The following is a 65,105-nucleotide window of genomic DNA, read 5'->3' as shown; positions in this document are numbered from 1 at the left end:
CTCAGCAGGTAGGGTCCGCGCGGCGTCACCCCGGCAGAAAAAAAAAACGCTGAAAGGGAGTTTTCTGTAAAAATGTATGATAACTGAGGTGGAGTCCAGCTAGGCCGCAGCCCCGCGGTCAGTGCTCGTAGCTGCACGCTCAGGACGTGGTGTGCGGAGTGTTAGATGGGTGCCTGTGTACCTTCAGAGAACTCACAGCCACTTCTGATTCACCCTGATGTGAAAAAGCCAGTGATTACTTCTAGAAAGAGATGTTTCATTCCTCTTGTGGTTGTTCCCCCTCTTTTGGGGGTGTCTTTTAGCGTCACGTCTCTACTTCCAAGTATACTTCAGCAGCCAGTGAGGACTCTAACTTACTGTAGCTTGCGGAGGAAAGAGGAAGACCGTGAAAGCTGTCACAAAGAGGTTTCTGCGGCTGCACAACGGCCTTTGGGTTAGGAGAAAGGTAAGGCTTCGTGCCAACACAAGCACGTTCCCACTGCAGTTAGTGGGCTTTTTTCATAGAATCGTAGAATGGTTTGGGTGGGAAGGGACCTTAAAGACCATCCAGTTCCAACCCCCCTGCCATGGGCAGGGACACTTTCCACTAGACCAGGTTGCTCAAAGCCTCATCCAGCCTGGCCTTGAACACTTCCAGGGATGGGGCATCCACAGCTTCTCTGGGCAACATGTTCCAGTGCCACACCCCCCTCTCTGGGAAGAATTTCTTCCTGATATCTAATCTAAATCTCCCCACTTTCAATTTAAACCTGTTCCCCCTTGTCCTGTCACTACAGGCCCTTATAACAAGTCCCCCCCAGCTTCCTTGTAGCCCCTTCAGGTACTGGAAGGGGCTGTAAGGTCTCCCCAGAGCCTTCTCTTCTCCAGGCTGAACAGGCCCAACTCTCTCAGCCTGTCCCCATAGCAGAGGGGCTCCAGCCCTCTGAGCATCTCAGTGGCCTCCTCTGGACTCACTCCAACCAGTCTATATACTTCTCATGTTGGGGGCCCCAGAGCTGGAGTTTTCCTTCTGTTAGAGGGCAGTGGCTAGTATGGAAGTTCAAAAAACCCTCTGTAGAGAGACTCCTGTCTTCCTGAAAGTGGGGAATGTCTCCTGGTGGCTTATCAGTCTTGCTGTACATGTGTATTTGCAGCAACCCATGTGTCTTTTGTGTATTTGCTTCTGACAGGCTGGTTACAAGAAGAAGCTGTGGAAGAAGTCGGCCGCCCAGAAGAAGCGTTTGAGAGAGCTGGTGTTGTGCAATAGGACACAGTGTAAACTCCTTGATAAAATGACCACTTCTTTCTGGAAAAGAAGAAACTGGTACGTTGATGATCCCTACCAGAAGTATCACGATCGCACAAATCTTCGTGTGTAGGCGTCTGGGTTTCACCTTTGCACCTCTCTAGGAAAAAAGGCGGGGTATGGTCTTAATTTTGGAACGTAGGTCTGTAACACCTGTTAAGTTTCAGAGCAAGCATACGCCTGTCATCTGATCAGAATGCGGGTATCGGTGCCCAAAATAAAGGAATCTTCAAGACTGTCTCGAGCTGTGATTTCTCGTTTACTTAGCAGAGATTAAGCTGGTCACCTACGTGTTCTGATGTCTCTTGGTTTCCTGTGGTTGTGTCTAAACATCACTAAAAGTGAGTAATTCAACATACTTAGTCTTAAAAATTTTAAGAGAGACGTGTTTACACGAGCCCAGGATACACTGTGCTGTGACATACTGCTGGCTCCCTGAGCAGAGTCTCCGTGGGGCAGGGATGAAAGCGGAGCGGGGTCCGTTTCGGTGCTGTTGCCCGTCACAGTACGGATGAAGCGTTGCCGCAGCTCCGTGCCAGAGAGCGCGGGGAAACGCCACGTTTCACAGCTACATGCAGTTTCCATAACTGACTTCACAGTGTGTTAGCCACCGGATTTCGTTACAGGACTCGCGTTTTGGACCTTGTGTTGGTTTTTGAGCAGAACGTCTTTTTTTCGTGTCCTACGCTACTACATCCTCAAATAGCCAGTTCTGAGTGTTTTCTTCGTTTTATCCTCTCTTTAGGCCTAATTCTTCCTCACACTGCAAACCTCTGACTACTGCACGTCCGGTATGAAACCAGGGATTTATTACAGGGTACTTCGGGAGTGCGTGAGGCTGCTGGTCTGTGGGCTTGCCAGGGGCTAGATTGGAGTTTTTCCCTCCAAAGCCGATGCTCCAGCAAGCCTACGAAAAGCAGCTGCTTCTCGCAGTAGCTTCAGCGCATTCACTATTAATTAACCCGTTATTAAGCGGAGCGTCCCTGGCTGTCGGCTCCAGAGCCAGGGGTGGGGCAAGAGATGGTTCGGTGCATGGGGCTGCAATGAATTCACTAGTTACTCAGAGTGTTCAGTAGCTGTATTTGGGGTTTTTCCCAGTTCATAATACAGACAGAAGTTTTGAAGGACATGCAGCATTTGGTGAATACAGCTATATACAGTCAGCCAGAACTGAAATAAAACAGCAACCCCAGTGACTGTTCTGGCCTGTCAGATACAGGGACACAGACTAAAGATGTTTTCTCCTCCTTTTTTTCTGTTTCAATTTTTTTGAAAGAAAAGGTTAAGACTTCATTCAAGGGGTGTATCAAGCAGTGTAACAAAACCAGCGAAACATCAACCCTTGGAATAGCGCTGCAGCAGCCATCCTTGGGAGGCGTGAGGTGGTACCGTTGATCACCGATCTTTTCTGCCCGCCACAGGGAAGAAATCACGTGAAGTGCACAGTTAGGACCTTCCAAGGGTTTGTCTAAACGCCAACCCCAGGTGGTGGTGCCCGCTCTTTCGGACACGGTGCTAGACGCACCGGGGGTACCCGGAACAAACGGCAGAGAGGGGGGCTGTGAGGGACGAGCACTGGGGCGCAGCTGCCAGGGTTCGTCGCTGCACGAGAGCAGTCGGAGGCAGAGGGTTGCCGACGTCAGGCTGGGGAGCATCAGCTCTCTCCAAGCAGCTTTCTCCCTCTCAAGAAGAAGTAACCGGATTCTCCAGCCCTTCTGTTTGCACTTACACAGTTTAGATCAGCGTAGGATCAGTTCCAGGGTGGCAGGGATACACGTGAAGTGCCTAATCTCTGATGTGAACCTGATCCAGCAGTTGTCAGCTGCTGTAACTGCGCTGACACAGGCCCCTGCGGCCGGAACGGAGGCGTGGGGCTGCTCTGGCGAGCTCAAGCTTGTTCTCTTCAGAATTGAGGTGACTTCATGGCAAATCAGTGAGGTAATTCACAGGCCCATCTTCCACGGACCATCTTCAGCTGCAGTTTCCTTCCCCTCTGCCTCAGTTTTACTTGCTTACAATAAAGCATGTTCCTAGGGCTGGCCTGTTTCTCTCAGGGTGACGCTCCAGGCCGCTGCTGAGAAGTCGTGGACCGGGCTGTTCTTCCCCAAACCACACCGGTTGCTGTACTGAACCATCAGCTGAAAGGCTGCTTGCTTTGAGGCTTGCAGCCTCTCAGCCTGAGCCGGGAGGAAGCCGAGAACTGCTCCCCATCGCCACAAGCCTAAAGCCACCATCCATCCATCCATCCGCTGCGTCCTGCCTTTGCTCGGCTCCTGCCAGCTCCCATTTGCCAGGAGGGGTCAGCGTCAGCGCGGGAAGGCGACCGGCTGAGCGGCCTTGGCTGTTGTGAGTAGCCGAAGGGCGAAATGAGGGGCGGCAGCCGTAAACAGCCTGTGCGTGGCAGATGCAGGACCAAAAGCAAGAACACTCCCGTGGCGAGGCACGGCGCTGGGCACCTCTCGTCTAGCTGTACACACGTACACAGCTCGCTTGATTAACTACTACAGGTTTTGCCAGAGATATGAAAAGGTTTATTTTTTTCTCATTTATACAGTGAGTGTTTTGAGAGATATAAGGCAACTCCCTTGTCTACAATTTCACCTCAGCACTCAAGAAATGCTAAACAGTCTAAGTTTACAGTAAAACAGCAGATTAGACACACACTTAATACTTTTAGTGAGGATCCGTGTTAATACAGCGTGTCTGAGAACAGAACCTGTCAGATGTTACGTAGCTCCATGTTGGGTTTTTTGGCATCACTGAGTGCAAACTCGTCAACTGCTTTTGTATCGGCCGGCAGCCCGTGGCAGGGCAGGGAAAGGTAGCGTGCTTGCAACAGGGTTTTATTTTCTGCGAACACGGCTGGCAGTTTTCAGTGTTTCCCGAAAGAAATCAAATAAACGCTAAAGCTGCTTCAAAAGAAAACACATGAGCTTAGCTCCTCAAGGCTTTTGCTGCCTATCTTCCACAGACTGACTCTTCCATAACACTATCTAGACAGGTTGGTTGGGTTTTTCCCAGTTTCCTTTCAGAGGACTTTTTCCTTCTTACCCACGGCAAAATAGGATTGAGTTAGCACATGTAAAGGAAATAAAATTCTCAGGGAATGAGGCCAAATACTGTGGCAGACACGGGAAACACCTGCTTGCTTTTTCCACTTCCCAGCCAGGTGCATGCACATAATTTACTTCTCTCTTCCCCAGGTTTGTAGGAAGCTCTGGGGGAAACCTCAGGGGTCCAGCAGGCAGGGACAGCTGGGATACCGACGCATATCCAGCAGAGAAAAGGTTGCTTCAGAGTTATCTCTGAGTCTGACATGCTCCAGCTGTTGGCATCCTGGGCTGGGTTAACAGTCCTGCTCATCATCAAGCCCGGGTACTGGCCCCCCAGCGATGGCACATCCTACGTCATGCTAAACGTTTTCCTAGTCTATGTGACAAGTCAAGAGCAAACACAAAGGGCCACGTAATTAACTTATGTGTGAATCTCACATGCTCAACAATTACAAGAGACACCAGCTTGAAGCACAAATACACAAACCCTACCACGTGTTCCTCTTCTTGTATATTTCTCATTTATATATGGATACAAATACACCACTCCATCTGGTTCTCACCAAACTCCATGCTACAGGCAAAGCTCCAGGCTTCATAAAGCAGCTCAGACCCGGCACCCTACTCTGCTGGGACAAGTGAAACAGCAGCACCTCACCGGGAAAGCAGTGCGCTGGGGCTGGCTCTGTCGCGGGCGGGGGAGGAAGGCGCGTGCTCCCCTGGAAGCGTGACGCTCAAGCGGTTCCAACTCCTGTGGCTGCAGCTAGCACAGGCCTGGCTTGCTCACGCTTTAAAACCGGCAGTAGAACCTTCGCCGCAAGCAATGGGATCTAGCTCTTCTAGCCGCCATCGTTTTCCACACAATGCTCTCCTGGCTCAGGCTGATCAAAATTAAGACTCCCCCTTCATTACAACGTGAAAACCATTTATTTTCTCTTGTACGTCTCTTCCTCGTCCTCTGTAAGCGGCTCTGTCTCTGGGTTTTAGCACAATTATTTACTTGCAGGAGGAGAAACAGAGTTGCAGCTCAGCTTTCGCTAATGCATCTTGGATATTTGGTACAGTCAAAATACTTCGATATGTGTTACATCATTCACAGTCTTGAGGAGGAAGGGAGGAAAGAGAGATCCATGGCTTCTGCAAATCCACTTGGTTTGTGATAAAGCCATAAATAAATACACTGTGAACGTATCACCACGAGTAACTAGTTATTTCTGCTTCCGCTGCGCATTCACAGAGCTAGAGCTAGGCAGACACAAATGAGAGTCGTACAGGTACAGTTTTACAGGGTCCGTGGGAGTGGGCGTGGGCTCTGCAAGTGAAAGGAGGACTCTTCACCTGCAGGCGCCTGTCAGACTGTCCTGCCCACATCACGGACTAACGCGCGTAACAGAAGGATGCGGAGAGGGGAGAGAGAAAGGCCATGTCTACAATGCTGTACATCAAAGCACATCCGTCCTGCTGCTGTTTCCTACATTGTTAATGAGTAGCTCTTTAAGGCAGAAGAGAGACATTCGGTGGATCTGGGTGCTATTGGCTCGTTGCACTCACATTGTTTCAGTGGCAGAGGACGAGGTACTTTTCTTCCTGAAGCGAGGTCTAAGAATCCTAGGCGGTGCCTGCAGAACAGCAAAAGAAAACTTCAGCGGTGTAATAGGAATGGTTTTTTCTTTCCTTAAAACTCACCCATCTCTGTGGCACCTCTGTGGCGATGATCCTGTTCCAGAGCTCTTGCCTGGGAGTCAGGCCAGACACAATCCACTGAAATTATTTTAGAAGCCAACTGCTGCAATTCTGCCTTGCAGTCAGCTGATGCAGAGCTTTAAAAAGGAGCCCGGAACGCCCAGAAGGAGCCAGACCAACCCCACGAAATTGGTTTACTGTGCTTAACCCCGTTCCCCAGACTGAGACAGGAATTAGGCTCGCAAACAAAAAAACCCCCAATCTGCAGTGCGTACTTCTCTCAGAAGAGCTTTGGCATGGCATCGTGTCTTGCGAGCTTCACAGTAAGAAACAGTCACCAGATGTTGTGGAGGAGCACAAATTCTCAGTGTGGAGCCCTGTCATAGCATCACATAACACTGCAAGGCCTGGGAAGCTCTTCTACTCCATTTATGTAAACATCCAAAGCCTTGTTTTCTTTCACAACATCAACCCATTTACCTGTAATGCTATGACAGGGTCTTGGCACACTTAAAAGGGCCTGTAGTGACAGGACAAGGGGTAACGGGTTTAAACTGAAAGAGGGGAGGTTTAGATTGGATATCAGGAAGAAGTTCTTCGCGGAGAGGGTGGTGAGGCACTGGAACAGGTTGCCCAGGGAAGCTGTGGATGCCCCATCCCTGGAAGTGTTCAAGGCCAGGCTGGATGAGGCTTTGAGCAACCTGGTCTAGTGGAAGGTGTCCCTGCCCATGGCAGGGGAGTTGGAACTAGATGGTTTTTAAGGAGCCTTCCAACCCAAACCATTCTGTGATTCTAGGTAAGTGTAGACTTTGACATTTCTATTTTATAGGACTTTCCAACCCAAGGCCATGCTGTGTTTCCACATCCCTGTGATGCAGCAAGGTATAAATACTCATATAGACAAGGAACTGCAGTGCAGCAAGGTTTTGTTTAGACGCCACCTAAATCTGCATCTCTTCCAGCTTGCCCATAGGCCAAGGTAGTTTCTCGCAGAGATGGGATTAATCCAACATCCCACCCCATCTTCCAAGACTGAAATCTTACCCCAAGTTCCCACTGTGACTCCCCAAAAGCACAACAGATCTGGACTGGACAGCTGCATCCAGAAAAGCACAGCTGGAGGAGAAAAGTTGAGGAAGGAAGCTGCTGTGTATGGCAGTCAGGGATCCTGCACCAGACCAGAGCTGCTGGCTCAGAGTTGTAACCCAGGAGCCCTGGGACACAGCAGACAACTACAGCAGAACCTCCTGCAGCTTGGGGGAAGGCTGCTCACGGCTCTTAAAGCCAAGCAGCCATTAACTGCACAGTGAGGACTTTAAAATCAAGAATGAATAGGTCTGTCTCCTCTGGGACGCCACTTGATACCTCTCAGAGTAGCTATAGAGGCTACATCTTTGCAGGGTAAAAACAGAGCAGCCCAGCTTTTGATGAGAGCTCCCAGAGCAGACAACCCACCAAAAGGACGTACAGCTGCTTACCAAACCACTCCACTCCTGCTCCCTCAGGCTAAGCCCAGGGGAAGGTGGAACAAACCCAGCTTCCCCATGGTGGCATGCTCCCAGCTCGGATCTGAGAGCTGCTGGCTGTGTGGCTTCATCCTCCCTGCCCAGATCTGGAAGGAGTCTTTGCCTACAGCATCTCCCATGGAGGTTTGATTTCCTTCACAACAAAGTTGCTAAAATTGCTTTTGGCAAACCAGTGTGAGATCTGCATCTCCTTCAGCTCTTTTGTTTCCGTGAAGTGACTTAAAGCATACTTGTTAATACAGTGCTTGGCTCAAAAACCTATTCAAGTCACGAAGGAAGAACTGGTTTTGGTGGGGTTTGGCTAGGAACGAACTCAAGGAGAGGGACTGGGCTCTGAACTATGAGTGCTCTGGCTGTGGATGCCGGCTCTTCTCACCGTGACTATCCTGCCTTGGGGGTGAGAATACACTTCTCTCCACAGACATGAAAAATCAACTAGCAGTTGATATCCAAATCCTCTCACCCTCCACATTAGCACACGGTTTAGACCTAGATCCAAGTTTTGCAATTCAGATCCAGCTCTGAAGCCCCAGCTGTTATCCCCACAGGCATTAATTCACACTTCTTTCAGGAGCTCCACACATGCAGAGAAGTGAGCAAACCCATAGCAAGACCCACCCCTGAAAGACCTGAAATGTATATTTTGGACTCAGTGGTTTTCCAGCAAAGAGAAATGTTCATTCAGTTGAAGATTCAAGGAATTTCATGGAAGGAGGAGGCTTTACAATGTGGAAGTACCTCAAGGGGTTGATTCTTCTTTTTGGGCCTTTTGTTCATGGATGCACAATCCAATGAATCATTCTCTTCATCATCTGAGAACACAGAGCCTTTTGTTTCACGGTTTGTCTCAGGTGGCTTTTCATATTTATTGTCCACACCTATTTAACACGCCCATTTACATTCTAAAGGTGAAGACAAGGACCAGGAAATCAGTGATGGTTTGATTCACACTCTACCAAATGCCACCTCACTGCAAAGCCATGCATCTTCCAGGCATTAATAGTCAGAAGGTTCACACATCACACTCACTAGTAACAGCAGCTGTGGGGTTAGAAATCTAGAGGCCCTTGGTTATAAAGCCATTGTAAACTCAATTAGGATTATTTTACAAGAATTGAGACTAAATTCACAGCCTCTGATGTTCTGAAGGTTGACTCTAGAGATTCTTCTGTTTGGCTCAGGGATAACTAAAATAGCTGATTTCTTGAATCGCTGATTCCATCCGTAGTTCCTGCATCTACCACTTCCAGGAGCGTCCTCTAGAAGACCCCAAATGAGTGCTGAAGCCCTTTGGACAACACAGAGACAGCCACCTGGGATGCAGGAATATGAAGCACAGCAGCACTAGGTGACTCGAAGGTGAGAGAGCTCAAGCCAAGACCCCAGCCCAAGACCCACCGCAGTTAACTGAGAGCTCAACCGGCACTGCACCGACCCTCAGCGGTGGGGGTGTGGCTGCAAGACCAGCGTGGGGAAAGGTCTCTCTTGTGTCACTCTGGAGTAAATCTTAAGGAGGGTTAACTCAACTGATGGGTCTGAAGGCAGATTATGGCCTCATGACTACAGAGCACTAACGCCTGCTCCGTGGTTCTTAGCGTTGCAATTTTTGTGCGACTGGTCATGTTGCACAACACAATCCATTTGCTGCCTTAAATCCAGACAGGGAAGCAAGATGGCATTTTTAATGGACAGTCCAAAGCAAGAGGTACAGAAGAGGACACGCAGCATGACCAAGCTTTCTGCATCTCCACAGACAGTTTCTTACCAGCAGGGATGGAGCTTGCTTTGTTTGACTGATAGTCAGGCTTTTTTTCATTCTGAAACATGTCAGGAGTGGAAATGTTTGCTCTTCAGATAGTATTAACCACAATTATTGGCTCTATATACTGCTGTATAAACATACACAGAAATAATGCTTCTTGTCTTGGCCTGACTGTAAGACTCTTCTGGACTAAAGACTAAAAACCAAAGAGGATTCTTAAAAGTCTAATACTTACTAATCTGTTTAGATCCTTAAAGCACAAAAGAACTGAATTCTCCAGCAGCTCTTTCAGCTGGGTAACAGAAAGACAAAGGGGAAGTGACTTGGCTACAGCAACACCACAAGTCACGAGCAGGTCGCTGGGGCTCTCTCCAGTGCCAAATTCAAGTCAGCAGCTAAACGCTCCCAGCCCCTGCGTTCAGCCCACAGGATGCAGCTGCCCCTGGGGAGCGCGGTGCACACCATCCGCTGGCCACTGACCTGCTTCTCGCTTTCAGCACCATTTGCATGGGCAGGCTGGAAGACAACATCACAGGTTTCCAGGAAGAGCTGGAAGTTGACTTTTTCCCAACTGTACTGAATGTGCTGATATTCACATTGCAGAGGGGCCTAGGATAATGCTGAATCGGCTTTTTTTTCCTATATATGACCGTGGTGTTAAGCCTGCACTGTGAGCAGAATTAAATGTTCTCTAGGCCACATGGCAAATCAGCTCAGGATCATTTTATTTTAATTACTATTTCATTCTTCCACTTGGGAAATAAGATATTCAGGAGCAGCCTAGCTTAGGTCATCTTGGATGTTGGAGTTGGTCCTTGTGCCCCTCTAAGCTAAGGGAAAACAGAGTCAAGTTTGGGTTTAATGCTGTTTGTTCAGAGCTTGAGCAAAGCCTGAACCAAACATGCCCAAACCTGCAGCCTGGAGGCTAAGGACTGTCCCCAGCACCAATTCGTATGGCTGCTCCCAGCTGCCCTCTTCCCCCGAGGCCCCTCAGATGTGGACTGCAGGCTGGCCCAGCAGCACAGCCCCAGCCACGTGCTGCTGCGAGGAGACAACGGCTTTCCCCAGGAAAAAGAGGACTTCAAAGGGGACAGGAGGGAGGGATGTTGGCGGACCAGAATTAAGAGTATTCAGTGACCAGCCTGCAGAGAAGCTGGCTACTGAAGTGGAGAGGATACAGGGTTAGGCAAACGTGCCCTGCTCCCTTTCACCTACAGCCAGCCGCTTTATTGCAAAATGAAACACAGAAGGAACTGTCAACCCTGATAACACTCCCAGGAATCCTATGGTTTCCTAGTGTATGTTGCTTTTTCTGAGATTATTCTTGCTCGTGAAGTGGGTGCTGGGTGAAAAAGCAACCACCCAGGCAGCTCTGCCACCAGATTGCCGGTCTCCATGACAGGCACAGCAGAGGTACAGCCTCTGGTGGGCTCTTCCACTCTCCCCAGGGTCACGTCCAAGCCCTGGAGCTGCACCCATGAAGATCAGGAGGAGACCTCAGCTCTCAAGCCAGCACATACTGCTTTGACCCCTGCAGCAGAGAGGTCTGTCAAGTCCACTGGAAGTTGGGCTGAGGCTGTCTTCTCCCCTGGTTCATTTCACTGTGAATGAGGCATCAAACACGAGCCAAATGAGAACCCGTTTTGCTTCAGCTTCACTGAACTGGAAAAGGGAGACGAAGCTCTATCCCAGGCCTTTCCACTACATTTCTGAGCACGGACAAGAGCAGATCTTGAATACACAGGGCCCTTTTCTTAAGACCCAGAGCAAGAAGGGAGGATTCCCCGTCCACCCTGCCTTGGGGAGGACGTATGTATTGTGGGCACTCCTGACCTCATATCGACCTGGGGTGCCAGACTTTGTCCCATGTTTGTGGAAGCGTTATGCTGTTGTGTCCCTGGAAGCAACTCGTCACCAAAGGACTGCTGTTGTGTCAGCGCCAAGTCTGAAGTTGGGGTTTTTTTGTGAACAGAGTGATGACAGGATAAAGAACTTATTTTCCTACACTGAAAGTGAGTCCTCTGCAGGAGAAACGTAAAGCAGGGGTTTAACCACAATAATAAGCACACACGTAAGGAATTAGTGAGAAAGGAGATGGAGGCTTAAAGTAAATCAGTGAGTTCTGGGACACCAAGGTTTGTTTCTGGAGAAGGGGCAGTCTGAGAAGTAAAACACGCTGTCAGGGCTGGCACAGGCTCCTTGAGGACAGCATGTGGCCTCAGGTGACCTCCTGTGTGTTTCTAAGAGCCATCTTTAGGATCTGAGGTTGTGGGGCCTCAGGCCACTATCAGATGTCCCAGAAGTGGCAGAGCCAGCAGTTTGTGCTGCTCCAGGGAAGCAGGTGACAGCCCCAGGGACCATGTCACAGCCAGGAGGTGGCTGTCTAAAATCACAGACCCTATGCCAGACATCTCCCTTGGCGCTCTCATCTCTGGGAGACTCTCACTCCTCATCTCAGAGTGGGCTGTGTTTTGGGTGTCTCCACCTGTTATATTTATGGCTGCTCCCCACCTTTGTGTGGAGGAGCAGGATCGCCGCAGAAAAAGGAAAGCTGCTGGTGTGCCAGGGTGAAAGCTGTTGCTGCCTCTTGCCAACATCTTTTCAGTATCCAGACCAGATTGCACTCCTCTCTTCACTAAGGCAAGACAGAATCTGACTGTGAGAAGCCTAAGGAAATGGACCCCTTAATTCCAGTTCCTATCACCCTAGCCTAATCCCTTCATAGGAAACCGATATAACCAACACATTGTGTGGGAAGCCCGGAAGCTGGGCATATTCCAGGTTAAAGTAGACAATCAAGTGCTCTGCAGAGTTGGGATCTAAGCTGTTAAATGCACAACAGGGAGCAACCCAGCACGGACAAGGGAATGTACGGGCCAGACCGTCATCGTCACCTTGAATTTCTGTGATTCTGCAAGGGCTAAGAAGCCTCATGTGCAAAACTCCTTCTACACCAACCAATGGGATTCAGTGGCATGCTGGTTTTTTTCAGCAGTCGCTTCGATTCAGGCTCTGACCTATGTTGCTGCGTAAATCTGGAGTAACTCTTATGAATGTACAACAGAGGTCAGGACCTGGCCTGCTCTAACCACAGGTAAGCAAATGACTGAGCTAGATACCCTGAAAAATTTGGACACTGAAGTACAGTTACAGTGGGAATCATGCATCCCAATACCTTTGAGAGAAGCTGCCCACCCCTTATTTTGCTGAGCATAATATTTCTTCCTTCCTTCACTGTAATTCCTTGGGAGCAGTGGGGAAAACCATATTCACAGACTTCACAAGCCAGGAGTGAGGCATTGTATTATTGTAATGGAAGATACAGTCACTCCAAAGCTAAGCCTTTCCGGGGGATAATTCATATAAAGAGGTTTGCACACCACTTAGTAAGAGCAAGAGAACAGATATTTATTATACGATGGCGATCAGCTTCTTTTCCCTGCAACAAAGATAAATTTGCCATCATTTCCAAAAGACATTGACCCAAGTCATGTACATCCCCAACAGTTTTCACTGCCAAACCAAGGAGTTAGGAGCAGCCAACTCCACCAGCACACACTGCCCAGGAGCCACAGAAGAGGCAGACATCCCTTCCAAAGCTGAACTCAAGTGCAACCAAAGCAAACAAGTCTAATCACATCAACAAACTCATCTGTTAATGAAAACACATCCCACAAATTATTAAGTTGTTACACGCTAGTCTATTCCAAACACCTCAGAAGAAAATTCATGCAATCTGTAACACTTACATCAGAGTCCCATAATATTTACATAGAGAAAAGGAAAGAATAAACTGTTAGGGTAAAACATTTGTGTGTAGAGGGGGAAGGAACATTGTTTTAGAGAGTAGAAATCTTCATCTTTGCTTTCACAGTATCTGCGGTTCAACTGCAGTTTATTAAACAACAATTAATGTTCTAACTTACTGTTCATAAAATGCAAATGTACTTAAAAGACCTACTGATTTGCTGTGAAAATTTTTCCTTCCCGGAAATAACCAAAATAAGTATGAAAGTATTTTAAATACTCAGAGAAACTCCCAAACTGCCATTCAGAGGTACTGCTGCAACGTGATGCAAATCACCCCTGTAAAATTTGATTCAAGATTTAGAAAAGTTAAGATTTAAGGAACAAACTTCCTACAGCAATGGAAAGTTGTAATTTGTTCTTTAAGTTCAATGAGAGAAAGGTTAAAAAAAAAAAAAATCTCCAGCACAATAGCTGGAAGCAAAACTGGCTAAGAACAAAAATGAAACCACCTACACCATTTAACTGAATTAGTTCAGAGGTGCATGAACAGCCCCCTTGATGCAAAGTCAATTCGGTTTTTTAAGAGTACTTTCCACTGTAATAATCTCACGTGCCACTTGCAGCATACCACAAAGAAAGGGCTGGATACCTCTGATACACCGACAAGGAGATCTGTTTGAAACACAGTTCAGTGCATGTCCCATTAAGGTCCTTGCTGAGCTGTACTGCAGAATGTGTGATCTGTCACCTTGTCTTCAGGGTGACAACCACACGTAGGAAGAGGTCCTACATTATTTTATTGGGAAAACTACCGGGGCTGGCTTTACGCTGGAACACCATCCACAGATGGTTGACTGAACACGCTGGCTTGGCTGACCACCAGCTTTTTGGGCGTACATTACTGTGTCAGTCACCGCTATGGGGTACAACCCTGCACACTCAAAACCCAGTCCCATTCATCACATCCTTGCACATTTCTTAGGTGGCCTAAGGTTCCTAATTACCATTTTAGTATTAAATGCCCCCTCAAATACATGCAGACCCAACAGTTCCCCTCATACACAGCTGATAATTCAAGATCTGCTAGATATATTTATCATCTGCAAGGATTAAATTTGTTCTTCCCTCCCAACCAGGCCACAGGCCTTTGCAACAGCACCTATGAGATGTTAGTTGAGAGAACACCACCAAACATAGTGTTTGTTACTTCTTAAATGCCAGTTCCAAGCCAGATTGTTTAATATTGACCAGCGTTCAAGCATTTACTAGGCACTGCCAAAAGACAAACAGATATCCCTGGAGATTTTCACTCTGTCCTTCCTGAAGGGGAAAAAGAGCTCTTATGTTATTTACTGCTGTTCCTTAATGCTGCAGCCTGACTTTCCACAGGCCGTGGAAAAGAGGTAACTCAGAAACCTGTGTAAAGACCTGGAAAGAGTTTTGTCAGCAGAGGCCTGCCACTGGACAGGAGCGAGACGAGCTGGCACACAAGTTCTCAAGAAGGCACTGGAGTATATACAGTGGCCTACACTTGCATTTAGTGAAGCTGCCCAGAGCAAAAGAGGATGAATGTCCTGAATTCTGTCAGCATTTTGTCATGTGCAGAGCATGAGGCCAGCTGGAGTGAGCCAACTGGTCAGGAAAGAGCTCTCCCAGGAAGCAAGCAGCTTCAGCGGCAGAGGAACCCATCACCAGTGACAGTGACGGATCTGCTCCGGTACCGGGGGAGCTCACGCTGCCCTCCGCCTGGCCTTCAGTCTGCATAAATGCACACTCCATGGCACTTGAGGCCATACCCTCACAAAACCACCATGTTTTGTCCCAAACTATTTTCACCTTATCCAATGCTTCTCTCAGAGTAACATCTAGGGAGCAGGATGGGCAGACTCTTGCTCCCACCAGCCTGTGCTCTCCTAAGAGCTGTAGGGGTTTCTGAGCCAGCCAGGGAGAGGAACAATTCAGTGTCACCCTTGAGAGCATTAAGGCAACTGCTCCTGCCAAAAAAGGCTGCATCATGGCTCTAAAGCAGCCCTTAATACTCCTCCTTGAGGTAAGGCTTGACTAGCTGCCCATTCAGATGATAAACTCTTTGGCAATGAGTACTGTTAAGGATTGTACCCTCAAACTGGCTGCACAAAAGTTTGCACCAAGGAAAGAGGAGGGCCAGTAGTTTAGGACAAGTCAGCCCTGGCTAAACAAACTTTGCTTCTTTCTTCCCCTGCTTTTTGTGGCGCTGAGAAAATGTGTTCACATTACGTAGTCAGCTCCCTAAGTACCATAGCTGGATTTACAAAGGAGCATTTTAAACGGCAGGCTGTTGTCTGAGAGTGCATTAATGCATCTATTGCCTTGGAGACAGAGAAAGGGCAGCCTGTGGAGGCAGAATGAACCCTGTATGAGATAGAGCCCCAGCATCTCCTTATTGACATGGTCTAAGGGACTGGATTATGTCAGGGTGGGGGAGTGGGGGGTGGTGAAATAGTAAAACAAGCCAATCTGAAAGACAGGGCACGCAATTTAAGTCAGATCAACATGACTTTGGGCTCAATTTGTAAACATATTGGACCAATTACTGCTTTAGTGTCATTAAATGCCTTTCCTAAGATTAACTCATGACTATTAAGCACTTAAGGATTCGGTATTCTTTTTATAAATAACACTTTGAAGTCAAACCCATAAAATCCGTTTAGGCTAAAATTAGAAGGGTGCTAAGAAATTGCACTCTGAGTACAAGTGCTTCATGACTGCTTAAACAGACACCGCCTTGAGCAGGCTTCATTCTCCTGCACACTCGCCCCAAATGTGCTACTGCAAAGAACAAGGACAGCAGGAGGGGTGACAAATGAAACACGAGGGTTGGTTTGCCACTTAGGCAGCGTGCAAGGGGACAGGGTGAGGCTGGGATCAGCCTCCAAGCGCAGGGCTGCACGGCTCATCAAGCGCGAGGCAGTGGGAACGCACACCCTGGTACCCTGGAAGTGACACGGTCAGCAGTGATGGCAGCACTGTGACCCTTCAGCTGCTCTGTTGCCGTCCCCAGGTTGATTACAGTGTGCAAAATAAAGAAAAAGCACGAGATGTGAAGTAAGGGAGTTACAAAGGTTGTTTGCTTCCACCAACCTCAGATGCTGCCAGTCTGCATTTCTTCTTTCTCCCAAGACAAGATGCTTGGCAGCCCCATCCTCTGGCAAGCCCAAATCAGAGACCTCCCCCTTCTTTCATCTGCTGGTAGGACAAAATGCAGAAGCGATACGGCTCAGCTCTTAGCAACCAAGCTAATAGGCACAGCCTTGAAAAGACCACTGTCAGCTAAACCATCCACTACACTCCTCAGTTTGTAAACATGAGCAATGCTAGGAAAAGTGGGGACATTTTTCAAGAACAGCTCTAGCACAGACTGAAGCAGGAAGAGCCTATTCAATCCTATTTTGTTGCAGCAAGATCTGCTCCTGGGCTTCGCTATTTACCCTGCTCATCCCAAACACAAATGTCCTCTCCACCAACTGAGAAACATGTGCCAATCCCTAGGGAACAGAGTAAAACCAGGCTACGGCTGAGGAAGGTTTGCTCTTGCTGGTTTCCCTGTGGTTTTACACTGGGAGATACAAGGCTGAGGAGTTACACCAGTGCAGCAAGAACAGCAATACTTCCTCTAGAACAGAAAGGACTCGAGTTTTTCTCCAGAGAAACACTCCCCAACCTTGGGCAACACAGATCAGTAAGGTGAGAAGCATCGCAATTCTTGCCATCAGCACACACACAGCTCGCAAACTCACTTGCAGCCTGGCCCTCCCCTGATCTGTTCCCCTGGTGTTAGGAAACGCTGTGAGTAAGAGCGGTGGGAGCAAGCCAGGCTGGAGGATGCAGCCGTGCCCAAAAGGGATGCGCGTGGGTATGCAGGGAATCCGGCACTCACCTCTGAGGAGTCGGCATACTGAGCAACATGTGCACACTGAAAGAGGAGCTGAGCGTTAGGAACTCATCAGGCTAAGCTATCCCGCAGGAAACACTTGGCATCATTTTAAGGTGGACTTCACAGCCCCCGCATGCCCACCGAGATGACTGTCCCTCTTCATCAGCACGGAGCACAGACCCAGGAACGTGCCTCACCCCAGGCTGTGTGCCCACTGGGTGTTAAGGTGGGCATTACATACAGCTCCCTGCCTCTGCACCCAGATCAGGAAACAGAAGTAACTCCTGCCTAGCGGGGCCTGGGAGCCTGGATAAGCACCGGTACGATAATAAACACAGGGGCAGTACTGGGACTTGTATTGCTACATGTCTGGATTGTTTTTTTCAGTAGATTTAGACTTCTACAAGCACATTCATGCAGCTTCTGAAGGAAAAGTATCCACTGACTTTCCTAAATCAGGAATGCGCTGCAGAGTCCTGCAGGACTTATATTTTGGTGGAATTTGGTAAGAATGAAGCAGCCAAGTGAATTGCATTGCACCCTGCGGTGCAAACGCAGGTGATTCACAGCCATTCATAAAAAGGTGACCTTTACAGCTTCATTTGTGGATAGCCTGTGTTCCAGGAAACAGCCCAGACAGAATTTCCAGTTTGAGCCTTCCAATTTAATCCTCACAGTAGCATCAATGACTCCAGATAAAAAATGCTTTTGAAGGGAAAAAAAAAAAAAAAGTTTGAGCTCTGTGTGATTTCTCTGATCACAATTATCCAGCACTGAAGAAAGTTCTTTCATAGTTTCACAGTCATTTTAAGCCAGCATAAACCAGCACTGCTGCTGAAAGCTGATGTCCCATTGCCTCTCAGGCTGTGGTCTCCACCTTCCCTATCCTGGTGCTGATGTCTGTGCTGCTGCTCTTCACTGGCTTGAGGATCTGACCCAGGTCAAGAGCAACCTGGAAGCAAGGAACTGCATTTAACTTGAACCGGCTCCCTGACTGGGGTCAGCATATATAAATAAGATGTAAATATGTCCAAGGGAAAGGACGGCATGGAGCAGAAGCAAGCAGTTGGGTCGTACCCTTTCAACAGGAGTGCTGCCACGAAACTATGGTCTTTGAATAAGAGAGGTGAGTCTCAACCAACCTCAAGAGGTCTGCTGTGGGTTTACACCAAAGGCTGATCATAGTTTTATGAAGGTTTATTCCCTGAGACCTCAAATCACACATAGATATGGGTTCTTACGGAGTTTTTCTGGTTGGTGGGGACTGAATTACCCAGACATACCCCGAATGCTGATATTCCCCCACCTTTGCTCCGTCCTGCAAAACCTTCAGCGCTTCAGTGCAAAACCAAGAAACAGACTTTAGTCTCTCCTGCACAGAGGAGCAGAGAGTGTGAGAAAGCACACCGTGCATTTCTGCTTTGAAATGATTCCAGCTGAGAATGATCTCTGCCTGGGGTAAGCTTACACAGCAAGGACACTCGATCTGGGCAATACAGAGTGTGGCACCGTTGTGTGATCCTCTGGCCTGACGGCGTCAGCTCTGGACGCTGACCATCCCGTGATGTGCTGCAAATCTCCTGCTGTTGAGATATGTCCCACTGACTCACCCAAAAGCAAGGCCGGCCTCCAGTGCCCAGCCCACACTGGAGTATTCCACTGACATCAGCAACCATGACACATGTCCGCATCAGCTACGGGATTGAGCTAGGTGAGACAGTGGCCAATATCCCACTCCTCAAGTCACATCTGTCACTCACCAGCCATCAGAAGGGAACAAGTTTTATCTGCACTGTCCAGATGCTTTTCAGGCAATCCCGTACAGTTAAGAAGCACAAAAGCCTTCCACTGTTTATTCATAGAGACACCTCTTTATGTGGATTGTTACTGGACGTTTGCCAGAACAACAGAACGGCCTTGAAAAATATTTGGAATTGTTGTTCGGGAACTCCCATTTTCCGTAACGATGAGTAGCCACACGACATGTACAGTTCCCAAAGGAAAGGAGTAGTTCTGCCTGTGGAAGAAACAGGAACAGGCACGGAAGCTAAAATATCACAGGCTATCACCAGGGTGCCAGGACACGTAATTGAGAAACGCTGAACTAAGAGCAAAGCGAGAGATCAGATGAAGGGGGCAGGTGGTGGGCCTGCTACATGGAAGAAGGGCAATCAGCGCGTTTCCTCGGTGCGTGTCAAAGGAAGGTACGCACGTGGTTCACTGCAGCGGTGGCAATGCCTCATGTAATGCCTCATGCCGTGTGTGGGGCCAGCAGCCACACACAGACCATGGCAAAAGCAGCCTTTGCCCCTTCGTGTCGTCTGCATGTGACTTTTGACTTGGCGTGAGTAGAAGGGGATGGGTCTGAATACACCTGGAGCCCACTATACGCTGAGGATTCATGCTCCTGCGGAAAGCCATCCGCACAAGTGGGACTGCTCAGCGTATAGCGGGCACCACTGAAAGGCAGCAAAGACAGCAAAAGATAGAGGGAGAAAAAAACCCAGCAAAAGGTAGAGGAAAAGGAGGAGTAATTCACATTGTCTCAAAGGCAACTGCTGCATATTCTATTTCCTGGCCTCATAAGACACTCTCAGCAGGGAAAAATAAACCTTTGCTGTGTCTGCGTGTGGTCGTCCTAACTAAATGCCAAGCTCTTCACACGGCGCTTTGTGTCAAGAGGGGATTCAGAGAGTCACAAACCCATCTCACCAGCGCCAGTTACGTTACAAAAATAACAACAATGAAAATGCAACAAGCTGAACAGTTCTTTAATGCAGCCTGAGTACAGCAGGGCCCTGCAGCCAACTTTTGCTAGAGCCAAAGCCCGCTGATGTCAGGAGAGTCATTCTGTGGGATTCAGTGGACTTGGAACCATGCCTGAGAGGTGTGAAACCAGAACCTGAATCACTCCTGGTGCTCACAGGGGGACTGGGGGGTTTATACCAACAAACCTGAGTTTCAGCAGTCTCATCTGGGCAGGGAAGACTGTAGATCTCCCTCCAGCCCCTGTCTTTCCAAATCACTTTCAAATCTGTATCTGCTCTTAAACAGTCAAACAACAGGATTGGAACATGAAGTTCCACACCAGATGCAGCTGTATTTCCATTGCTCAGGGAATGAGATGCACCTAAATTCCTGTAACCTCCACTTAAAGAGCCATTTCTACTATTTACATGACAGCGAGGGTGTTCCTCCATGCACCATTTGTGCAGCAGCAAAGCTGGCTTGAGGACCTTCTAATGCCTGGCCACTTCATCTCATAACATACTCCTCCAGAGGTCTCCCAAAACAGTTATTTTGGAGGCTGCCAGTGAGGTGGAATAGCAAATCAGACTGAGGTAAAAATAAGACCTCAAAAGTAGTAAAAGAAAGTACTTTTAATCTGGTTCAAATACTAATTTAATATAAGTCTCACAAGTCCCCTTAAGCTGACTTAACCAAGAAGAAAAAATATGGGACTGTGTGTATAAAAGTGGACACTCAAGAAACTAAGCACAGGGGTGCAAGATGAGATGAGAGGTCGGGTCAGATCTGTCACTGGCAGCAGCTGAGGAGGGCAGTGCATACTAAGAGGGTAAGCAGCCGCAGTACTTCCCCAGGACATGCTCCCACCATCCTCTGATTCACAGCCTGGGGCCTACGACAACCTGAGACCAAGAGCAGCCAGGCAGCTCCCCACAGACCAGCAGGATTTGCTGTGAGAACCTGGCAGCATGAGAAATTAACTCCTGGGTTTTTTTCCAGGGTGGGCTTGCTGCCTTAGGGGCACAGCTATGACATTTTCAGGATTTCTTCCTGAGTGCACAGCTCTTTGGTACTGCGCAGCTTGAGTGACCACAGCTAGGCTGTCCCGTCACCTGAGGTAGCACTTAACATCTCGTTATTGCAAGGCTAGATCGTGTCTCTCCTGTTGAGAAAATTAAGAGCCTGTGCTAGATGGAAAATGCATTCTTCAGCCTTTGTGCGTCCCTGACAGCCATATGAAAGAAGTAAGAGAAGCTATAAAAGCACTGCCATAGACAAACTGTGTATGTACTCCTTCAGCAAAGACTGTGACCCCCCTACGACTGCGTGATGCTCACATACGCTCCCAGGATGCCAGTTCCAAAGTGAAAAGGGTTACAACTGCTACAGCAGTGCTTGGCTTTTTCACCTGTGAGGTTGGCTATGGCCTAGCAATGCTCCCTTCCTCAGGCAGTCACCACGGGCAGCAGCACTCCTCAACACATGCAGTCAACATAACACTTCAGGTGCCTGTCCCTGCCACAGTTACTCATGGGTTGTGAATTCAGGCAGTGACCCTGAGAGCTGCACTTTCAGAGGACTGTAATAGGTTGGTGTAGTGGCAAGATAGAGCGCTGTCACTGCAAAGAAACATTCTTGCAAAACTCAGATCAGTCCAGACAGGACTTTTCCACCGATCAGATACTTTATGTGACACGATCACTGAAATAAGGGGTAGAGGAAAGCCACATAAAAATCTTTTAAGGTACTGACCTTAAAATACACAAGCATCTTCTACCACATATGGCTTTCAGGACCTGGATGTGGGAAGTACAATTTGCTCTGTTCTACAGACACACTGAAGAACAAAGGTACGCTCCAGGTCATACCAATACCTTGCAATGAAGTGGGGTGTGAATTCATGTGTCCTAACTCACCACCACACTGCTGCTGCTGCAGACACAGGACACGCATTTTCAAGCCCTCCCTAGAAGTCTCCATGAAGTAAGATTTCTACTCTGACCAAGGGTACAATGTCTGCAGCCCCAGCCAGGCTCTCTCAATGTTTTTAAAGTAGTTTTGTGCATCTCAGCTACTGCCGTCAGGCTTTTTAACAGCTGGCTAGAAAGACTTCTAAAAGAAAGGTGAAGTCTTCAGCTGAGTCATCCTCATGTCAAACAGACAGCCTGGGGTATTTTTGCTGACTCGCTCTGATGCCAGACCAACTAAGTCCCCTTATCTCTAAAGCAGGAATATAAAGAGAAGTCTAATGTTTCTGTGAGTGAGCAGGGACCGTCAACGTGGACAATTCTGTTATCTGAGGGCTTTGGGACAGAAAAAGGCTGTGTCAGCTGTTCTGCAGTGACTGCTCACACATATATATGTATACATTACACGTATATACGGCATACTAAATAGGCAGTAGCAAGTTCTGTCTGCCCCTTGCTTATGTGCAACGCTCCAAGTAAACAAATATCGAAGGTAGAGCGATGGGACCACGCCTGGGCTTGCTGTGCCTAGAACAGTGTCAGCTCACTCTGAATCCAGCCCTCGAGATGGCATACAGTCTGGCTGACAGATTACACTCTTAGGCACACACCTGCGATAGTCATGACTGATCAATTCACCCCTCTAGACGTTGTGACGCCTTACGGCACTGTGCCCACACAACCAGCACAAGGCCTGCAGAGACCAGGACCGCATCTTTCACTTCACGTGATGGAAGGTGAGAGCAAAACTGTGGCCGTAGTCTTCCACAAGGCATGATGCAACTACCTGTGAGTGACATCACCCTCTGGAGATGCCTCTCTGTATTGCCTGCCGGTGGAGAAGGGCCCTACTAGCAGGCTGCTAGATTATGGACCTCTATAAAATCTCTAAGTGAGATGGGAAAGATAGAGGTCATGTATCCAAGACCTTACATAAACAGCAGAATAAAACCACTGTGCACCAACTTCAGCTATTTCAGTTTACACGTAAAGAGAACTTATTCAACAGAAAATGTTAAAAAAACCCCAAAACAGAGAACTCTGTGAGCTAGAATTCTCAGAACTTGTAAAGGGCTAGAAAGACACTCTCTAGGAAGGGTGAGACAAGACATTTCTAATACATTTCAAAACTAAAGCAAACTAGAAGGGGTAGCCATCTACACAGGCTTGAAACACGGTGAATGTTTGCACAGACCTCAACACACACAAGCTGAAACTTCTACATTTCCAACTTGCCAGCATATGTTTCACAAGTCACCAAGTGCAACACTCCTGCAACGTTCTGTGGCTTCTAATCACACCTTTGGTGGTGTATGGGAATCACAGAAGCCATCTGGAACCCCCTGCTTGACATAACCCTCCATGTCTCAATTTTTGAGATCTAATCAACAAGGCTATCTCCAACTCGATGTTTTGGATCTGGGCTCACAAAGATTTCTTTAACCAAGCTTGAAATAGATTTGTGTAAATAAATCCTCAGGAATGGATCTTACTCCCACCATGTTACTTCCCTTTGTTCTTGCAGAATTTGAAAGCAAACCACTGCCTTCAGATAGACTTGTTTTCTGTAACCGTGCTTATGCAGACATCCTTCATACCGTAAACAGCTGTCAGGTCTTGGCCTCTGCTTCTTGGAGTGCTTGAGACAGGCTTTATTTCTCAGTAGGCTTCATCAGTGATAAAGCTCTGGAACTACAACTGACAAGTGTTGAAACACCTACCATACTGTTCAGAAGTACAAGTGGGCCTAATTCAAACCAGATATCCATTAGAACTCGCATGTATGTTTAGATGACAGGAGAGAGAGGCTCTATCGCCATATGGGGACTTTGATGATAATAATGACCCTTGCCCACTACTGCGCATTTTTATCCCCCCTTTTTTGCACTTCCATTAGCCCCTCTCATTTAAAAACCCACCACAGCTTGCAGCCCCCAGTCCACAGCCTGACTCTTCAGCATGAGTTACAAGGACCGATGTTGGCTCCCTCGCACGCTCAAGTCCCACTCTTGGTACCAGCCAGGAATAGCAACCGTCAAACGATGATACTGTTTTCCCCCTTAAGTGCCAAAAGACTCAACAGCATGTCTGTGTCCTGTGAATTCTGGTAAGTGCTGCCAGCAATGTCTGTTTTTACATACCCCTGCCAACTCCATGACTTCACTCGGCTGTGTGATACTCCTGACAACACAACACCGAAAAGAACACTGGCACTTACCTGAGCTGCCAGTGCCTTCCGATGCACTTCTGGAGGTTTTTGGCTGGCTCTGTTTGCTACTTGTTCGTACAGTGACCGAAGGAGGAACAGTGCTGCTGCTGTCTCCACGAATCGTCGAGAGATCCTGCATGCTAAAGCTCCTTAGTCTCTCAGACAGGGCCCCCTGTCCCTAGTTAAGCAAACAAGCAAATAACACACATAAAAGTTAGATTCCACGGTGCAATTTGAGCCTTCCTCCTCCCTAGCTCATTTAAATCCATCAGGCCAATAAGAAGAGAAAAAATTGCCTGGTCCAGTAACCTACAGAGGACAAAAAAACCTCATTAAAAGCGTCATTTCCCTCTCCTTGCTCTTTCTTTTGGAGCAGTTCTATGCACAAAGTCATCCAAACTTTTGTTGGCGAGCATCTTGGATTCTTCAGTGCAGTCATTTTTGCTCAGAGCAGCCTTGGCCATATCTAAAGGAGCAGGATGCTGTTCTATCTTTCTAGTGGGTACTTCACTAGGATCCGAGTCAAACAGGTGCTTGGCTTCAGAAACACAATTAAATGGTCTGCATCAAAATAACTCCCTTTTGAAGTTAATAATCTATGATAGTATTTACCCAGCCCTTCTCAGTCATACACAGAATTTCCAGAGCACAGATAATTTGAATTTTAAAGTAATAAAAATTATTGTTAAACGCAAAGAACTATTCCAGTGCTTTTTCATGCAGCCTAAGGAAGAAATAAACTACTGCAATATTTTTCTTTCTTTTTAGACTAGCTCTCAATGAAGCAACAAACATACTCCTTAGTGAAAGGAGTGTAGCTGTTCTTTGTATAGGATGGTTGGTTAAAATACACCTTTTATTAAAACTACAACCCACCTAAACGTTGACTAGAAGTATACCTCTGTCTGAATTTTGTAATCCTCATACAACAACACTGTCATAAAGCAAGAACACCAGAAAATACGATCAATACAGAACCTATCTATCCTTCTCTGTTGGCTACATCAAGTGACATTCAGAATATAAACAGCATGACTGACAAATATAGGTTTTAACATTTGGGGGGAGGGGGGGGTGGTTCTGAAAGATACTTCATAGCATATAGTCTCAAAAAAATACTCAAATAAATACATAGAGCCTGATTTGAAAATTATTTCTGCTAGTTTAAATTAGGGAAAAAAGAACAATGATGTTTTGACCAAGGTGACACCAGAAAGATGGCAAAAAATAGTGGATATTGCCCTGTTCAACAAAAGGGAGAAGGCACATCATAGCAATTCACACACCACCTTTGTTTAGACTTGTACCCATCAAAGCAGTACATCAGTGGAAGCGTAGCCCGAACGCTGCCACAGGGCTCTCAGCTGGGGCCAGACCAGAATACATCTCCGCTCCCTGCTGGGCTGCAGATTTGAGTATCCTGCCCACAAAAGCAGGGTGCAGGTGAGGAGAGTACACTCTAGTGCTAGCCTGGCACGGAGAAGGGACTCAGCCTGACCATGTCCGATCAAAGGCAGGGCTGGACACATTCCTTGCTACAGCAGTTAGGCAGCACTGCCTGTCCCTTGGTGCACTGGCACTGATGTGTGGGGAAGGCAATGCATGAATGTACCCACATGTACTGGTTTACCAACATCACTGCAGAAATTCTGCACACAGAGTAATGGAAAATCGTGCCTCTACCCCATACAAATTCCTCAGCAACTTACTTTTAGGGACCAGTAGACAAGGAACAGGTGCTTCAACTACAGCCACTGTGCCAGCTTGCACTTTCTACATTCAAGAAAACTGCTAGATCAGTAATTTCCCAACTTTTCAGCCTGAGGTTTTTCATACAAGAAAAACCCTTTAAGGGTTCAAACTTCCTTCTCAACTCCACAGCGTATCAACTTAACCACAGGCAGGCCATACATCCTGGACTCCAGCACTTTTTGGCATTGGCAAGAAGCAAACAGCGTGTGACAGTAACTCCTTCAGCGCGGTTCCAAAGCATCACCCATAGAAATATGTACCGTCTAAAAAATATTAGAACTGAATGGTCCTTTGTAGGGCAATCACCCGGTGGAGCTAGCCAGGAAGCTGCACTGGGATTTTTCTCTTTATTTTACTGAATCTTTGGTTTCTTAAGCTCTCTCTAGGTATGCTGTGTTTGGCAGCATTTTGCATTTAGCTTTTCTGCAGACTTACAGAGAAGTCTCCACACACCCACCCTGCTCTTCCTACAGACTTACTTTGCTCATTAACCCGTCCTACTTTTTAAAGTATTTTAAATAGATGGGGCTTTTTGCTTGTATACCAAGACATTTTGCCGACTGTGCGTGTCTGGCAGTGTAGTCCCAAGAGCTGAAGTTTTGTTAAGATCTCACCGCTGCCATCTCACTCTCCAACATGCCGCAAGAGTTGATGCCTGAATTTTGGCTACTCCTGCCAGTGGCTGAACCACTCCTGGGACATACTCTTACTCCAAGAGGCATCTCAAGTTACTACTCTTCAGCCATTCTAAGACACATGTACTCTGCAGCCTACAGCTGCAGCTGTCGCTGGGCTGGCATACTGAAATCCCCTGGCATGGCTGGTTAGCTGGGTGTGATCCCAGCTTCCCAGAGCTCAGCGCAGTGCCGTTCTGGATGGGTGTTGTAGCTTGCACTGAATTCCTGCAGAGCCACCCTTTTCTCAGTAGCTGATTTAAAGCTAACACAAGTCATCCTGCCCTCCAGTCTGACTACAATGCGCAGATCCCTCGCAAGAGCAAGCTGAGAGCAATCAGACCACTGCTGTTGCATAATGAGGGACCAGCAAAGCCGGAGGGTTAGCAGTGGATGAGCTGCTGTAAGCCGAGTGCTGTACTCCTCCCGCACCTCCAGCGCAACTGTCAGCAGTGCTCAAGCTTTTAACCCCCTCCCAGCCACTCTGCTCAGCCGGCTAACCCCAGTTCATTTCAGTCCAGCGGGTGATTTATGTCTGTGGGCACGAGTCAGGTTAGAGACGAGAGCCACGTGTCAGACCACCCTGGCAGGGAAGATGCCACTAACGCACTCTTTTGCATCGAAAATGAAGAAGATATGTTAATATTTTTGCATTGCAACTTGCGATGTAGCAGCATATAATGATCAAAGGCCCCAGAGACAGCTTGGAAACAAGGGACTGTCATCTGTGGGTCTGTTACATTAGCATACAATACATGCAAGCACAGCCTTAAACACAGTCACAGCAGCTGTGACAAACAGCTTTGACTTTCTCCAGGAGAAAAAAAAAAAAAAGAAGTCTTTTTTTGATCTTTGCTTTAATTTTACCTGAGTTTATAACAGCAAAGACAAAGGTTGCTCATCATGCAAATAGCAAAATATTACTTTTCCTACCATTCGGTGAAATGGCTTGCCCAAATCTCAGAAACAGCAAAGGCTCCATCTGAGTGAGGACACTGAAGACGTGTGAAAGCCTGATAACTTTCCTGACATCTATTCTCTTTCACATTTTTGCACCTTAGATAGACATTATTTGATTGCTCCTAGGGCATAACATAACACAGTTCTTTCCCGGTTGCCGCATTTCTACCTGACCCCAAATCGAAACATGACAGAAATTATGATTACAACAGAATCAGGACGGTTTCAGAGTAAAATGGAAAAGGTTACCAATCTTATTTTCCCTGTCAGGTAAGCAGCTGCTGTATATGAAAACACAAACATTTGGAAAGCCAACACTGAGGGTTTGCACTGCTGAAGTTACACGTTTTAGCAATAAAGACTCTATCCAGCTGTCTTATTCCACAATAACACTCATTATTTATTAGCAAAAGAGAAAAACAAGTTAATAGCTTTACTTCACAACAGAATAGGTTTGGCACAGTACACATCTTGGGCCGTGTTTGGTTAAAACAATCACGTGGAAGATGAAGAGCAGCTGTTTGGGGAATTTTTGATTACCATCTTGGCCATGATCATACAGATGCTCTTCCAACTGCTACAGACATGGGAGATGTCCTAGAAATTTCAGCACACTGTGTGTCTGCACAGTGAGAAGACCCAGGCCCTAAAGCTATGACTACGCTGCAGGCCAGAGGCGTGTTTGCAGCGTGTCCACACGGACCTGAGCTAGTTTTATCCTAGACAGCATGACAGCAGTAGTATCACGACAGTAGCTGTGGTAAGAATATTTCACTGTGTCAACAGCAAAACAGCATGATGGTATTAAACAACCTTTTAAAAATGGGGCCTGGAGGCGCCATGGGACTGGGGATGACACCACCTCCCTCTCTTTCCCCTCACTGAAGACCAACTGCTCTGTCAGGATGATTGTGCTGGCAGTGTGGGTCCTGTATTTTGGGGCCTTCATCCCCTGGTAGAGGACACAAGCATGACATGGGGCTGGAGGACTGAGCCTTACTCTCCCTGGGCACAAGACTGCCTAGACTCAACTTCCACCTCATCCAGCTTCTCCTAGGACACAGACTGAAGTATAGGCATACCCACTTCCCACATCTAGCACATTCTTTCCTTATTTTTGCTTTAAAGAGTGGACAAAACAGCATCAAAATACTAAGCTTTCAAAGCCAGCCAACCTGCATGCTACCTTCCTCTAGATGTTGCAGACATCTTTGTCTCCAGAAACAAACATTAATCTCTGTGGGTCCACAGCACAAACATCGATGCAACCAATATCCGCTTGGAAGGATCAGAAATCTCAACCCTTTCCAAAACCTGGAGTCATTATTGTGTCAGACTCTCTAAAAGGCACTCCATCAGAAATAGCTAGAATTGTCTTCATTACTCCACCTCTCTATAATTAATCTCTGCATTCACATTTGAAGTAAAAATTTTTAGAGGGAGATGGATTTAGGAGTCTGGAAAAACTGGGTTTACATCCAATGGAAATATTCATTTAAAATTCTGCACATATGTAGGTAACTTTACATAGGCTCTAGGTAAATAAAATTAGGTATATCATTTAAAAAGCTGCCATTTACATAACAAAGTCCCATTAAATGTGTTCTGAATATAAACAAATAACAGTGCCTGGATTTCATCATACCTTCCATCTGACAACCTGAAAGAATTCTGTAGATATTTAGGCTTCAAAACACCTCTAACACCTACAGACTCCATTTTGCAGCTATGGAAACCATAACAGCATGGTGAAGTGACACAAATAGGGAATCAAATAATGTCAGGTCATTAAAAGAGTAGCTTTTAATACGGTCAGTGTTAACACAGGATGGCACCGTCTGGCCTTTCGCATCTTAGGATCAGTAGTTAATAGGAAAGGGAACACTAAGTCACACTCACCACACTTCCAGCACAATACTAAACCTGTTAATGTTCTCTTCTCTTCTTGCTGTAACTTTGGTTAGCAGTTCTACTCCACGCCAGCAGACACATCTGCATGCACGTTACAGCCTCCATCCTGCAGATACTCACTACAAGCTGTGGCGCATGTTCCTAGGGTGTCACTTATCGCCACCGTGTCAGCAGGACTTCCCCAACCACACCTATCAGAAAATGCTTGCAGAGATGGATCTTCACTTCTGAGCCAAGTCCTGGCCTCACTAGCTCCACTGCAACCCCAGTCATCCTAACGGGATCACAGCAGTGGGAGAGAGGCTTGCTTTATCTACTAGTGAGAAAACAACAGCAAACAGCAGCTTGGCCAATGCAGTAGCAGCAACCTGAGTTAGCTGGGTTTTCCACATACAAAGCTCCCTGCCTGGCTGCTGGAATCTTTCCGATTGCCAGCAGAGGACTTGGGAGGCATTTTGCTGATGAGATCAAAGAGAGGCTTTTGAAGCTCAGCACACACGATCTATCTACCCACTGGAAGTGGAGCAGACAGCATCTGGCCTCAAACCAATCTCAGCTGAAAACAGTTCAAACTAGTCTAACAGGGAGGCAGATGTTAGTTAGGGGTTAGTATAAGCACTCAGCAGATTACCTGCCCTTTTTTCTGGTCCAAATACAAGTGTAAATGAAGTAGCTGAGAGACCTAGCAAGGGAAAAGAGAGAGCCATTGTGGCAAGACACATAAAAGCTTTGAGAATAAGGTCTATTTGAAGCATAAGTAATCGAGGCGAGACATGAGCATGACACCGGGCACCATGTGCAGGGACTCACATACACATGACAAGCACCCACCTGTGGACTATACCTCTGAACGTAGGTTCTCCCTTCCTCAGATTCCCCAGAGGTGGAGAAACCACTCCATAACCCCAGCTGACAGGGTGTTACCTAGCACGTGTGTTTAAAGAGTAAAGCAAATTACAAACACAACGGGCTGCCACTCCACCCCTTGCAGTTGATTGATGCTTCCCATTGGAGAAACCCCCAGTGTCTGGCCACCTCTGTAATCCAGACTTAAGACCATTAAGAACAGAGCGCATTTATGACTAATTTAGGCACGGGATTAGGTGAGAGACACGTGGCAGTCATTTTGGTACTGGTGACCGACAGGTCTTCTGAGACGTAGGATAAGGCTGTGGAATTACTCAGGGCAATGCGTGGGAGTTCACACACAGAAGCGTTGTCATGCCTGAGTGCAGGCAGGCCCTGCTAAGAGCAAAACCATCCGCCTTATGCTCTGAGCACAGACCTGAGTGAAGGAGGAAATTGATTCTGCCACCGTATGAACAGAAATACCCTACCAGCAATACCCTCGTGGCCAGGGCCTGCGTGCTGTGCCTAGCTGGGAACAGCTACCCGGTCTGGAGATGTCAGTACTAAAGAGTCAAAGGGAAACCAGCTGATGTTGATGGTGGAAACAATTTCATCCACCCTTTTTGTTTGTGCGGTTCATTTCCTCTCCTGGGAACTGTTTGTTATTGTCTCTCCCAGCCTGGTTTCTCTGTATAAATGTATTGTTTGGTTTTGCCATCCTGTGCATTCAGTAGCTGTTGTCTGCTTCTTGGAGACACCAACGGAAGACCCAACAAGAGAGAGAAACTGGAAACAGCTACCTGGATTGTAGGTCAAACAGCAGTGGGGTTTTATCGATTTGGGAAAAACAGATTCTCAGAGACTAAGGATGAAAGACAGAGCACACTGTGACAGGAAGAGTTCAGAAAATACCGTCATGAGTGGCATGCTACCACATGTAGCACCTGGGGGTACTGGGGGACGAAAAGCTGAACATGAGCCGGCAGTGTGCGCTGGCAGCCCAGAAAGCCAACCATATCCTGGGCTGTAGCAGAAGTGTGGCCAGCAGGTCGAGGGAGGGGATTCTCCCCCTCTACTTTGCTCTTGTGAGACCCCACCTGGAGTACTGTGGCCAGCTGTGGGGCCCTTATCATAAGAGGAATATAGACTGGTTGGAGCGAGTCCAGAGGAGGTCACGAAGATGCTCAGAGGGCTGGAGCCCCTCTGCTATGGGGACAGGCTGAGGGAGTTGGGCTTGTTCAGCCTGGAGAAGAGAAGGCTCTGGGGAGACCTTATTGCACCTTCCAGTACCTGAAGGGGTCCACAGGGGGGGGGACTTTCTACAAGGGCCTGTAGTGACAGGACAAGGGTTAATGGGTTTAGATTGAAAGTGGGGAGGTTTAGATTAGATATCAGGAAGAAATTCTTCCCGGAAAGGGTGATGAGGCACTGGAACAGGTTGCCCAGAGAAGCTGTGGATGCCCCATCCCTGGAAGTGTTCAAGCCAGGTTGGATGAGGCTTGGAGCAACCTGGTCTAGTGCAAGGTGTCCCTGCCCATGGCAGAGGGGTTGGAACTAGACGGTCTTTAAGGTCCCTTCCAACCCCAAACCATTCTGTGATTCTATGCTTCTATGTTTCAAGAAAGCCATTCGTTGTTCCTCTTTATTAGTGTAACATGGCTCAGCCATGAGATCTTCAATTTTGGATCCCAAACGGAAATCCCTTAAAACAAGCTACTTTCAAAAGCAGCAACCTCAGCCCTTCTGACATAACGTTAATGGTTCCTCAAAGGTTTCTCAAACTGCGTATTCTAAATCATATCTGCAGGTCTTGGCCGTGTCACAGACCAGGGCACAGTGTGGCCGTTACGGACACAGTGGGAAGCAGACTGGACAGAACTGTTTGCTGATACGTTAAGCAAAGAAACAACCTCCCTCCAAGCAGAGGGATCTCACGCTCACAAAGAGACTTTATCCAGGAAGAATGCTCCCTGGTCCTTGCCTCCCTCTTTCCCAATTCAAGTAAAAGTGCAGTCCTCCACTGTCATGCCACAAAAGGCAGCATCGCTCTCCCACATAAGTTTCTCCTCCAAACTCCCACAGTAAACAGGTAATGGAAAAGAAAGGATCTAAATACTGACTTTCAGGCAGTTGCACTTGCTATACCAGCCACTACTAGAAATGAAAAGGTGCTGTTTGACTAGAGGGGATAAAATCCAAACGATCACCAGCACTTCCCTTCCAGTGCCCTGGTTTAAAAACCAGCAAACGCACTGGCAAACTTCCCAATGAGTTTCTTGGGCTAAGGGCCCCCAAACTAGCAGAGCTGCGACTCCCCAGGGGGTGGTGGGCCCAATGGTGGTAATGGAAGCAAGACTGCTGGGACCATACCGGTGGGTGCGAGCTGAAGCAGTTTGGGAACTGCTGACACTGCGCCCCTGAGCATTTAGGAGGTAGATGAGCATAATGAAACCCTCCCGCCTTTGCCTGCATGCCTGGCCCTTTTAACCAATAAACCAGGGTGATTGCTAGCTCTGGCAGCACCGCAAGCCATTATTTCCCCACGCATGAAAGGCTCCTGGACTGTTTCTCAGACTTATTAGGCACAAACAGGCTTTTCATCGACACCAGTCATGCATGCCTGCTCCCTCCGCCTCATTTATCATGTCCTGCCACGGCACCGTGCCCACTGCCAGCAGCACGCTGCACCCCACTCCCCTTCCTAAAGGCGGGACGTATCAAGGAGCACGCGATGGGTCACAACACCAGCTGCCACGCAAACAGTCCCTGCCCTACACACAGGAGGGCTGAAGATGGGTAGAGGACGGTACATTACAAGAAACCTCTGGGTTACGATGATCTGTTGACTGTGGGATGTTTTCTGCAGCTCTCCCTTGAAGAGCAGAGCTGAGGCTGCAGTTTGGAGATGGTTAGGTGGTTGGGAGCAGGATTTGCCTTGCAGGGGGGCAAAAGATCCTGACCGTCTTCAAGGCCAGGCTGGATGAGGCTTTGAGCAACCTGGTCTAGTGGAAGGTGTCCCTGCCCATGGCAGGGGGGTTGGAATTGGGTGATCTTTAAGGTCCCTTCCAACCCAAACTGTTCTATGATTCTAAGACATTAGCCTGTTTGGCAGAATTGTTTTGTTCAGGGTGAAGGAAAACCCAGGAGCTTGAAGGAGAGGGTCAGAGAGCTGGGGGAGAGTGCAAAACTGGTGATGGGAGGGTCGTAGAGACAGACAATGCAATGGCATGGCTGGGTCAGGGCTTGGGAAGAGAACAGGGAGTAGATGGGTTGGGGATTGGGCACAGGGTAAGGCAGCCCTGTGGTGGGAGGGTCAGGGTAACAGGCAGAAGATGAGAAAGTGCTGGGAGCATGGTGATACCAAGGGAGTACATGCGAGTGTGCTGGAGGAAGCTGGTGATGCTTCCAAGCCATCAGTACCTCTCCTCATCACAGCCACACACGTGTCCTAGGTGCTTACATCAGAAACCTGACTGGTGCCAATGAAAAGCCCATCTATGCCCAGGCCTCCAACTGACAGCTCCTCTGCCCACCAAGGCCTTGCACCCCCTCCACTGCTGGGGCTTTGACAGCCTTGGTGCTGCTCCCCTTCCGCTGCGACCCAAAAGGAGGCTCCTTTTCTGCTTCTCCTCTCCCACCATCCCGAGGTGAGCTGGAAAGAAGGTGGTGGTCAGTGCCCAGGGCCCTTGGAAGCGGGAATGGCTGAACTAGTTGGAACTAATTGAAAACATGCAAACAGCAGTGGGATTTACTGCCTGGTCATCTAATCCCGCCACTTAGGACTGACCCGCTTGAAATCACAGTGTGTGACAGAATGACCAAGCAATGAGGACAGGATTACAGAGCCCCAAATGAGATTATGCTACTTGGTGAGGATGCAAGCTGCTGAGGGCAGGGAAAAGATCTGTGCTGAGCATTTAGCAGGGTAATAAGACCAGATACCCAGTGCTCTGTCTGCTTAGAGAGCATCCAAAATAGACTCTCTAGAGAGAGAGAAAACACCCAAGCGAGCCAGCTGGGCAGACTCAGGGTACTTGGGACACTGACAGCTCCTCAGCCTGTAAAATGAATTGGCACAGGTTTGTGCCAGTGTTAGCACAACTGCGGCTTCAAACAAAACAAAGCAGGGGAGGGGAGCAGGAGGAAAGGGAAGAGAGACAAGCCTGCACTTGGCTAACTACAGATGAAGGCTATTTAAGATAGAAAGTGAACAGGGCCAGAGGATCAAGGATAAAGAAGGTGTGGCTGTGCATGACTTGCAACCTCTTAGCCTGTGGTAAATATATAAAGGTAGCAGCCTGTCACACACAAACAGTAATCAGAGTGCCAGCTGCATGATGGATAAAACGAATGAAGAGATGGGCCTTGCCCAAAGATCACAAAAGATAGAAGATCCCGTGGGAACACAAGAAGATCAGTTACCAGAGCTCAGAGAGAAAGGAGAGGACAGCTATCTCTATGGGCTGTGAAAGGCTATGTCTGCAAGTACAGGAGCCTTTAGATTTAAGCTAATTTATTAAAAGCAGGTCTGTACAGAGCACACTTTCAGCCTAGCAGCTCCCTGCATGTCTGCCACCAAAAGATGCTGATTTGCAAAGTCTGAGGGTCCATTTCTTAATTAAAAAAAAAAAAGCATCTTTTCCTCATCCATTAATTCAAGTGAAGCAGGAAATAAGACAGATCCCCACATTCGCTTGCTGCTAAAAGCCACGTTTCCATGGGAGCTGCAGGAGCACAGTGCTTCCGAATATATGGTCATCTCTATAGGTTCCAATTTTAACATGATTTGTTAAAAGGCCAAAACCAAATGAACGTGTTCGGGGCTCTCTTGCCCATCTACACTCAGCACTTAGCACAGGCTAGCTGGATACCCATAAACCTTTGCACTGGGAAAGCCAGGATAAACCCTAAAAACAGTATTCTCCCTCCTCCCCCCCTGGAAACTTCCCCCTAAGGACAGCATTGCAGTCTTGTCTGGCATCTGCCAGCTCGAAGTGTTTTCCAGATAATTAGTCATTTGAACTTCTCTCATGCAGGATAATCTAGCTCTGTTATATCTCCTTCTCCAGTGAGCAGTACGGGCGTTGACATACATTTAACAGCAGCTGAAAACCAGGGCAGCAGAAGCTGTTACCACCCATACCTGCTGGTATCATTCCTCTGTTGGAACCAGCTCCCTTCACAGCAGCTAAATGGAGACACATCCACACCTGACCCATCACACCACATCCTGAATACCCGAGGAGCACCAGCTCAGCACTTCTGTACTGCAACACATGAGGCTGTAAATCACAGCTTTCAACTCTCCCTACCTAAAAGACAGCAAATTCAGTCTGTGAAGGGGAGGGACAGAAGCCGCTCCAACCATTCCTGACTACTACACCATGAAGAGTGTAAATGTGCAATGGGTGTGGTCCCATAAACAGCAGAGGTAATCTGCTTCCCAGGACCAGGAAGGGATGATGTTGCTTACCCTTCCTCTGGCCATACTCCTCACAATGCAGTTCTGTCCCTTCCCTTGTGCTGGCTCAGGCACTCAAGACACATTTGTGTGCTCAAAAAACCGTATTCCCTTTCTTTCTCTTTCTGGATTAGCTTTCTGACACATTAGACAGAACCTGAAGAGGTCCAAAGAGCTGTTGCACGGTAACCCACCGGGAGCAGGAACATTACCCAATTTGGAGGAGCAGAGCTGTCAGATCAGCTCACCCAGTCTCTTGGATCTGCACCCTGAGGCACACAGAAGCAAGCAACTTGCTGGAGGCCACATGCCAAAGTGGTGAAGGAAGCCAGGAGTCCTATTTTTCTCATATATTTAGAATAATTTAAATGTCAGGGTTGAGGCAAAGACATGAACAGTCCTTGCTTTGTTATAAAAATCAGTAAATAAATCAATCAATCCAATCATAATCTCCCAATCTTACCAAGAGATCATTTTCCATCTCCCCAAAGTACTGTGCAGGAAAGACTCTTCTGGTCCATTTACGTGTTGCAGTATCTTAATTGTTTTCTCTCGAGTTAGGCTGGCAGATGTGCCATACAGCACCACCACATAAGTCACAGACCTCCTTTCTTCCAGCACTGAATGGGGAGCTTCATTAACCCCTGCAAAACAATGGCTTCCTTGTACCCTTGACACTCTTCTCCCTTCTACCCAGCTTCCCACTGCCACTGGAGCCACTTTTCAAGGCGGTGAGATTTTTAAGCCAAACACCAGAAAAGCAGAACAGTAGGAAGAAAAACCATGGCACTGACAGTTCATTCCGGTTGAAGAGCTCATGAAGACACTGTTGCAGTTCTGAGAGGAACAGGTTGGCACTGTGGGTCTGGGCTACTCTTGAGAGCCCAAACAGGAGTCCAGAGTTTCTTTGGGGTTCACACACAGTTTCTCACTGTCCTATAAACAGCTGTAGCATAGAGAGTCTGCCACACCTTGTAGGAAAGGGCTCAAAGCAAAGCTAGTGCTGCACAACAGGCACTTCCAGAGCCTGTTGATGTCCATGCTGCAACTCCTTTAGGCTTACATAGCAGCAGTAAAAGTGTGAAGTGTCATGGAGGCATCACACAAACATCGTTTTGTTGGGCATGTAACACGCAGCTTTGCCTTAGCTCCATCTTTATCCCAGGTTTCAGTCTAGGTTTGGACTAGCCAGCAGTCCCTAGGTTAGCAGAACCTCCCCACTGAAGAGCAACAGATCAGGAGAAGAACTGAGCCAGGCCTGACAGCCACAGTCTGCACCATGCTTGCCAGGGAAAAGGGAGGGAATTTTTGGTTTTTCTTTGGAACAGGACATAGCTTTTGCATCTCCTTGTGATCCTACATGTACATGCCACACCTCAGGGGCTCCCCACTTCTATAATACCTTGTATTCAACACGTTTTATAAACGTCATGGTATTTGGCTTTCTAAGGGTGTATTATGCATTTTTACAGAAGGTTAAGGCCAAGACATACTAAACTGATGTGCCTGAGGTCATATGAAAAACATTTGACAGAGGAAAATTATTTCCTTCTACTCCCATTCACGTTTTTTTACCAGTACCCCCCCCTTGCCCATATATTTCTACATCCTTTTGCAAGAGGTGCTGCATCTGACGGCATGAAAGCTGTATCTCCTATACAAGTCTTGCCCCCAAAACACAAGGGTAGAGTCACTGTGCACATTTACCCTAAGCCATGATAATTCATGGCCAGATAGCAGGACCACAAAACACAGTTATCAAGTCCTTGCAGCTTTTATGCAAGCAAAGAAAGATAACAGCTGTTTTCTGGTTCTGGCTCTAAGCCAGGACAGAGTACAGGATACACCTCCTCAGATGAGACCATTCATCTCCAAAAGCAACTAATTGCCATTTCCCATTCACTCTTACATAAACATGCCTCCAGAGAATTACACACCAGGTATGTTATGTGTAAGCCTTGCAGACAAACTTTTAGCCTTCATGACCTTCAGATCATATCTGCTTTCTGTCGGTACCCAAGTTATAGGTCACGAGATCCTCCAGACTTCTCAACAATTCAGCGTAACAACTGAAAAACTGGGGTGCAGGTGGCCTTTCCCTTCACCACGGAAGGTGCTGACCAAACAAAATTATTTCCCTGCCAGGATGTTAATGGTGTTCACCTATCGTCAGCATCTTTCATGGAAGAATGACAGTGAATTTCTGGCATATTTTGACACTGAAGAGCACAGGGTGTGATGAACAGAATTGCCAGTGCTGCCACCTCAGTACTGACGGAAAATATATAATATAACAGAGGCCTGAGGCAGACCCTAGTCTTAATTCTTCATTTCCATCCTCCTGTAGGTTCACTAGGTACCACACTTAGTGTCTTCATCCCAAGAAGTACCTGTGTGGCTGGTGAATGGGAGTTTGTGAGGCACAACCAAAATCAGTGAGAGAACCCCTACCCTCACCATCTCTCCCGCTCCACTCTGTGGCTGCTGTTGGCTATGGATGCAGATGAGATGCCAACGTCACCATCCTGACCTGCACCTTTACCTTTGAAGCCGCCATGACGGCTGCCGTGGCTGCGACGTTCAGCCCCCGCTTCCCAAAGTGCACAAGGGCATCATAGCTCCGGTCTTTTGCCTGGACGAGGCAGTCATCGATCTCCTGTCACAGCAGACAACAGGAACAAAAAAAAAAAGGCACAAGAAGGACAAGTTGAGAGTGCTCCCAGCCTCAAACTCTTGGCAGGGTCAGGTCATCTTTCACAGAAGCAAACATCCTCTGTTTCCTCCACCATGGATGGAGAGAAGTTCACAGCCAATGTTTGCAAAGAGGAAAGGTTTGCAGGGGAGCAGTAACTCCCATTTCAGGATTTGGGAACTCTTTATTCTGCAAACGGAAGATTGAGACCCAAAATTGGGACAAACTTGAACAGTGCAACCACCACCAATAGGTCCTGGAAGCCAGACAGGCACATCCACTTTGGCAGAATGGACCAGGGAGTGTCAGGAGCCATTTGCAATCTGTGGACTCTAAGTACAAATTGGATTGCCCCATAGTTTAACAGAATCATATTATGACACTGGGCAGCTGCAGCTGTTCTGCCCTGTGTCCAGGACTAGTGGTCTGAGAATTATCTGAAACATCTCTGCACATCACTGCAGCATCCAGCTTCAACACGCCCACGGAATTGGAAGGTCCAGAGCTTCTGGATTTTGATGCTGTGCAACACACGGTGAAATGGTTATGAAAGATCTTGCCCTCACCTTCCCTCCCTCAAGACACAGGGGTCTGGATGACAACAGATGACAATGACTTTGATTATTCAGCTACTCGATTTGCTGGGTTAGCAGGGACTGGAGGCTGCAAGAAGCTGCTGGCTGTTTAGAGGTTCCCTCCCTATTCCTAGTAGATAAGACGTAGCAGCCCAAAATGCATGAGCACTACTTGTGAGAAGCACAAGTAAGCAAAAGTTTCCAGGAAGCAGAGAGACAGGGGACTGACCCCCACTGTCCTCTTTGGATAGGACTGAGAGGCTGTTCATGCACTGCCTGTGGCTAAACAGGCATCTTTTACAGTTGCCAAAGTGGGAAACAGTTATTTGCTTCTTTGTGGTTTGCATGTTGATGTGTGACTGATAAGTATTCTTGGCCCATATATCCACATGAGCCAAATGGACCTGCCTGACGACATCCCATTCACAGCCACAGGAATCTCCTAGGCAGGCAAATAAGCTAAGCCGTAATGCCCGCCCCCCCTCCAAATTAGCATCATGAATTTGAGCAAGACATTTTTCAACCCAGGCCCTCAACATGCTACACACCCTGCTTCAGCATGCTATATGTCTCCCAGCCAGGCAAGTGCTTACTAAGCCCCTTTCAGACAGGCTTGGCTATTTGTCTCATTGCCGCATGTTTTAGGCAAAGCTGGGAACAAAGTTAAGGACCCCTGGCTGCCAGAGCCTGTTTCCCTGATCGTTATATCCAGCCACAACATAGTACTCCAGCTATATTCAGCCACTGTGTGCAAAGCAGCTCAGGAGGTATTTTTATTCCTCTCCCTCCCAACTTCTCAAGTGCACAGAGATGAGATGTGTGAGTGCTCTGAATAGATGTCAGTATTTAAAAACACAGCAACCACAAAGAACAAAAACACCAACCAAAAAGAGATGATCAAGTGACAGAGAATCAGCAACTCCCAGTCCTTCAATGAAAATGAGTGATACAAAGACTGGAGTAAACAAGGTGTAGATCTGCTCCACCCAGAGATGACCCAGGTACCCGTGATTACCTTTTCTTTCGAAGACAGTGTTGGATGAACAAATTTCCTGTACAGGAGGCTGGAGCCTTTTGTGTATGGAGACAGCAGCCAAGCTACAAAAGCTATTTTGAGTTCATAGTAGAATGGAAACCTAGAAGAAAAAGAGCTGTTAATGTCTGGTCCCAGTTCAACCACTGCCCCTACTCAGAGGCTCTCTGCACAGGAAGGGACTGGCCAGTCTAGCTCAGGGCAGCTGTTGCTTACCAAAGAATCCAAAGACCAGAACACATTCACTCACCTTTGCACATATCTCAACTAGGCACGTGGGTAAATCTTTACTCAGGTATCAGGGCCACTATGTAAAGTCTGGAAGTGACCCTGCTGTGTGATAAGAGGAGCTTCCTATATGTAGAGAGCACAGAAGCTGCCTTCATAGCATCTCCAGTCATTATGAGGGAGCAAAGAGCAAGCCAGCAAACCAGTAGTTCATTGAACTATTTATGCACCTCTCATCTCCCTGCCTTTCTGCTTTTAAGATAACACGTATCTAACTGAAACTGAAACACAAGAACCTTTGCTGCCCAAGCAACATGCAACATAAAGGTGCAGATCCACATCGTGGCTTTCAGGTGGCACTGCAAAACATGTAGGATACTAACTAACAACAAGACATGATTTAGCTGTTAATGACAAGCCAGGGACTTCTTGAAATTACCATATCCAGACTCTTTTCTGGAGGACGAAGTCTGCAGCTCAAGGCTGGCCAGCTAACAGCATCCTCACGTGGGCAGGCATATTGCTACCAGCAGAGAGGCGAACCAGCACTACCCTGTGTAGGCAGGGGCAAGCGTGAGCAGCACAGAGACCCATGATGGCTCTGCACCAGCCCAGCCAGACCCAGACAGACTCCTGCTGTGCTAGCACAGCACTGTCACCGAGCCAACCGGGCCATACGGCATCCAGGTCTGACCTGATGGGCTTCCGTGATTCTCTACTCTGAGCATGGATCTGCCAGGTTGGTCTCTGACCTCCCTTAGGATCTCTACAGCATAATTGATTTCACAGGCTGGACAAGCCCTCTGGCATTTCTCCAGAGAGACCCACATAATACATTCTCCAAAAGAAACAAAACTCCAGATTAACACAGGGGAGGTAGATCTGCATGCAAATTAGATAGAGAGACAATAACATCTTTTATCTCTTTTTCCGCAGGTCTGACATGTTGCCAACTACTCTGATTCCCTGTCTGGAGGACTCACTAAAGGAATGCAGTGCAATGCAGGATCAGCCTTTAGGTGAGGGACATGCACTACAGTTAAATCTTCATCCTGAAGTCTACTGATCTCACTGGTTTCCACTAGAAAGTGGAAAACATTTCCAAACATGAGCCTTCAAATTAAAAGAACTGAATCTGATAATGAGACATTGATGTGCTCTCGTCCTGACGGAGGTCACCAGGAACCCACCCACAGGCACCAGAGACCTATCACTGTCCCCCATCAAACCATAAGCCCAGGCTACTCAGGAACGGGCCTGGCAAAACACCCCAGGAACAACCATGCGTACAGCAACCTTCAAAGTTCTGAGCTGCAGGGCTGTTTCTGCCTGATCCCCAGAGTATGTGTACTGATTGCAAGACACAGCCAGGTAAGGCTAGACCTATGCCTGCAGCTAAAACTACTGTTGTTTACATGATGATCCCTGCAAGCATCCAACTCGGCAATCAGCTGCACCCCTCTCTGTCAGGCATTATGGGAGTGAGGCTCCTGTAATGACTTCTCACTACTGAGAAATCACTGAGCAGTTCCACCCTCTATCTTGCTTCTCTTAGGACAGCACTGAGAAAGGAAGCATGGCTCCTCCAGACAAAACGCCCCTCTGCACCTGAAGCTGCTGACCCTGTGTCCAGGAGGCAGTGCACCTTTGTGCCTCTTCTTTCCCCTTGTACACATTTCCATTTTCCTGCTAGCTCATGCCAGACCCTCTCCCTTCTGGTGCTCACCAGCAAAGAAAGATATCCGTGAACGTCTCTGCTGTCGTGAAGAGCGCGAATATGATCCAGTACATCATCCATTTGACCTGGCGAATAAAAACAGTAGGTGGGTCATTTTTCCCCAAGAACCTTGAAGTATCTCTTACAGGACAAGTACACAGAATAACTCTCAGGGGAAAAAAAGGTCCTTTTTCCCTCTGCTACGTATTTAACAATTACTAAGGACTTGAAGATGCTAGAGCTTCCCCCACCTCAGCACATGTAAAACACATCAGATTTCCACACAAGCCCTTGGGAAAGAAGATTGTGGCCTTTAGGACTGGTCTCATGAAAAGAACAACAGCCTGACTCTGTCCCTACAGAGGAACCTCCACCAGAGGATCACAGTGCATTAAAAATCTCACTTGACTCATCTTAATAGCAAAGGTTAATACTAGGGTGTTGGCTAAACTGTAATTAAGACAAAATGTAATTACTTACATAATATCTGGGGAAGGGGAAACTAGCCAGGAAGAGATAAAGAGTTAACTGCCCAACCCACGATCCAGGGCTCAGGAGCACAATCAACTCACCGCAACTTATTGAATTAGCACGCGTCAGTTGAGCGACACTGCTTCCTCACACCCACCCCCTGAGCCCATCACAGTGACAAGGACAAGTGCATTAGCTTAAATCTCCTACCTAGGGCTTAGGTGAGAGCATTTTACCCCATATGGGTAGTGAAAGCATGGGCTGCATTGTCACTGTGCTCAACTACAGTAACTCCACTGTGGGGTGGACTGCTTGGTGGGTGATTTATGGACAGTCTCCTTTGCAGTGACAGTGACAGATACAGAAGAGTCTTTGGGGACTGTGACCCAGCCAGGGAAACTGTAGTATCTCAAGTAATTCACGATTCTGGGGGGTTTTGTCACTGAGCACTAAATGGCATTTAAAAGCACGGCTAAGATGTTGTTACATATGCAGTATTGTCAGGTTCTTCTTGGTCTGGAAAAAAACAACGTATTTGTCACATGCCATCTGCACTGCCAGTGATTTTTATGAAGTGATGTGGTGCTCCTCTTCTGCAGCAGTGTCACCACAGAGATGATGTAAGGAATAATACCATAAGAGATGGGAAGAGAGAAGTTGTTAATTTAACTGGAAAAAAAAAAAAAAAAAAGCTGTCTAATTAGCTATATTTGAAAATGGAGATCCCTAAGCAGCTTTGCTGGAATGTTTGAAAGCTTAAGGAAGTAAAATCCGTGAACTGGAGAATGGGACTGTGTTACCTAAGGCTGGGATAATTGCAGTAGAATAAGGGAAGGCTGGCAATAAAGCTGGGTCTCACCAGCTCTGAAGTAGCTTGCTCCACCACCTTCTCCCCGATGCAGTGGGAACTGTACCTGTAGTCTCTCTCCATCTCGCTGCAGGTACTGTAATTATTCCCTGCGCACCTGCCGCCCAGCTATATAACTGCTCCCCTGGGATTTACATGTGTATTTAAATATAAATATTACAGCAGTCGACTGGCACTGCCAAATGCCCGAGAGCATTGTCTTCCCAGGGCAGCTTCCGCCAGGCTTTTTACATAACTGCGGCTCCCTCAAAGCCTCACTGCCAGCACGCTCCTGTCAGTTAGACACTGTTGCCAGCAAAACTTTTAAACACAAACCAAGACCTGCCTGGTTTAGGATCAGCCCTAAAGCACCATTTATCAAAATCACTATTAACAAGCAGAATAAACTACAGTGATAAGAGTTTTGGCTAATAAATGAAGGTTTGTACTGTGTCAGTGTGAACTACTACTTCATTTATTTTTTCTAATCAGACCCTATTAGACATATTGCCACAACCGATGTGTTAAACTAAAAAAACAATTGTAAGTGCAGACCAGGTCTTAGATGACCCACATTTAGGACATGACCCCATGTGCCTGATGCAAGTTCCTTTTTTGCAATTGAATTTCCAACAGGAATTGGACCCTTCAACAAAATACTTTCCAGAAAAGGACTATGGAATTGTTAAGTATCAGTGGCAGACGCTGCTTGGGGACGCTAGGGCACATCTTCAGCATTTCCAAGCAAAAGGTGTACAAACCTTGAGAAGCACAGCTGTGTAAGGGCTGCAGGGACATTTTGCCTGAAGTATCTGATGTGTTCTGTAACACTTAAGATTCTCAGAATACCCAAAATCATTATCTGAAGGAGGGGACTGATAGAAAGGAAAAATCTCAGCAGCCACAGTGAGTCCCAGTTTGAGCTGGCCCTAAGGACTTAATGGGATAGCCATCTATGCTGTAAGGCAGAGGAGAAAATGGGCTTGTTATCCCTGGGATCTTGAGAGGATTGAAGAGTCAAGAGCTGAAGGCTGAGTAGGGTTCAGTCAAGTTAACAGAGCTGAGGTTGTGAAGAGCACTACAAATCCTCCAGGGCTCTAACAGCATCCAAGTGGTTTTGATTCCACCAGTTTCCCTGATGGCCCCCCATATGCCTTTAGAAACTGGGGCCCAGGGAATGTTTTTCGGCAAAAGGACCAGACAGCACACACAGCTGCCAGACTTGCCCGTAAATAGGTCGCACCACAAGGAAGGATGTTTTTATCTGAGGATTCAGTCATAAGTCCTTCGAGCTGCCTCTGCTGAGCCTTGTTTTGAATGAGCAGCTAAAGCTTCAAGGATGTTTGAAAAGTCTTTGATTTATGCTGTTCTTCAGAAACAAAGGAAAACACGCAAAGCTCTGGATGCCAAACGCCTTTTTAGTCAGCCGTATATAGCTCGCACCACCAGAGAAATGGCATACATTTGTCAAAGAGCACATCAGCTCCGCAGAGCAGCCAGAAGCACAAACCCAACTCTCCTTATTTGAGACTTGTGCCCAGCAATCAGACAGTCCACCTCCAGGCCAGTCTTCCCCTTGCACTGGTTTACGAGCTTTCCCAGAATACAGGCAACATACACAATGTGGTGAGAAGCAATCTCAGAAAACAAGCCCTGCAGCACAGCCACAAACCTCATTACTCACATATTCTTTGATGTCCTTTGATTTCACGGCTTTGTAAGAATAATATGCAGGGTAAAGAGTGCCAAATATAAGCCTGGAAAAAAACAAACAACAAATGGATTAAATTGATTTCCTGTCACAGAGAAAGATTCTTTTTTTTTTCCTTCTCTGTCGAATGTGTTTCTTGCGCTAGTGAAAAGCGTTAGGATTTGATTTACGCTTGAGTGCAGTAAATGCAGTACAGGAACGGTGCTGCATCACTGGATTCAGGGAGACTATTCCCAGTGACATGGTGAATGAAGAGCAGGGATTCAGGCTGACTTTCCTTCTGCAATGGTTTCCAGAGTTGTACATTATGAGTTACACACAAAACAAACCAAAAAACCACACCAAACCAAAAAAGGCCACCACACTTTTTAAAAGGAAATTAAAAATTTCAAAATAAGCTACTGCAACACCAGGAATGTAGGAGTGTTGCTTTCAGAGGCAGAAAAACATAAGAATCATTTCTCTAAAATCCTTTCCACCTCTGTTCAACACTCTGAAAAGCTGCCAGAGGATAAAGCATCATCCAAGTTCTACTGGCACAAGGGCATGAATTCTGGGGCCTTATCCTACATTAAACCTGCTACAGGAAAAAGAGGGGCACTATGTGGTAATGCCAATTTGGGCTCACCAGGAGGAGGAATGTGCCCACCAAGATATGCCAACAGGATCAGGCTTAAAATGCCTACTTCCACTGTTCTTTTAAACAGTTTCATTTTCAAGTCTGAAAAGGATGCTGTCAGCTTCAAGATTTCATGTAAGAAAGAAATAAGGATTGTAAGTTAAAAATAGCAGTACTGGGAGAAAGAAACGTTGAGAATTTTTTATACTAATTCCTCTCTGCATCACTGCCTAGCTCCTTATTCACTTTGACCGTTGTGGACGTAAGCATAGGTTTGTCAAAACCACTTTGCCCTGCCCAGGTTTCAGTCAGTTTTATTCAATGCAGCAGGATGATGCTGCAAAGTCTGAATTTAATAGATTGCAGGGGAATGTTTATTGGCTTGCAACTACCTCTCTTTCCACTGGAGCTTTTGCTTTAAATTCATACAGCTGTTTCTGCTGCTCTTGGGAATGGAAATGATCAATGTTTCAATCCCTAATTGTGGAGCCACACAGAGCTGCAGTTGTCTCTTCCATGCTGCCAGTAGCGATTGTGTGCCATGGGACTCATAATTACAGCCGAGTCCATTACGTGCATAAGGCATTAAAAATTAACACTCAGGGATATGGTGTACCCTTGTACTTCCCGTAGCTCAAGAAGGTATTTGTGAAAGAATGGAGTGAGCTAGCACACATCTTGATTTCCAAAGCAGTGACCGAAGATGATTTGTCTGCTATTCATCATGCCTACTGTAGCATAGCTTAGCAGAACCTGAAGTACAACGCAGACTTCAGAAAAGCAGCTACTGAGTGAGGAGATGCAGTATTTTACAGAGACTTCCTGCTGGCTTCCAAAAGCTTTGCTGGAAACAGAAATCTATTTCACCCACAGGGGCTATTCTATATGCAGGGATTAGATAAAACTGCTCAGAAAGATTCTGGGAAACCAAACGCATTTTCATCCCTTTGCAGTATCTTAACAAACAGCAACACTGGTTAAGGCAAGGAAGAACACACAGACAATAGCTTGATCCTGTTCTCACTGAAGCTAGTAACAAATACTCCCTGAGAGTTCAATGGTAGCAGGATCAGTCCAAAGAAGGCAGAGCTCACAAAAGGCAGAAAGCTCCCCAATATTCAGAAACTAACAGCTGAGCACATGAATAATATTTTTGACCCTACTTATAAAAAGTACCACATTTCTCTCCTTCCTTCTTGGCCCAGGCTGGCTGCTATCTCATGCTTTTATTTCCTGCAAATAATCACTGAATGATACTCGTTTCCTCAGTTTGTCCTGGTAACAGAAAGGAACTGGATCCTGAAGAAGCAAACAGTTTACAGAATGACTAGAAGATAATCATGTGCAGGCAATAAACACTTGAAAAATTTTCCTGTGAGGGAAGGAAACACTGCAATATTTTTGCATGTGCATAGCAAGGGATAGTTAATAAGGTGATGTGTTCTCCCTAAATTGGAGATTGATAGTCTTAGCCATTTGCCTTGTAGCATGTTGTGTGCATATATGGACATTTATTGCTGCTATGGTTTACCAGCCTGAAAACTGTTTTAAGGAATGTTGGATCCCAGTCTTGTCACTGCTGTGGCTTAGAGTCACTTAACCTCTGGGTACACCCCAAAAATGGATGACAAAAGATGTCCAGGCATTTCTGTAAAGCATATTCAGGGTTCTGGAAACAAATACCTGCACACAGGCATATTCCAAAAAGTCTCATGAAGTTGCTGTCTTCACTGGGCTTTGGATTAGGCTTGAGTGCAATTGTTTTAACTCAGACACACACGTCAATCCTCTCTCTTCCATCAGTTCCTCACCCCTGCTGAAGACAATACTTCTCTCTTCCCCCTCATCCAAGTTTCCTGTGTAATTAAAGTTATTGTTGATTCCTGCCTTCCTTCATCCCCATGCTCAACTGTCACCAAATTGTTCCTTCTGCAGGCTACACACAAAATCAAGGCTGATTCTTTGTCCCTCTGCCCAAGGTGCTAAGTCATTCCTTATTGAAGTCTTCTTTCCTGCCTCCCTTGTGTGCTTTACTGATTTCTATCCCACCTGGATGCGCCAGCATTTAAACCTCTTCCCCCTGCTCCTCACACACAGAGGTTACCCTTGCCTGCCAAAATGAAGTAATACTCTTACCCTTGCCTTCCAGCGCCTGAAAAAAGTTGCCCCTACCTACTGTTGGTTTGGTCTTTTATCACATCCCACCTCAGCCCCTTCTCTCCCTTAGTGACTCTAGTGCCACAAACTCTGATGTTCCTTGTATGTCTTCTCCCACACCCTGGGGGTCCTTACTCCCCCATGGCATACAACCCATCACTTCTAGAACAAGCTGGTCCCTGACAGTTATCCTGACAGACTGAGGGGCACAGCCCAAACCATACAATTCCAACCATGCCATTCCCCAGTTTCTCCTCATCTCTTTAATGAACTTCTTCCAAACTCCAATTCTGCCTGATGTTCTCTGAACCACATCACAGGACCTCCAGCTTCCCTCCACACATCCCCAGAATCACAGCACAGACCCTCAGTTCCCTCCCACAACAGCCAGCTGAACTGGGGACCACATGTGCTATGACTCTTTCCATGGTACATGCGCTGATGGCCTGACAGGTGCCTGCCAGCTGGCACGCCAAATTAACCACCTACCTATGAAGTTAGCGCTGCAGCTTTTAGCTCCTGACACAAACTGCTCTGACACAACCTTCCATCCAGCAGCTAATTCTTACAAATACTGTAGAAACTTAAAGACCTCTCTGACCCATCTAGTTTGGTCACAACCACTTTGCGGATCAAAAGCTAGCAGCAGTGGAAAACCACACTGCTTAAGCCTCATTTCCTTAGGAAACCAGTCTACAAATACAGTCAACCCACTCCCCACCCATTTACATCTTTCAAAGCTCTTTTGAATGAGCTATGTACCCTGGAAAGCCTTGGTTCTAACACCCTCTGTGCAAAAGCAGTAGCAGACATCCTGATCAGCAAACCAGGGACTCCTAGAGTTTGATGTAGTAGTTGCTACGTTTAAAGATACTGAGATGTGTTCCTGCGGTCTGGGGCTAAACCAGACACATGCCCTCAGGGTATAGGGAAAGGCAAGGAGGCAGTGAGCTCATCAGTGAGTTCAGAAAATCTCACTTGGAGCACTAAACAACTAACCACAACAGTCTAACAATTCATACGCTGCTCCATGCTGGAGGTCTCCATCAATTACAATTGCCCTGAAAAAGAACAAAACAGCAGCTGTAAAGAAATCACTGAAGAGCCAACTAATTGTGCAACAGAAGGCAAAAATCTAAGTAAAAGGTCAGTCTTCCTAAAGAATAGGATAAGGATTAATGCTGACAATCTTATAATCCTATTAAGCACATCAGCAGGAGCAATCCCCAATCTGGACCACTACACATGCTTCCGGTCATTCTTTGTCAAAAGGGACATGGTGGAGGCAGACGGGGAAAGGATAAGGGACATGAACGTGTGGGAAAGATCCGTAAGAATGACTGTAAATGCTGCAATTGTTTCTTTTGCAAAGACAAATAAATGAGGTTATCTGCTCCTGCTCCTGATGGATTTGCTCCATCCTCTCTTGCACTGGTAAGGGGATGTTCAACTGAATCAAGAAAACAAAGTTAAAAGAAGGGAAAAAACCCTATATCACCAGGAGGTAATTGGTGGAACTGACTGTACTTAGTTATCTAATTACATTACATAGGATTTGGGGTTTGGTTTTGGTTTTCATTATTCAAGTTCACCACTGAATGAAACAGGAAAGAACAAAACTTTCCTTACTATGTGGTTTCTTGATTATCTGGGGAATATTAAAGCAACTGAACTGTTGGCTCCTCTATAGTAATCTCTGTCATATGCCAGGGAAGCAGCTGCACCATCACCAAACCTCCTTCTGTCCCTACTTACCAGTACAGCCACAGCCAGCCCTGGCTGTTATGTTCTTCCTCATCCTTCTCTGGATCTGCTAGCGTGATGGTTTGACCATCACACAGGCTAACCCAGGTGTGACAATATTCCTAATAGCATCTAGGTTATAGACTGGGGATCAGCATCAGAGCTGGTTCCAGGACCTGGGAGGGCCCCACATCACATCTTGAGGTCTGATGATCTGGTGATGCTGTTTTCCTCACGAGAGGCCTGGTCCTACAACCATTTACCTGTAAAATGAATTCTCACATTCCATACAGCAGCTACTGAAAGAAATGGAAAGACTCAATGATTCTCAGAAGTACTGGCCAGGACTCAGGTTACCTTCAGAAATACCTGCATATCCATTCTATAGAGTATTTTTAACCACACACGTATTTTCTGGATGGTAACCTACAGTTACAAATATACCAGCATGGTGCTGTTCATGTCCCAAGCCATCCAAGTTCTGCTCATCTAGTTACCATGCCACCCGCGGTGTTTGGCCTGCCCAAACATTTAGAACATTTGTACTACTACAACACAAATAGAACAGCTCTTATTTTGCCCATAAATAACTAATGTTTCCATATCACTGGCACACAGCAGCCAAGATGGCAAACTTCTGCTCAAACACAAGGATGGACACATTTAGCAATCACTGAAATAGTTCCTATTTTCTTCACAATGTTCACTGGCTAGTGCATGCTTCTTACGCACGGAGCAGCAGCTGAGCTGTCACTGTGCCAGCATTCTTCGCTGAAACCGCCAAGAAGGGTGCCAATAGGTTTGCGTTCCTTATTATCAGTCCTAATTAATATTCACACAGTGCCACAGATTAAAACTAAATGGCACTGTCTCTGCACCAAAGGTTCCCAGTTTAAATCCAACAGCTGTAGATGTGAAAATAAGCAGTGTCCAAGGTCAGTGAAAGGGTTAATGTGAGCCCCTTAACAGGCCAAATGCCAGATATGGAAGAAGTGACTGGGGTGGAGGAAGCACCAGCTGCAGAGGAAGGGGCTTCGGGCTGGTACTCCCTGGGAGATGGATTCTTTGTGTTCGTTTTGCAGCAGAATACATCCTGCATGGTGGCTCCAGGGCAGCCAGGAACTTCCTGTTCACCCTCAGGGAGACAGCTGGCTGTCCCCACCCTGGCCCTATCACCCCAATACACACCAACACCAAAGGCGCACGGTGCCTCAGTGACAAAAAAAATCCCCCAAGGAGAGCACTGGGCACTGACACAGAGCAGGCACACATCAAACAACATCTGCAACCAGAATCAAGCACCCACACAGGGCTGGTTCAGTGCTGCCCAGGACTGCCGTGTAGCTGCGCCCACATCCCTCGGCCAGCCCTGGACTGCCTCCATGGTATTAACAAGGTGCAAAACTCCACTTGAACAGTCACCCAGCACCTCTCTCTGCTTTAGGAAACATTCCTCCTCACCTTCTCCGTGGGTGACCTGCCTAGGTCTTCTGAGCTGCTGAGACCTTACCCTCATGAGCCGTTCTGAAGCACCATGCACACCCAGTGCCAAGAAAACAGAGGGCAGGCCCAGGAAAACTCAGTGTCTAACACAAAGACACTCTGTTTTCCATCCAGATCCAACTCTGACTTCTCAGTCAGATTATTACAGAAGCAAACTGCGAACTCCGTCTTGGTTAACATAACATAACCTAATGGCTGGCGAAACCTAATTGCTCCTCTTGGTGTAACTGCGGGGTAAAGGGACACCCCAGTGTCCTACCAGCAGAAATAGCAAGAGCAAGGGCTGTCCTTGATGCTTCTAATTTAAGCAGTCTTGATCCTCCCAAAGCAGCACATGCTCCCTCCCTCCAGTTGACATCACCCTTTTTTCCCCCCTCAGCCAGGGCACTCCTCACATGGGAGTTGGAAGACAGCCAGGCGCAAAGAGGTGAAGAGTCGTGGAGAGGAGGATGAGTGGAGGAAGTGGCCTTGGCCAGCCTGGAGCTATCGCACAACTATTACGTTTACCCCTCACGCTGAGATCCTACATCTAAGCTTGCCTGAAGGTGGCAAACATGATTTCCTTTTTCTTGTTATAGGCAGAAGATGGAAATGCTAAAATAACAATACTACTGATGGAGAGACCTCATGAAATATTTGGATCATTAAGATAATGTACCAGACAACTACTAAAACCTGGTACTCCTACTAAACTACCAGCAGTGTTGGGTCTCACAGGGCTGATATTTACACTGAGTGTCCTATTTAAAGCCCAACTGAGATTAAGCAGGTACTTCACCCTTCCCAAGGTTATTGTTCCAGGCTGTCTTCAAACTCAGGCAGCACTGCAGCAGTTTACACACATGCTAATGCTTCCAAATTTTCTTTACAGTCCTTCTGAACAGAAAAGGCCTGTGTAGCTGCTATAAAAATAACCCCTGGCTCTGCAGCTATTTTAGGAAGCAAATTTATCGCAGGTAGATGTCTTACTAAGCTGGTCTGTTCTACTTCACGCTGCCTTCAGTGGAGCTGCCCGGGCCAGTGGAGACAGGCTGCTGACGACAGCAAGGGGAATTGGTTTGCCCCCAAGGTAATACTTTAAAGGAGGGGTCTGCACAGAGGGCGTGTCGAGCTGGTGTGGGGCCCCAACCCACCGGTGAGGAGCTGTGGGTTGATAGGAACGCTGCACCTGGCACAGGCACGAGGCTTTGAGCAGCTGCCTGGAAGAGATAATGTTTCGCGGGACTCATCCGAGGCATTTGCTGTGTCGCTGCTCCTCCCCTCCCCGTACTTTGCCTCAGCAGGACCGCAGGGTAAAAGCTGTTCACAGCACCCAGCTTTCTCCCAGCGCTGGCAGAGCCCACCGCATCATTCAGACCCTTTCAGAGAAGAATAACTCATCAAAGTGTGAACTGAGGAGAATAAAATCTGCCTTTTAGAGGAGAACACAGTCTCTGCTGTGTGACTGGGTCAGATCTTCACCCACCTTCAGTCCTCCAAAAAGGCAAGGCTTAGCATCTGTGTGCCCTGATGTTTTGCCTATCCAGAACCGAGTGTATCGTTCCTGCTTTGAGCACCCTGTCCTTTTACAAGCCATATAAATGGCAATTTGAAAGCTAAATGGTATGTTTTAGATGGGAAGGGCTGCTTTTCCTGACTCTGGAGGGGGAGATGTTTATGTGGAAAAAGGCTTTTTTAGAAGCACTGACATTATATTCCAGAGATGACAGATGGTTTAAAATCTGTATTGTGAGTTAGCCCACAGATTTATGGTAGGCTTGTGATGCAAAAAGGAACAGAGGAATATAACCTAACCAAACTAATTTCTAGGCTAAAAAAGGTATAAAAAATGGATTGCATATCAACAAAACAGCTCTGCATTATTTTCATATAAAACTACAAAGATCATGCTGCAAGAAATAGTTTGGAGTTTTTTTAACTGATGCTATGTGAATCAACTTTTAGGAAGTGTAAACACATACGGGAATCCCAATTTAGACCATAATCCTACACTCCTTATATCCTAAAACTCAGTTCAGATCATGGAAGTCTTTCACCATCAAACCAAATGGTCAACTCCTGCTGGCCCCTTCTGGTACTGGAAGGTGCTGTAAGGTCTCCCCAGAGCCTTCTCTTCTCCAGGCTGAACAAGCCCAACTCTCTCAGCCTGTCCCCATACCAGAGGGGCTCCAGTCCCCTAAGTATCTTCATGGCCTTCTCTGGACTCACTTCAACTGGTCTATATCCTTCTGATGTTGTGGGCTGCACAGCTGGATGCAGCACTCCAGGTGGGGTCTCACCAGAGCAGAGTAGAGGCGGAGAATCACCTCCCTCGACCTGCTGGCCACACTTCTCCTGATACAGCCCAGGATACGGTTGGCTTTCTGGGCTGCCAGCACACGCTGCCAGCTCATGTTCAGCTTTTCGTCCACCAGTACCCCAAGTCCTTCTATCCCCTCTCCACCCAGCCTGTACTTGTGTTTGGGATTGCCCCCACCCAGGTGCAGGACCTTGCACTTGGCCTTGTTGAACTCCATGAGGTTGGCAGTGGCCCACCTCTCCAGCCTGTCCCAGTCTCTCTGGATGGCATCCCTTCCCTCCAGCATGTCGATCACACCACACAGATTGGTGTCATTGGCAAACTTGCATAAGTCCTTCCATCCGTAACTGACCTTAAGTTCCTACATCTCTGAGGACTCTACAACACTAACACGAAAAAGCAGAAGACCAAACATTTGGAGGGACCAGCCACAATGAAAACATGTGGGACCCAACTCAGCCATAAGCTCTGTGTTCCAAAACTGGCATTTCACTCCTAGTTAAATGAAAACAAAACAACAAAAAACTCAACCCCACCTTTAAAGCCTCTCTTCTCATTTGGGTAACACATTTCAAAGAAGGATTTCAAAGTGCAGTATTAGTAATAGTAACCTGAGTATCAATGGTAACTGCTCTTCCATGGGTTTCTGATTATTTCTATTTTGTTAGTGGGTTATCTCCATTTTAAATGATAAGGACAGTGGGACCCACCTGAAATTATACAGGAAGCTCATGTCAGAGACCTGAACATCACCCAGTTTTCAACTCCATTTTTAAAGTAAGAGTGTAGGAAAACTAAGGCCAGATGATTCTACAAGCAATTTCAGAATATTCAGACCATCTTAATGCTTTCGTTAGGGCGGGTATCAGAACACCACATGCTATATATAACAGCTGAGACATTGCAGGGAGTTGACGGGCCGTGCAAACCACATTTCTCTTTATGGCCCACAGACACAGGCTGGTATTTCTCCTGGGTACTGTAACAACGTTGTAGGGAGGGGCTGGGCACCTGCTTTTTTTACTCGGACCTGCATAATATTTTTTTAAGAAGGAAAGAAAGGAAAATGAGACCCTGTCATACAGCTTGAGACTTTCAGTCTTTTCTCATATGCATTTGACAAGACTTTCTAGTGCGAATTTAATAGTGTTCTTTCCTCCAGCGTCTTTTCTCATTTCATCCATCCTTTTTAATCCTTCTCTTTTATACAGCTAATAACAGCATCTTCATGAAAGGCATGGTACACCCGAGATAAACAAGGAGGGAAAGAACTCCAGCTGGAGCTAAACTGATACAGACCAGCCTCCAGTCTAACCCAGAAACAAAGGAGAGGAAATCAGAAGGAAGCAAGCCTCTGTACTGAAGCCACAAATCACTAATGAATAATCAGAACTTATGGCTATACCTCTGGATTCAGCTTCAACTACCAGTAAAATTATTTGTCTCTAATTAAAATAAATCAGAAGAAAAATGACCATTTAGTGGATAATCCTAAATCATACTGTTAAGTGATAAAAAACAGCAGGTAGGGGAGCCTAAATAATACCTTAGAGATCTCCTGAAAAACACAGGGGATAGCCAAGGCTTTGGCTTCTGTGCCAAGGAGCCTCATCACCAGGGCTCAGTGGAGAGTAATAGAACTTCTTCCATGGCTGACTCCAGGGGAACCAGACTCAACCAGCACCTAAGGAGCAGCACCAATCCCCTGCCAGATGTGAATCTTCAGCCCATTTTTTCCCATATCAACACACAGCATCTTAGATATTAAGAAAGATCATCAACACTGAACCAAGCCATTTGTAAACACCTTTCTTGCTCACACTCTACCATCTGAGAAGAGAAGGAGCAAAAACTATGTGACAGATATCATTTAGTGTGCTACTGGAAACCATGTGAAAGAATGATGAATGGAATATAAGAAATAGAAATGCATCCTTTGGACTAGAGTCACAGAGTAATTTAGGTAGGAAGAGCTCTCTGCAAGTCCAGAACAGGACCAACTCTGAGTTTATGTCAGGCTGCTCCTGGCCCTGTCCAGTCAAATTTTCAGTATATTCATCTCCGGACCGCTGTTCCAGTGTTTCCTTACCCTTTCTTTGAAGAATTTTTGCTTTATATCTAACCAGAATTTCTTTTGCTGCAACTTGCATCCATTGCCTCTCACCTTTTCACTGTGTGCTGCCACGCTCTACCTTCTCTGTAACAACCCATCACATTTTGGAAGACAGCAATAAGATCTCCCCTTTGCCATCTCTTCTTCAGGCTGAACAAACTCAGCCTGCTCACCTCTCCTGGTGTACCACGTGCTCCAGTCCCCTTCCACTGGGCTCGCCGCGCTTTGCCAGTGCCCTCCTTATACAAGGGAGACCCAAATGGGACACACTACTCCCACCAGACAGTCTCACACATCCCACATTGAGAGGAACAATCACTTTCCCAACCTGCTGGCCAACCCTCTTGCTAAATCAACCCCGTATCGAGAGCTGGAGAACAGCACTGCACCCTTCCCATCATCAGAGGTACAGAAAAGCCAGGGACCTAACCCCTGAGTGAGGAGAAGACTTTTCCTTGCGGCTTGGAGAACCTCCCTGCTCAGCCACACCACCCACCTTCCTTTGCAAGTGGTGCTTCCCAAGGAGCTAAGCTGGGGTCAAGGTATGACAATAAAAGATGACACACTACAGCAGGACTCTGAAAATGCTCCTTTCAGCCAAACAAGCTGTTGCAGTAGTAGAAACCTCACTTAGCTACCTGTAAAACAAAACTCGACTGCCAAGGGAAGTGTGCAGAACAGTGCCGCATTGTCTTAACCGTGGGACTTAACATGGACCGCGCTGCCGCCACTCTAAGAGCTTTAGAAGAAGGGGTGAGGGAGATGAAATTAATAATTATAAACACTTATTGCTTTGATTCTCTTGCTTAGCCATTTTTGGTGAACCAGAACAGCAGCTAGATTTCCCTTATCTCTACAGCCACATATACATGGTGTAAGCTTTGTGTCATTAACTGTGCAGCATCATCGCTGCAAAAAGTAATGGTTTTATGGTAATGCTGTTGCATGATCTATTCTTACATAAAGCCATTAGTAGGGAGGTCATTACCAGCTTATTTACTTCTGTGCCAAACACCATAGCCCACGGTATGTGTCTGGAGATAAAATGACACCACCTTTCTTTTGCTGGAGCTGGGAAGCTCACGGCTAATAGTCATGCTACAATCACTTTTAAAAGGATCAGAGGCTGCAACATCCAGCAAAGCCTTGACTGAGTTAAAACTTATTTGAAGTGCTTCCTTAAATGAACAATTTCCACTGCAATGCTTAAATTCATCCTTTAGCTGTTGGAGAATTCTATTTTCAGGTTAAATGAAGAAAGATTAAATGAAACTGATTCTAAGAAGAATTACATTCAGCACTTTCAAAGGCTTCACCTGTGTTTGTAACAGGACAAATACACACCTCAGGATTCAGGAAGCTTTAATTTCTCTGACCTACTAATTCTAAGAGGCTTTTCAAAACTATAACTGAGTGCATAGCAGGACCCTAGGCACAGAAATATCAGCAACTCTGTACCATTTACCATCCTCAATTAGTTTCCTCCAAGCCTCTGGGAAATAGTTAAGTTCTCATATCCCCATTTTATAGATTGGTTTTACATAGGCCCAGCTGAGTAATCCCCTGGTTGGGCATTCATCACGCAGTGTTGACATGCAAACTGCATCCATTGTGTCTTCGACTTACTCGGGTTGGGCAGGGTTTCGTCACTGTTTTCTGGCTTGGAGCACACCAGCATACAGTGTGGGTCTACTAACATACTCTCAGAAAGAGATGCAGTTGCATAGCCTCTAAAATTCATGCCTCTCCGTCAGTAACACTTCCATGTTGTCCAGAACCACAGCCCAAATTAAAAATTTCTGACTTGCAATTCACTTTGCAGGTGTGTGTGACAGACATAACTTCTGCAGTTTGCACAGGATTCTAAAATATATTTGTTCTTTGCTCAACAAAGAGCATATATGTACAAACGTACACATCAAGACAGCAATATTGGAATTTAAACGCATTTCCTCAGCGCTCTGGGATGTTTCTGAAAATGCAAGGCTTCTCTTCTGAACTTTGGTACCTTTTTACACCTATTTCACATTCCTACATCACAGTTCATCCCACAACTGAATATTCTTCTGCTACAAAAACCCAATTCTTACCCTGCTCCTCCCAAATCATTTTATCTCATTAAGTCTCTCCAGGTTTTGTATTTCTTGACCAACATCTGATTTTTTTGTTTAACTTCTGGTGGGTTTTTATCTTACCATAGCTTTTCCCTGAAGCTTAAACAGGTTAAACGCTTTCCTGTTACACCAAGAACTCTAGATTTCAGTCCCTGTAATGTTTTAGTAAGCGAACTTTGGGGTTTTAACTAAAGCTTCCACCAATTTTCATAGCACTACTACTATTTGTTTTCATCACAGTTTGTACAACCAGCTAAAGCACAGGAGAGACAATAGCAAGGACAGGCATTTATTGAAGCATCTCACATTACAGCACTTCAAACGGAGAGCTTCCCAGCATCAACTGGAAATTATAGATTTTGGAGAAATTCCTAGGGTAAAAATCATTTAAGAAGCCTGAGACAAAAGGCAGTTTTCAGATATGACAGACATCTACAGATTCCATTGACCATGCTGGAAATTAAATGGTTTTCACCACAGGAAATCAGCAGCTTGGTCACAGGACGAGTAGAGCCAATATAAGATCTGGACAGAAGTCGCAATTTCCAGGCTATGCTTCTGTGCTAGCCTTTATTACCTCCATCGTTACACCCAGATGATCTCACTCTGTGAGCACAGTTTAGTACCACTGTACTGCCAATTCTCACATTTACTCATTTAATCTCATCAGGTGATTTCTTGGAAGTGATTATAGGAACATCTCGGTTCAAAATACATTCTCGGACTTAATGGTTTCTCAGAAAACAGCACACAAGCAATCTTACAGAGTCAGAGTCCAAATCAAAGGATCTGATGCACACAGACATAGATATGCACATCAGAAAGCCAGGATTTCAAATCCAGTCTCACAATTTGGTGAAGTGGTGAAGGGATTTTACAGCCTCCAGACAGCAGCATTGCTGCCCAGATACTCAGTCTTCATTCTGACAGAAGATGTCAGAAGATGTTCCCATTTGCATTCAATTTTGATCTCTCCCAGCCTTCTTGTATCTCTCTGAATTTCAATTTGGCTGAGAGCATTAGAGAGTAAAGGGATAAGTCATGCCACTCTCTTCCATTCTGCACTTCCCCAAACACAAATCTGTTCAGATCAAAGCCCATGACAGAGGCATAGCGCCACTCTTACACTGTGAGGAATACCTCTTTGTTTCAGGCTTGGAGAAAAAGCCAGTGCATTGTAAAATTCAGAACAGTAAAGCCTCTTCTCAGGCTTCTGGCTTAGTGACTTCACCTCTTTTCCCTTCTCACCTTCTCTTACACATATATACCTTGCAGCTGGCAGCTCCTCAAAATATAAAATGAAACATAAACTGAGGCTTAGGAGCCAGATGGAGATTCACAGAAATAACTCAGAGGAAAGCAAAGGGAAAGACAGCCATTGCTTCCAAATCCATGACAGAGATTTCTAAGTAAGCAGCTGTTTGAGAAGGCAGCTTGTACTTTTTGTGGGAACGCCTACACTGCCTGCTATCTTATGTATGCTTTTCCATCGCTTCTTATTCATTGTAATCCTGCCAGTTTCAATGCCACAGTCCAGTGCTTGTTCGCCTTCCCAGGCAAGGAGATTCACACAGAAGGATGACAGTGTTGCAAGCGCCACTCTCCAGAAACAAGGCATTGCTATTTTGAAGAGAAATGGTTAATTGTTTCAAACACAACATGTAGCTGTATAAACCGTGCCTTGAGAACTGTGTCTTCACAGACTTCAGCCACTTATGGACTGACTGCCCTGAGTGAGGTTTCTTGGTTTCAAGAATATACCTAAGACACAATAGCGTTTGAATAGGGATCTGATTTGTTACAGCCAAGTATCTGCAAACCTCAGCAGAATAATAATGGAAAAAGAATGCTGAGCTATTCCAGTGGCCGTATAACACATCTGAGTGCAAAAAACCTCAGGGCAGACTATAGCAAAGAGCAGAAAAATATCTAATACACAGTAAATCCTAGAAGGAGGGGAGCGGGCAGGGAGGTGCAGAAGAGAGATTTTCTAGAGTGGGTTTATGTGAGATTAACTATGAATCATACCCAAACCACAAGGAAAGCAGACTGGTTCAGTTTCCAGTACCATGCAAAATCTGGCATAGCATTTATGTACTTAAAATGCATGTCCTGCCTCATGGACAGCAGGCAAAACCTTTCAGTCTGGCTGTATGCAGTCTCTTCTCATTCTGCAGCGATGCAGGAATAATCTGTAGAAATATGCATAGGGAATATATCATCAGTTACGTATGTCACATTCTCCTGGGCCCTGGAAATGGCTGTCAGCAAGCCCTTGGGATTCGCAGTTCCGGAAAGCCTGCAAAGGAGCACTGAAAGGGATTTAAGATAGCCAGGATCAGGGATGCATAGTAAGAGCTAATGGCGGCAGGTCATGGTTAGCTAGCACGCTGCAACATCCAGCACTCTCTGTAGCAGATCTTCACCTAAGAGGATGGGGACTGAGCATGAGAGCTGACAGTTTCTCCCTGTCTGACATCATTAAAGTAGCTTTTAAAATAGATGTGCTTGGGTGGTCTGCAATAAGGCGTTAGATTTCAAATTAATCTAATGAGAAGGTGGTCACACTTTTCATCCTCAGCTTTCAGCGGGTAATCGTGCTTACTAGAGAAGCTCAATAGTGAAGCTCAAAAGAGAACTCCAGATCTGAGGTCAGAAATATCTTGATTACAGGCTTTAGGATGGCCCATTTGATTGGCTTTGGTTGCTGAAGTGCAGGTAAAGCAATATGGCAACCTAGTGACTCAATTCCCAATGCAAGAATGAAAGAAAGGATAAAATAACTGTCCCAATACAATCGTCTTTGGGAGCCCTCTATCCTCAATCTGTCACCACCCAAAGGGCAGTTTAACTTGAGGCTCATACGGAACAGAAGTCCTCTGTTGTCTTGAACCAGCCAATTCCACCCTATAATATTCAATTTTCTAGGATCCAGCTGGCACCTGTACAAGGCCCTCGCCATTCTGGGCTACAAAGACAAGCATGGGTTTCTGACCTGGGTAGATTTACACCACTCACAGACTTCAGCAGAGCAGCACCAGTTAACACAATTTAAAGCCTTGATGCTGCCTTAGGGATGAGAAAATGATTTGAGGGTTGCATTGAATCGGCGTTTTCCATCTACTTATTCCCTCTGTCTGCAGAACATCCACTTTTGATCCTTCAGGTTTACCACAAGCCAGGACTGGGAACTTCTGTGGCAGCTTTTGTTAAAACTTGGCAGTGCAACACCTAGCCTACTTCCACTGACAAAACAAGGCAGTTGTAATTCTTCCAGATATGAACTGATTTTTTTCCTCATATATACTGTGGGGGTTTTTTTGTTAGGTGACATGAAGAACTTTTCTATTAAATTCCATCTTTTCTGTTTGGATGCTCACGTTTCATTTCATAAGGAGTCTAACTCTGGTCATGTACCTGTAAGGCTTTTTTGAGCATATAAAATGATACACTTATTTGATTGCTAGATTAGGGAAAAAGAGTTGGTGCAATTCATGCTGGATTTAAGAATCTCCGTATCTTCTAAGTGAATGTGTAGTTAACTCAACTACCCCTAAGCGTTCATGTGTTAGGCCATCAATACAAATTCCCAGCTCTTACACTGTGCACAAGGACCTCAAAATGCTATCCAAATATCAATGAGAGAAGCCTTTTCTAATGCTGTGAGATGAGTCTACTAGCATAGACAGAGGTGCAGGTAGTAATGCACAGAGATTCAAGTAGACCTGTGCAAGATTATCACGGTAGCCTGTGTTACAGATACATGACAGTTACAGCTATATCAATCTACAGATATGGATAGATCTATGACAGAGAGATGATACTAAATTCTTCAGGGAGAGGGTGGTGAAGCACTGGAACAGGTTGCCCAGAGAAGCTGTGGATGCCCCATCCCTGAAAGTGTTCGAGGCCAGGCTGGATGAGGCTTTGAGCAATGTGGTCTAGTGGAAGGTGTCCCTGCCCATGGCAGGGGGGTTGGAACTAGAAAGGTCCCATCAACACAAACCATCCTGTGATTCTATGATATATCCCGAGAAAGGATCATTAGATCAGCTTCTCCCTGAATCATTAGGGTCAGCAAGGGATTGGTTTGACTGATTGCACTCTGATAGCTAGAGAGAGAGGTTAGCACAGTGCAACAAACGTGAGAAAATCCCAAAAACATTCATGCAGGAAACTATTTAGTCTTATTTAACTGTCTGTGTTTTTAAGGGATCTGTTTTAAATAACAGCTTCCTCTCTGCATATGATCCTACAAGAAAGACCCTTTCTGTATATAGGACAGCAAACCATGTTGCCATGGAAATTATTATGATCTACTTAAATTCAACAAATCCAGCCTTATGGGGTATATTCCCCTGAGTATCTAAATTTAATTATTAATGTTCTTTCTAAATAGCAACATCTTTCTGTTTTGACTGAAATCCTTATAAGCAGAGTGAAAACAATAAACCTGGAAAGCAGAATCCTTTGTTCAGTCGCAAAACAGGTGCAATTAAGCCAGGGAAGATGCAAACAGCCTCCAAGCTGCCCTGCCAATGTGCTTCAACTCAGATCTAGATCTGAGAAAGGTCTATCCTATCCATCTGGAAAGGATAAAGTCTTGTTCAGTGCCTGTGTCCATTGTGTCCCTGTCCTCTCTGCTGTGATTTCCAGCAAAAATACTAGCTAGGATAATGGTGTTTTTTTCAGAGGGATATGTCCACTGGAATTTAAACACTGACCATCAATTCATTTCCGTATAGCCACCAGCCTTGCGCTCATTCTCCAGTCATGCAAGCCCAGTGAAACCACTCAATTTCTTCCTGTGAAATCTATCACTAAACCAAAAGCCTTTTAGCCTCAGGGCAGCTCCAGCATCCATCTTTCTCCTTCAAGTGTCACCATGAACTCTGCAGGTAGATTTTAGGAGCCAGGCAGTGTTATTCAGGCTGGCCTAACACTGGGGATAGTTTCTTGTGGGTCACATAATAAGGGTGGCTCATAGGTCTATGTTTAGACATGCACGGACACTTCCTCCCAAGTCCCCAGCAGAAGAGGCAGCAGGACAAGCAGAACACTTCCACAAGCAGGATGAGGCTCAAGAGCCTTGAACTGCATGAAAGGGCCCAAGGTAGAGCACAGCCCCCAGCAGCCCTGCAGGAACTGCCAGAGACAGAAAAGCAACCTTATCACTCCAGTTGTACGTGACCTGCAGCCTGGGTAAGCTGCTCTCCCCATATGCTCGCAGCAAGTGTTAGGGCATTTGTTGCGATTGAAACGTTGCGATGACAGAAGGTCATCTTCCTGTGATCGCTCTGCTCTTAATCTGACCAGGTGCTTCACATCTATCCTCCCTAGAGGGTATTCCTCATGAAATGCCATCTAAGATTCCTGCTTTCACTCCTTCATGAGTGATGCTCAGGAACTGACAGTCAGGAGACCTCTGCCACAAAAGAGGCCAGTCTGTGCAAAACATCCCAGAGCAATTTTTGGCTATTGGCTTGGAAATTTCAGCTCAAAATTCATATTTACATTGCCCCTCCAATTCTATTCCAGAGAGTGTGCCTTGTGCCCATCTCAGGGTCTATCACACGTAAAGCAGAACTGATAGTTTAGGACAGAAGTTATTGCTAAGCCTATTTTACAGGTACCAAATTGAGAATAAGTAACTTGCCCTCTTCCGACAGGGAGTCTGCAGCACTGCTGCACCCAGACTCTTGGTGTTCTCACACAAAATCTGCAGCACAAGTCCTACCCTCCTCTCTCGTACAAGGCTACTGGTCATAAGCCTCCCTCCAAGACATGAGGCAAGAAATGTCTGACAGTTTTTGGCTTTCCTCTAAAAACACATATTTAAAAGCTGGAAACAAAAAATAGAACAAATGAGCTCAACTGAGCTGAATGAAAGGAAGCAACTGTATGAACTGAACAGAACAGACGTGCTGCTTGAGCAGGAGCTGCAACTGTTTGTTGACGCTGATAGCATCAAATTGCTCAGCAGACTCAAAGGCAGGCTACACACGTTGCCCTAGCGCCCCTGGGACTCGTCCAAAAAGACACAAAATTCCAGACATGAGGGTCATTCTTTCTAGCTACTCACAAATAGGTTCTTCAGTACTGGTTTTGTTGTCCTGTAAGATTTGCCATTTTGGAAAGCAAAAAGATTGCTGTTGGCTCTCTCATGAGAGAGAAGGGGGAAAGACAGACTGCAGCTTTATTAATCAGTTGATTGATTCCTTCTTTGGAATTGGATGGTTGGTTACGTATTAGCAATTAGTGCCTTAGCAGTACGAGACACAGCAAGCAAGTAGGCAGCATTTGAAGAAACAAACCTTTACTAAGCATGACACCAGGTCAGCGTTCCCAGCTGTCCCCCCGTTGCTCCCAGGAGTCAATCTCCAACTTGACATCTAATCCATATAAATATGTGTCCCTTCTGAAACATAATCCTTGCTCTTCGTTTCTACTTACTGTACAACCAACGTCTCTCCTTCTTCGGTAGCATCCTTACCCTTCTTCTGGCTGCGTGGCAGCTTTTACCAGCCTGCAGGTTGCTGCTTTACCACCCATATAAAATAATAACTCCTTGTCCTCCCCGTCTAGATCCTGGAAAACGTGTCTACAAAAAACAAAAAGCAGGGTACCCTGCTAAGTAGATGGGCCTGCTCTAAGGTTTGTATCAAAAGATGGAGTGGTTCAGTGTAGGAAGCTTGGGAAAGTACCACCCATGTTTCTAGTTCTGGCATGCTGTCCAGGTCTGGAGTGCCTTCCTGGGTCCTGTCTGTAGAACGAGCAGGCGTGTCCTGTTATCTCAGTCCTTCTCTTCAGAAGCATACAAGTCATGGAAAAGATAAAACAGTTTTCATATTGTCGCTTCTTCTAGTTCATGCTCACCACTCTGCTCACCATCTGGTTTGCCTATATTTCATCAGTTTAAATTAGGAGCTCCACAGAGAAGGAATCTTGTCTTACTACATGTGAAATGCCAAAAAAGAACAGGAACACTGTACCAGTGACAGTATCATGAAGAAATTAGCAGAGCGCACAGAATCAGTCTAATAAATGATTCACCTAGAAGGCAGAGTTGCATTTATTCATACACGATTTATTTTTCATAGAATCACAGAAGGGTTTGGGTTGGAAGGGACCTTAAAGACCACCTAGTTCCAAACCCTCTGCAGTGGGCAGGGACACCCTCCACTAGATCAGGCTGCTCAAAGCCTCATCCAGCCTGGCCTTGAACACTTCCAGGAATGGGGCATCCACAGCTTCTCTGGGCAACCTATTCCAGCTCATTCTCTGATTATATGGTCCTTCTTTGTCCTCGCTGTACCAAGCATTTCCACTTGATCAAAGAGCTCACTGTGCAACACATTACCTTTAATGGAAGCCCTGCAGGGAGGTGTGGCTCCCCCTATAAACTGCAGTAAGAGCACAGAAGAGTGTTTCGACTTTTCCTATTCACTGGACCACCTGACCCTTTGAAAGAAACATACAGCTCATTATATCCCACTGCTGCTGAAGGATAGATGACAAATACATCACATGGAATTGGTAAAATGTCAAAACATTAATATTTTACAAGCTTGTAATCCAGTAACTATAAAACTTGTAACTAAAAAATCTAGTAAAAAATGGTATCACCTGATTAAATCAGTCAGTACATAACTGACAACTGCCTGTTATGAGGGTTTCTAGTTTAGAGGCAAAATGTTTTGCTGGACTGCTTAACATTTTGTGGACTGCCAGCATCTGTGGACCACAGGTTGAGTAATATTTTACAAGCTTGTAATCCAGT

General features: G+C 46.4%; 2 protein-coding genes across 2 annotated transcripts; one reads left to right on the top strand and one right to left on the bottom strand.

The window, feature by feature from the left end:
* Positions 1–302: 302 nt before the first annotated feature.
* On the top strand, positions 303–1,358 carry MRPL35 (mitochondrial ribosomal protein L35; the record flags this gene model as incomplete). The annotated part of the gene is given in 3 exon segments (XM_010161378.1): positions 303–368; positions 370–445; positions 1,170–1,358. Coding segments are annotated over 3 exon segments (331 nt in total), but the record flags the coding sequence as incomplete, so codon positions are not given.
* An 11,245-nt stretch (positions 1,359–12,603) lies between these two features.
* REEP1 (receptor accessory protein 1) lies at positions 12,604–44,817 on the bottom strand. Its single transcript, XM_010161377.1, has 7 exons — positions 44,751–44,817; positions 41,758–41,834; positions 39,786–39,906; positions 38,046–38,159; positions 23,906–24,074; positions 16,976–17,011; positions 12,604–12,748 (listed from the first exon to the last, which is right to left on the bottom strand). Exons 2-7 carry the CDS (start codon positions 41,823–41,825, stop codon positions 12,735–12,737), a joined length of 522 nt encoding a protein of 173 aa, XP_010159679.1. The 5' UTR covers positions 41,826–41,834; positions 44,751–44,817; the 3' UTR covers positions 12,604–12,734.
* Between the last annotated feature and the right edge of the window lie 20,288 nt (positions 44,818–65,105).

This window comes from Eurypyga helias, unplaced genomic scaffold (genome assembly GCF_000690775.1).
Source record: "Eurypyga helias isolate BGI_N326 unplaced genomic scaffold, ASM69077v1 scaffold28341, whole genome shotgun sequence".
In the NCBI taxonomy this organism is placed as follows: Eukaryota; Metazoa; Chordata; class Aves; order Eurypygiformes; family Eurypygidae; genus Eurypyga; species Eurypyga helias.
The sequence above is the reverse complement of the archived record's forward strand: the minus strand, read 5'-3'. Positions and strand labels throughout refer to the sequence as shown.

Bases quoted from the DNA above. Each gene is read 5' to 3' on its own strand.
- REEP1 (XM_010161377.1), bottom strand. From the start codon at position 41,825: ATGATGTACTGGATCATATTCGCGCTCTTCACGACAGCAGAGACGTTC. The intron at 24,075-38,045 runs GTAAAGGTGCAG...TTGCTTAACTAG, and splicing joins CCGTCATGGCGGCTTCAAAG to GGACAGGGGGCCCTGTCTGA. The intron at 17,012-23,905 runs GTAAGTGCCAGT...CTCCTCTTTCAG, and splicing joins GGAAGGCACTGGCAGCTCAG to TGTGCACATGTTGCTCAGTA.